Source organism: Ambystoma mexicanum, chromosome 1q (assembly GCF_040938575.1).
Source record: "Ambystoma mexicanum isolate Mex_15411 chromosome 1q, UKY_AmexF1_1, whole genome shotgun sequence".
Classification (NCBI taxonomy): domain Eukaryota; kingdom Metazoa; phylum Chordata; class Amphibia; order Caudata; family Ambystomatidae; genus Ambystoma; species Ambystoma mexicanum.
In genome coordinates, this window is record NC_090922.1 from 300,719,085 (window position 1) to 300,791,173 (window position 72,089).

A 72,089-nucleotide genomic window follows, 5' to 3' on the forward strand; every position below is an offset into this window, starting at 1 on the left:
GCACTGAGCCCAATGGAAGATATTTGTCTGGAGTCTTCCACGTTGTCCTGACACACTGTCCCTCTTGTGTGTCACTGTCCCCTCTTCCTGTCTCCCAGCACATGTCATCACTCTCTCCACATCACACACCTGGGACACCACACTCAGTGCACTTCCACATTTTGTGCACTCCCTGTGCCAGTGGTACCCTGGTGTTAGATGTAATTGTAGTGGACTTGGCTGTAATTAGGTGTGCACATGTTCTCCTGTAGGTTAATGTCATGTTGCATACTCACTTGATGAGTCACAAATGTCATGTTTTAGTTTACTGTTTGCTGTGCCTTGGGACAGGGTGTGTGTCCACAGGTACATGTCTGTTGGTAATGTGTGCAGTGCTTACATGGTCAGGGACATGGGATGTGGTGGAAAATCTGCATATGCCATGATTGCAGTGATTTTCGTGCATAATGTGTGTATGCAAATTATGGCATGTTAACATACATGGCAATGTGTTGCAGGACAGCATTGTGATGACAATGCTTGTAGTAGATGCAATTAACATGATTCTGTCCATGTGCAGGTGATGAGCCACCAGATTCAGGGGAGGGGGTAGAGGAGGAACGGGATCCTGAGCCCAGAGAGAGCACCAGTGGAGGACGTTTTGTGGCAGCCCATGAAAATCCACTGGTGCTACAGTCCATCCGGGCCATGACTCAGTATGAGTCTGACGCCAATGATACCAGTAGCTCTGGCGGTGAACCGGATGTCCATTCCTCTATGCTGTCGGAGGCGAATGCATCAAGTGTTGGAGCTGTTGTAGCCTGTGCGTCTTCAGGGGGTCACGTCCCCTCACAGGGCCAGTCAGTGTTGTCACGTCCGTCTGTGGTGGTTACGGCTGCAAAGCCACGCTCCACTGTATTGGCTTCCGGTCCTGGGACGGATGACTGAGATGCAGTGCTGCAGCCACAGACAGCGGCTTTACATCAAGGGCCATACTCCCTTGGGTCTGGCAGGCGCAGGGCATGCACATGTGGTGGACGTGTCGTGGCTGGGGAGACAGTGTAGGAGCAGTCAATGTTGCGTGTTGCACAGCAACAGGGTGCTTCCTATGAGATGTTGGCTCAGGGCATGGATAGGGTGGCCAAATCCATGTTCTCCTGACAAACATAGGTAGAGCACCATCTGCAGGCATTGCGGTTCACATGCCACTTACACAGGCTGCACATGGAGGCCAGCAACAGGAGCCGACTGGCCAAACTGAGGCCTCTGCAGGCATACCTGCTTGCAGAGGGTCGGGCCCACAGGGAAGCCCTGAGGCAAGAGTTTCTGGCCCTGATAGCTTCAATGGAAGTGCTAGAGGCAGCCAGCAGTACACAGTACGAACATCAGATGCAACTGTTGACTCATACCATCTCGGAGGAACTCTGTGCATCCTGTGAGGTGTTGCATGAGGACCTCCGAGGCTTCATGTTGAAGATGCATTCATCTGGGTCCCACCTGGCCGCTGCATGGAGGACCAGGCCAGGGCTATACATGGTCAACCTCCCGTACCACTACCACCTTTTGCATTCTACACAGGAAGGCGACGACAGCGGCGAAAGACCTCCCAATCCATGATATCCAGCGTGCGGTCCATGAAACCATGGAGGGAATTGTCTGTTTCAACATCCACACATGTCATTGTTGACGTGCACCCTGCCCCTCCCCCCTCCTGGGTGGACCCCCTCAGTCCAAGATGGACATTTCTTTACTTTTTTACCCCCCTCCCTCACCCCTAGCCAGATGTTGGCATTTCATATTTTGTTTTGCCCTTTCCAGGTTGTGGTCTTTGTTATGTTTTGTATTGATTGCCCTTGTGGTGTGCCATTAACTCCTCAGGGACTATACATGTGCAGTGGTGTACGTGCAGGCATGCATAGTGAAGTCATCTAGCATGTTTGCATGGGGTGCACAGGATGGCATGTGCAGGTAATCATAGCTTTGTTTTTCCATGGCATGTGTGTGCTGTGTCAATTATACTGCGCAATGGGTGTTTTAATATGTTCGCCCATGTTGTTCCAGTAATCCGTGATGTGGCAGTGACTGCTGTCCCGGGTGAGACAACCTGCACAATTCGAAGTCCACACTCCTCATGCCATCCACCAGACAATGTCGTTCCTTTAACAAATTAGGAAACACACTTACTGGTGAAGGTCATGTGGGATTTACAACATGCAGACCAATTTATTTGGTAAGCATTTGCACTGTCTTGCATGTTGGGCATGCTTCATTGTTGGGCATCTTTGCTGCATGTGTCGGTTGTCTTATATGTCCTTTGCATGCACACATGGTGTTGTGGTAATTTGATTAGGGCTCATGTCACTGTGTAAGCTACCTATGTGGATACCTCAATGGGCGCACCGACTGTCAGTATTGCTCGAGGGTTGTATTACTCACCCAGGGGCGATGCCAATGATGGTTTTGGTCTTGTTAATCTGAACGATTGCTGGGGACACTGTTTACTGATTATGATAACTGTGCTTTCTGACTGTGTGTCCCCCTTTCGTGGTTGGATGTGAGTGTGTAGCATGCTCAACTGTTTGTAGACTGTGGCAGCGGCCGATGTTTGAGCTGAGGTGTGCCTCGTTCAACTTTTATCAGGTCTAATGAGTGGCATATCTGATCCCTATCAGGCTTTGTGGGATTGGGAATGTTTCTCAGATATGCTGGGTCGAATTTATGGTTCAACTATTAGTGTGTGCCTACTCCCTATCTGCTAATGTTTATTCCTCAATGCTGTCCCTCCAGAGCCATTTCATCATGTTACTCTGACCTTCTTCAGGTGAGCCAGTTATTGATGGAGATTTTGTGCAGGGGATCTTTATTGTCAGCAGGGGCCAACCTCTGTGATACACATCCTGCTGCCCTCGGTTTGGTGACTCATTTCTTTGCTTTCCATGACATACCCATGTGTTTCATCTTCTAATGTTCCTTCTCTCTCCCTCTTCCCTGCTAAGCAATCCCTCTGCTCTCTCACTCTGTAAAACAGGCACGGCCGCTGCCGGAGTTGTATTTTTTCCGGTGCCCAGAAATGGGCAATTACCGCCTATTCCTGGCCGCCAGAAGAAATTTGTCCCCGTTCCCATTTGAGCCCGGTAGGACTCAATGGGAATGGGGAAGCCGGATGCACAGGCACCAATATTATCGGTGCCTGTGCATCTGAAATGCTGTGCTCGTGGGTATCTTCCATTCCACCAGGTAAGACCTGGCGGAAAGAAAGGCACTCGCAAGCACAACTCAGAGTTTTCTGGTCCGGATACAACGGTACCGGCAAGCTTTCCGGTACCGTTGTATCTGAACCGGCAAGCTCGTAATGAGGCCCATTGTCTCTACTCTTGCTGTTGTTCTTGCTGATGATTCGCTCTGGTCATCGTCCCCTCATCTGGGGTCTTTGGATCGCTTCTTCCCCTTTTTCTTCTGTATCTTGTGACAGGTGGGCGTCACCACAGTATTTCTTAATGTCACTGAGATGCAACCAAGTTCGCCTACCCCTAATCTTTACTGCTGAAGGTGTGGTTATCTCGACGGTGTATGTCCCTTCAATCCTTGACTTATGCCATTTTATATTAAAATGTCGACACAGCACTTGGCCTCTGATGTATCGTGGGAGCGGCTGTAATAATCTAGCAGGGTCAAAAGGTTAATTCAAGTTTTCAGTGATCCTTGCTGGGCCCGCTGCCTCGGCTGTAACTGTTTGGAGATACATTTCAGAGATTTAGCCATAGCCATCAAATAATCATGCATCTTTTTACCAAGCACTGTCACAGAATTCTCTGCCTCTTTTCGGGAATGAGTGGGATGAGCAATTGAGACATGCATTCTACATCCTGTCACCAGCTCTTGAGGTGTCAGGTGATGGTCAGAGCCTGGATGATTGTGTAAGACATAAAGAGCCAGGGGAAGGCAGTGCAACCAATTATTGTGCAAAGTGTGTTTTTATTTTGGCAATGCATTCCTTCAGTGGGCCATTTAGGTGCTTGCAAATCCCATTCGCTTGGTGATGGTAAGCAGATGAGAATTGGTGTCTTATTCCCAATAGAGATGCAATATGTTCAAACACCTCATTCACAAAAGGGTGTCCTTTGTCAGAACGGAGCACTTTGCACACTCCTGATCTAGGGCATACCTCTCATATGAGGAATTTTGCAGCCAATATGGCATCTAGATGTGTGCAGGGACCTAAGAGAAAAGGGGCATACTACCACAATCATATTTTGGTAGCCATTACAAGTTTGAAGCATATCCACATGCTCGATGTGCAAATGCCAAAATGGCCCAGTAGGATGGGGTATTGTTCCTCTCACCATTCTCAATGTGTGACCAGCAGTACATTTTTGACATAATATGCAATCAACAACAAAATTGGTCACATGTTCACTTAAATTTGGGGTGAACCACCCATCTGAAATAGATGCTGCAAGACACTCTGTTGTGGTATGTGTTGGATAGTGTAGCTGTTCCAGAGCTACTGTCAATAACTCAACAGGCATGAAAGGTCTCCTTGTGCTATCCTGTCTCCAAATTAGCTCTGTGGGGGATAATGAGCATCCCGTTTCCTTCCAAAATTCCTGCTCTTCTTGCGGCACGCGTCCCTGCTACTTTACAATCTGTGTTACGAACAGAGTATTAACCCCTTTTTTCATCACCATGTTACGTGCATGTGTACATTTGTTTGGGGCCGTTGTTATGTCTAGTATTTTAGGGAAATTTGCTGAACTTTTGGCTTCTGCATCTGCGGCTTTATTGCCACGGGAAATCAGGTCTGCACCTCTTGTATGTCCGGCACACTTCACCATGGCGACCGCTGAGGGATATTTGAGCTCATCTAACAGCAATGGCGCATGTTGTACTAGTGTGCCGTCTGTATGCTGCAAGACTCTCCTTTTCCAACGTGACAGTCCTGAGTGTACTGAGTCAGAATATACTGTTACTGCCTCATCCTTATGCTCTTCAAGTGCTAAAATCATGGCTACCAATTCTGCTACTTGCACTGACAAATGTGCTGGTAATCTTGCACTTTTCACTATCTCAAACATTCCGCTCTCTTCTGCCTTCACCACTGCCATTCAACTATGTCTTTCTCCAGAACTCTGATCTATCATTGAGGAACCATCAATGAAGAGACTTATTCCTCCTCTGAGGGCATTTTCTTTAACATGGGGCATGTCATCATAATAATCAGTGTTGGTAGTACAGTCATGTACATTATCTCCCTCCTTTCCTGGCTCTGCTATGAACCTTGTAGGGTTCACAATGCGGGCATCTCACCATTGATGAATTAGATATTATGGCCTCATAACATGACGCTCTCCATGTGGTCAATGTGCTTTTGGGCTTTTCAAAGTGGCAAAAGAGCATGCTCAACATATAATGTAACTGAATAGCCCATTGTTATATTGGACGACTTCTCAACTGCAAAATCTGCTGCAGCCAATGCTTACTCACATGGGTAATGTCCTCTCATTACTGGGACTAAGATCCTGCTGTAAAATGCCATAGGTTTATGTCCCATTGTAGATTTCCATGTGAGAAAAGTTGTTATCACAACTCCATTCGAATGAGAAAACAGGAAAACATCATCCTTGTAATCTGGGATCCCTAACATGGGAGCTGTGCTTATTTCTTCTTTTAATTCATCAAAGGAAGCTATCATCTCACCAGTCCATGCAATGGGCCTCATTACGACCCAGGCGGTAAGGGGTTTACGGCGCCGTAAACAGCGCCGACCCTTACCGCCTGAGTACGAGGTCCCTTAGCGCCATGGCAAATTTAACACCTGCTTTTAGCAGGTGTTAAAATCCATGGCGCTAAGGGACCATGGAGTTAATTACGCCACCGTAATTTACGGTGGCGTAATTAACGCCTTCCCCACTCCCATTATGCCCTATGGGGCAAAAATGGGAATGGGGAAGGGTAAATGGAGATTGGGGACTTACCGCCCCGCCAAGGTCGGAATGGGGCGGTAAGTCCGCCAACCACCATGGCGTAAACGTAGTTTACGCCATGGTGGTAAAGTCACGGCCCAGGCGGTAACTTACCGCCTGGGTCGTGATGAGGCCCAATGTCACTTTTGTCTTTCTGAGCTTTCTTCAGTCTTTCTAAGAGGGGCCGTACATATGTGCTCTACTCAAAGACCCATATTGCACAGCCCCAAAAACTGCTGTAACTTTTTTACTGTCTCTCGCTGGGGTATTCTAGTAATTGCTTCTGCTCCTTCAGGTGTCACCTTCCTCCCCTCTTTTGATATCTACATATAACATTTCTTCATGACAATATTGCAATTTCTCCACGTCCACCCTGTACCCCTTTTCAGGCAGCAATGTCAATAATTTCACTGTGTCTTTCCTGCACTCTTCCTCAGTGGCTCTGCAAACTAGCAAGTCATTTGCATACTGTATTATTGTGCTGTCAGTCTGTACATTTCACAAGTCCATCTGCAACACCTTATTGAAAACACTGGGGAATTAACAGTACCCTGTGGGAGGCGACTGTGCTGTAAACTGATTCTGCGATAGGAAAACACAGTCAAATATTGTGACTCCTCATGCAGGGGAATGGATAAAAACACATTTTTCAGGTCAATCCCTGTAAAGCATTGGGCTTTAGGTTATATGTTACATAATATTGTGGCTGTATTTGGCAACAATGGAAATCTGCCTTAATAGTGTTCAAAGGGTGTAAATCCTGTATAAATCTCCAAGACCCCCTGTTGCCGTTTTCACTGAATACACCGCTGTATTGCATGGAAATTCTGAAGGCACTAATATACCTTGTTGCATAAGGGCAACACTTGTTCATAGATACCCTTGTCAGCTCCTTTTGACATAGGTACTGTTTTTAACTCGTGGTAAATTTGCACCTTTTTTCAGTTATATCTTTACTGTACTAAGTCCTTTTAATAAGCTGACATCATATGGGCTGCTAGTTCACAATGAACTCGGCATCTTTGCCAAATCTTCCTGCAAAAATGATGGTACTTTTCTCACCAGACTTATTGTGTGGGGATCCTCGCTATACTCTATTTGCAACTGATATGTAATACAGATGTTGACCATCACCTCGTCATCTGAATAATCATCTTCAAACAGTTTGTTAATAGTCAAGTCAGTAGGTTTGTGTGCTGAGTCAAGTGCTATTACTGTGCGCTAGGTCACTCCTTCATCATCAACTCCATGCAATATCACTCTGTCCTCTCTTACTATCCCTGCTTCTAATTTGATTGTGATAATTTGCCCTTCTACCACATTCGAGGGTACCTCTCGCCTAAATAAAACATTCTGTGGCACGTTCACATAAAAAATACCTGGTGTTCAACATAATATCGCCTCTTCAGTGAAAAAGATGGCCATGTTTAATTTGCTCATCACGTCTCTCCCCAATATGTTAACTTGTGTTTTCCAAGAATATAATAATGGCATAACCATCTAATGTTCTTCTATTGTCATGGGCAAGTTATCTGTAAAACGAACCTTTGTCATAGCCCCAGAGAATTTGTGTGTGTCCATTGATATTCCTGACATTGGAAACTTTCCCTTCCTAAAACAGGATCCTATCGCCCCAGTGTCAAGCAAAAACGAGAAAGCCTTGTCGCCTATGGTTACCCCTACCCTTGGTTCCTTTTGTGTGTATGGGGTAATCGATAAAATTGGGCTCATCAAGTCACTCTGTGAACTGTCCTATTGTGACTACATTTAGTACTGTTCCCATAAAGGAATTCCCTCCCACTACTGTGACACTCCCTACTCTAGGTGTCGTTGGTGCTTGTGACTATATGTCCCTGGCCCATTGTGCTGTTGTATTCTGTGATATTTGCAGTTGTACATGTGCCTGCTGCACCTGAGGCTGCACTACCTGCTGTGATTGTTGCCTTTGCAGATGGACTGCCTACTGTGTCTGTTGTACTTGTTGCCCCTGTGTCTGAGTTGGTTGATACTGTGTATAATCTTGGGAATTGCAATCTTGCTTTGTAGTGTTATATGGCAGTAGATATGCCGACCCCCCTCTTGGGCCAAATTGCTGCCAGTTTTGTTGCATTCCTCCCCTACCTCTCCAAACCTGTGCAATTTGCCTACTTTCCCACATAACCAGCACTGTGCTCCGAATCCCCTGTATCATGGCTGTCCTCTATTCAACCCTTCTGTCTGTGGTGCTTGGAATCCAAAACCTCTTCCTCTGGGTACAAACACCCTCCCGCTGGGATAATTATTATACTCACTCTCCTGTTCCCGCAAAATGTCCTTTCACCCCAGCTGCACTTGTTGTGCTTCCTGCACACTGTGATTGTCCACAACATTTATTAATACTGCTCCTTCTACTGCCAATTTTGACAATTTCTTTATACCAGCTTTGCTTTCTTTGTCTTTCTTTCCTCAACCTTCTTCCTGTCTTTCTCTTGTTTTAATTGCCAATGATGGACACTGGTCAATTGTATCTTGGGCCATGGTTTTGCCTCAATCCCCTCTATGTTCTTTAATTGCCTTTGCATGACTTCAGGTAAGACCCTGACATAGAGTGTGATAGAAAATGGTCATATTCTTGTGCCAAGCGTCAATCATTGTTAAACGACATTTCTCTTGTATGTCTTGGATGTAAGCAGTGGGGTCTTCATCGGGCTGTGTCATTATCACACGCATGTCGGATGTGTCAGAGAATTTTATTCTGAGTGCCCTGCAAACAACTTCTTGACAATTGTTAAAAGGTAGCCCATCATATATTTTGGGCTGTTAACTCAGGGTACCCTGCCCGTTTCCAAATGTCTTCCGATTGCTCGCCCAATATGGCAGCAAACAAGCTTTTCATGTCTCCTACAGACAAATTCATGCCAGCCGTTACCCTTTTGAACTCATGAATCCACTTCTCTGCCTCCGCTGTAAGTGGCAGTAATTTATATATCATGATATGTTTGTCTGTCTGTGGCCAGGGTATTGTAAGTAAAGCAGAGACAAGTGACCACAGTTCAAGGGTTTTTATTGAACTCTATCAAGGGTGTGATAAGCACCTGTCTAAACCTAAATCTACACATGGGAGCAAGCTACAACTATCAAATAATATTAATGCAGTCCTAGTGGAGTCGTGTCAAAATAAAACGGCCTATAGAAAAAAATATAAGGCCAATCCTTACCACTAATTTACAAATAGTATGGGATAATGTTCATGACAAATAAAGAAGTGTTCACAAAATAAGTCAGGATGTTCGGGAAATTGGCCTCCCTTACCCATGTTTTCAGCATGGGACAAGGCAGTTGACTCGAGTATAGCACACTCTCAGGCTTCATCGGCATGAGGACACAGTTCCTTCACCAGCATCAGGTTCTTCTGCACCCAAGTCTCTTATCTTATCAAAGTCTCTTGATGCAGTGGGCCTGATGTACCAAAACAATACAAAAAGTTCCTTTACAAATACTCAAGTTGGGTGAGTCACTCTTCATCCTAGATCCCCCTGAGCTGGGCTCAGATCCTTTTTATACAACAATCTTTAGTTTGGACCCCTCCTCTTCCAGACTCAGATCCTCTTCTCCAATGCTTATAGAATATCTTGTCTTGGGTGATTCACGGTTCACCCCAGATCCCCTCCGCCAGGCTCCGATCCCTTTTTAACAATTAGTTACCTTCAGCCGGGCTCGGGCCAATTGCAGTTCCAATTGGCTATGGAAGACCTTCGAATGTGCACAGGGTTTAGCTTGACCCGTTGCAGGACCACTTAGATTTCACAATTCACAATTTTTATACTCTCAGTGGGATACCTAAAGAAGACCTTCGAATGAGCACCCATGTGGTGCTGGACCACTGTGTATATGGTATCTATCTTGGTTTAAAAAGTTCAGTCACTCCTTGGATATTCAATTATATTTGCGTCGCTCATTACATACGCCTCACACTCTGTTCTTTGCAGATTTCTTCATACATTGTTGCCACTTGCAACTTTGGTTCTAACACAGACCGGTCTGCTATCAGTTTCCCCAACTCACCGACTGTGCTGACTTTACTGGCACTGCTTTGTTGTAGGGGCCAAGGACAGTACCACGGCGGCAATCACTCCTCTCTGCCTCGGCTATTGATGCAGGAGAGCCCCGGGTACCTTCGACACACAATGCGCCTTTCTTCAGCTTTAATTCCCAGTCTTATGTTTTTTTATTCTCAAGGGATTGTGAAAGTAGTGGTTTTCCTCTGGAAAGGCCAAGGGCAATTCCCTCTTTGCAACCCTTTCTGGTCTTGCCGTCTTTCTCCTCATATTAAACTGCCATCTCGGAACTGCTGCTTCCTCGTGTGTTTTGCCTTACTCAGAGTGTGCACCGCCTTTTATCTGTGTGGGAAAATGTGATGGAAGTCAGGTGTGTGTAATTATCAGTAATTGCCCGACTCTGCCTGATCATTGTGGTGGGACATGTCAGGTATACGGCTCGGGTGTTAGTCCATTTTCTCTCACTGTGAGCTGTTCATGAGAAAGTGTTTGTGTCAGGGGAAGGGGGCTAGGGGATTGAGTTCCTAAGTATCCTACCTAGTAGGATAGGGAAAAGGTCTTACAGGGAAGGGGATACTGTGTCTCACCGTCCGGTGTCCCACTCCCAGTACCTGAAGAGCTCTTATCCTGGTGATACTCCATCACTGGTCCACCCCCAGGAACTGGATCCAAAAGCAATGACTGTGCCCTGGCGACCTGGATGACAGATCCCCGGGGACTAGCGGGTGAGACACCTTCTGGTTTCTCACAGTATATATTGTGTTAATCCTCTGCCTTTCTGCAAAAGGGGAATTGTATCAATCTGCTTCTGTACATGGGTGCAGCTACACCCTTTGTCTTCATTGGTGTTGCTGCCATACAAACCTTTTTACAGTGTGGTAGATCTCTTAATCTGTTTACATATGGTGTGCTCCTTTCTGGACTCATTGGATACCTGCCGGTCCAAGTTGCGGTAACAGTAATTCCGTTGGGTGGTATTCCGGTTGATACCTAAGGGGCTCTATTGTTCTTCCCTCCAAATCTATTAAAACAAACTCTCTTCCCTTAAGTGCGCCTGCAGGAAGTGCTTGTGTAGCTTCCTCCTCCCCGCTCTCATCAGCCCCTTCCCATTGTGACTGTCTTTCCTCTTCCTCCTCGTGTCCATCCTCATCTTCTTCCTCAAACTCTAGGCTTTATGGGGCTCTCTCACATATGTCCCACTCACTATCTCCTCCAATACATTCCTACCCCTACTTTGCAGAGACTTCCGCCAATTCTCTCTTCTACTTATGCTGTCTCTTCCACTCCTATTTAGGCTGTCGCTGTTCTTTCTGTAACATCTTTCATCTCTCTGTCTGTCAATGTATGTCTGCTAATTATATCATCAACCTCCTATCAGCATCTTTCCCTCTCTTTCACTTCCTCACGTTTCCTTCTCTCTCTCTCTCTCTCTCTCTCTCTCTCTCTCTCTCTCTCTCTCTCTCTCTCTCTCTCTCCCTCTCTCTCTTTCTCTCCACCCTTTTCTCCTTCTCTACATTCTGCCTATCTCCATCTTCTAGTGCCTTCTCTTTAGAATTGCCTGAGCCTTTCCCATCAAGTCTAAGTATTATTTACCCTCCTATTCATTTATCAGACACAATTGTTGTCCCATCCCCTTCTCCTTGCATGACTCTTGCTCCTTAACCCTCCTCCTCTACTTCTGTTAGCTTTGCTTGCTTGCAAACTATGCTGCATGTCATATTCTACCTGCAGCGACAATGGTCTTTGCTTACTCCCTTCTAGGTCTGCTATTGTCACCAAATCAGACCTGTAGTGGTCTGTTTGCTGCCTGAATCAATTAGTGCATTTACTGGCCTTCCATTTACTAGTGCTTTTTCATATGTAAAGTCAGTTGAAGACTGGCATAGACACATGCTGAAGGTTTCTAGATCAGACTCTGTTTCTTCCCACCCGTACCCTCTGAGGCACCCTATTTCCATTGGTTCTTCTTTAAGATTTTTAGGAAAATGTCAAGCCAGATGGCCCTTTCTTTACACAAAAAACAAATAGGGGTTGACGGTTTAATCCCTCTAAATTTTTCTCTCCTGCTTTCCTCTCTTCCCTTCGGGTCTGGTCTTCGGATTTCTATTCTTTCTCTTGTGGTCCATGCTTTGGTTTTATGGAGCCCTCTATCTACTAGCTGGGTTTGAGAACGGTATGTGGGTTTGTGATACATCAGTTCTTCACCTCTTTGTACAGAGTGAAAATGTTTTGCTGCGTATGAGTGGTTTTGGGCAGTTTCAATAGCCATGACTAGGGTAGGTCGGTTTAGCTGTAATACTGTTTTTTGCAAAAAGGGAGGTAAAGAATTGGTGAGTTGCTCCAGAATGATCATTTCGACCAATTCTTCCATGGTCTTGTTGTTAATCCTCAGGGCTACCCTGTTCTTAATTCGTTCTCCCAATTCGAGGGAGGCTCCCCAGCGTTTAACCTAATAGTCGTTCGTTTCTGTCGATAGAAGTTACAGGATTGACCTACTCTTTTAAGAAGTTCCTCTTTATTGGTTATAAAGGTCACTCCCTGGGCATGGCTAAGTAGTTGGTAGGTGGTCTGTAGCTCGTCTTTCAATAGGGGTCCGACATAAAAAATGTTTAGATTTTCTTCCCGCCCCAATTGCTCAGCTAATCGCTTGAAATTCCCTAGATCTTCGCCCTCCTGACATGGCAGTAGTATCCCTTGAGGTAGTATGGGTCTGGCCTGTAAGTCAAGTCATTTTGTTAAGTTCTCTTGAACACGGATTTCGATCTGCATCTGATGGGTGGCCAGTTGGGTCATGACATCTTCAAGGTCGGCCATATCTCCTGGGGGAGTAAGGGTTCCCTCCGTGACACTTTCTGAATCAGAAAAAAAGGGTCTCCACCTTGAAAGGGTTTCAAAGTCGTCAGACTCCCTGAACAGGATCCTGTTGAAGGAGAAGATTTGTGTGGGTTGATATCTACACCTGATGGGCCAGGAACTAAAATTAATCTGGTAACAAAGGAAAAAGGTTTGGGGAAAGGCAGATTTGGGGTGTTAGGTCTAATGAGGAGGTGCGCAGGCCTTATTTGTAAGACTATTCTATCCCATTGTTGGAAATCATAGTGGGAGAGCGGAAGGGTATCTAACAATGCCTGGGCTTTGAAAAACAAATCTTGTTAGCCAATTCGGATTTGAAGCTGGGAGTACAAGGTGTCTTTTATGGTGTATGTTCTATCAGACTCAAGGATTACAAGAATCCTATTTCCTCCTTATGATGGTATGATGATTATTAGCATGGGTTTTCAATTTTTGTCAGTTGAATCACATCCCACTCTTGACACCACATGTAAGGAAGGCATGGTATCAAACAGTGAAGAGAGACACAAGTGGTCACAGTTCAAGGGTATTTATTGAATTTTCATGAGTTAGTAGAACGGCTATCTAAACCTAATTGTAAAAATAGACGCAAGCTACAACCATCAAATAATAATAACGCAGTCCTAGTGGAGTCTGTCAAAATAAAATGGCCTATACTAATACACCTATTGTCAATCCTTACTGCTAAATACAAAATAGTGTGGGATAACAATGTATGCAAAAGAAAAGTGTTCAAGAAATAATATGTCAGGATAGTTGAGCAGTTGGCTTCCCTTCCCCACGTTTTGACACAGGGCAAGGCTGCACATGCAGGCTTTACACACACACTCTGGCTTCTTGGCCATGAGATAACAGTTCAACACATATGCATCAGGGACTCCCGCCAAAGTCTCTCTCACAATAACAGCCTCTTATTGCAGAGGGCCTGATGTAAAAAACAAAACACTAAAGTTCCTTTGTCAGGGTTTTCACTTTTACAAATTGAAGACTGGTCCCCCTCTTTCAGTTTTGGACCATGGGTCCCCCATATCTGCCTCAGACCCTCTTTTCTACAATGTTCACAATTTGGTCTTCTTTGTTCAGGCTCCAACCATGGATCACCCTCGAACGGGCTCAGATCCTTTCTACAATGTTCACAATTTGGTCTCCCTCGTTCGGGCTCGGACCATGGATCCCCCTCGGCTGGTCTCAGATCTCCTTTGACACCAGAATCAAAGACTTTTGAATGTGCAATGGGTTTTGCTTAAACCATTGCAGGACCACTTCAATTCACTTCACAGAATTTACACTTCACATCAATCTTCTACTTTCGTTTCTCGGGTCAGGATACCGTACAGTGACCTTCGACTGAGCACGTTCACAATGCAGGACCACTCTGTCAACAGTATTGTATCTTGCCCCTTAATGTTCAAATATTCACCAGTAACTTAGCTTCACTTGCATGTTTCATCACACATGTTTATCAATGTTCATTCCAGTGCTCTTCTACAATGTTGCAGCTTGCAACCTTCACTTCAACAAAGGCCGGACTGGCATTGGTCTCCCCCACTCACCAGGTGTGTTGTTCCCTATCGTTTCTTTTGTTCTTGGAGCCAAGAACGATACCACAGCGTCTGCTGCTCCTCCCCGCCTTGGTCAGTAATGCGGGAGGACCCTCAGAATCTCTGACACACAATTCAAGATTCTTCAGCCTGGTTTCCTGGTCTTATGCTTTCTGCCTTGAAAGTTTCCTTAAGGTAACAGCTTCCTGCCAACAATGTCAAGGGTGTTGCCCCTCTCACCAACCTCTTGTGACTCCCTTCGTTCAGCTGCCAACTCAAAAATGCTGTACCTTTGTATGTTTTGCCTCATTCATAGCCAGATGTGAGTGATTGTCGATAATTGCCTGGCCTCGCCTGACCATAGTATTGGGACATGTAATGTTCACGGCTTGGGTATGAGTCTGTTTTATCCCAGAGCGAGCTGTCCATGTAAAAGTGTTTGTGCAGGGAAAGGGTGGGGGGTTGAGTTTCTAAATATCCCATCTGGTAGGATGGGATAAAGGTGTTACAGGGAAGAGAAGGATACTGCGTCTCACCATTTGGTGTCCCACTCTGACTCCTAGAGGACCCCTCACTCAGGTGATCCTCCTGCACTGGTCCACCCCCTGGAACTGGATCCAAAAGCGATGTCCGTGTCCTGGCCACCTGTATGACAGATACCCACAGACTAGCGGGTGAGACACCTTTTGGTTTCTCACGCCACTCATCATGAATGAACAGCTTAGTAAGGAAATGTCTCCTGGCATTATCTAATTCAATTGCACTCATTTTTAAAAATGGCCTTTTTGCAGTTTTTGTAGAATTTCCTTTCAGCAGGGGCAAGAATCACCCTGTTCTCGCTTAATTTCCACTCACAATGCCAAATCAAAGTCACTTCTTACTCAATCTTAATTTTTTACCTATATACCTCCCTGTAACTCAGGGGACAAGTCCTCGTGGCACTTTAACAAATCAAAGATGAATTCCCCTCCACCTTAATGCAATTATATCAAAATGATTAGCCCGTCACAATGCACTTGTCATGAGTCAAAAATAGCCAGCCAAATCCGGTCATGAGCCCCCAATTTGTTACAGTTTATTGAGAGGCCACCCTCAACACAGGGAATTCCTTGGCTCGCCAATCAAGGTGTCACACAACAAATAGTTTAATGTCAATTGTTTGTTCAGCCCTATTTCAGATTCATCTCCTGCCTCTTGGATTCCTCGCCCTGTGCCACCAATGAGCCAAGAGCCAGGCCGGTGTACAGGAAATGTATTTATATTTGTTTGAATTATTGGTAATCAATATCATACTCAAACTGCACATGTCACCTTCTTTGTGGCACACAATGAAACTTCTTTTTACATAAATAAATCACACAAGTTGATTGGGAAAAACACAAATCACAATACTTTACTTCATCCCGATTTCATTTCAAGAACTAATCAACACTGGTCAATGAACAAAATCAATTTACATCTGCAGTGCTGTGCAATTTCAATGTTCCTGAACACTTAAAGAACAAAATCAATTTACATATGCAGTGTTGTGCAATTTCGATTATCCCTGCATACTTAAAAAGGCTAACAGTTTGGTTTAAAGATTTGTACAAATGCATATGGCAATTATTATTTCACCCACACTTTTGCTTTGAAATAAACACAAGGTGATTTAGCAGTTTGTCTTTCCGACCCCCCTCACTTAAAGGCCTGTGTTGGGGAAGTTGGACGTTAAAATGGGGAATATATAGGAATTTTGGATTTGCAGCACCCCCTCCACTTAAAGTCCTGTGTTGGGGAAGATGGCAGTTTAGGGATATTCTTTTTTAGTTTAGGGACAAAGACACTGCTCTTCCTAGTCGGGGTCAACAAGATAAATGGGATTACCCAATTATATTACAGGCTATAGTTTTGCTAAATGGGAATTCATTAAATTATATTCATTCAAATAAGCTAAGGATCTACACAGTTGACCCCCTCCCCCCAACTATAAAGGGAAAGGATTTAAGGCAAGAAGTTTACTCCACCTTTTGGATTCAAATAGCTCAATTCTACTTACTTTGAAAACCTCTGTTTAAAGTTCAGGAAAGTCAGCTGTATTTCAGGATCCTCTTGGAGGATAGTGGACGGATCGGGTCACTCTAATCTCAAGGATAGTCCCCAGCTCTTCACCATAGGGCCCAGTCAACTTTTGGGCAGCTTTTAGGCTAGCTCCAGCCCTCTTCCAAGCTCCTCCCAGATGCAATTTCCGCAAATCTCCTTTGGTGTTTCCTTGCGACTGTCAATTGGTAATTTTTAGCAGCTCTCCCCTTCTCTCATAGTGCATCCACTTTATAGACCTGTGATGACACCATCAACATTTCAATATTGGGCAGTGCCCTGCAAGAATTCTCGCAACCAGGACGGACAGTAACCCTTCTCTCTCCTCCCAAGTCCAGCCTCTCTGAGGATTGGTTTCGGAGTAAAGAACAGAAATATGGTAACTCCCATTTGAAATCCCCCCTTTTTTCATGGAAACTTTTGGGCAAAAAGTAGCTATGTGGCAAAACTTCATAATTTAATTGTAACTGCCATTGGGCCTCATTACGACCCTGGCGCTAAGTGACAAACGATGGCGGTAAATGCTTACCGCCATCGTTTTCCGCCAGGTCCGATCATGACTCCTGACCGTAAACTACGATGCCAATAGCGGCATCGTAGTTAACGCTGCCGCTAACTGCGCTAAGGGTGCGCGCACGCGACCGCCCACACCGTACTTAGCGCCATGGCGGAAAGGCACGCAAATGCCGACCCAAGCGGACATGCACCTAACGCCATCACCGAGGCCGCAAAGTACCTTACCGCCATGGTGCAAATAACGCCATCGCGAACCAACCGTAAAGGGCCAATTCAAGTGAATGCAGCTGCCACAGGTGCACAGAAACAGCACAGGTGAAGGCAATACAGACTCAGGGGAGTACAAAAAGAGCACACCCCACCCCTACCCACACCCAGTCACACTCCACAATGATGCCAATACGACTAGCAATGTTGGGGCTGGAGGACCTGATAGCAATGCATGTGCTACTACAACAGCAACAACAACAACAACAACAGGCAGCACAGAGGAGACGCAGGAGGAGAAGGAGGGCAAGGCAGGCCCAGCAAGCCCCACCAGCACAGCCAGTGCCACCACGCAGGCAGCCCCCAATCCCACGCATCAGAGCCAATCCAAACAACCTCACTGCTGAGCAGATCCACACCCTGTACCGTTTGGACCGGGACACCATCACCGCCATCGTAGACATGATACACGATGACATCGTCAGCATGATAGAAAGTCCAACCGCCATCCCCCCCCTACTGAAGGTAGTGGCTGTACTCCACTTCCTGGCCACAGGCACCTACCAGCACACAGTGGGGCACCTGCATGGCATTTCACAACCATTATTCTCACGAACACTCATCCAAGTGCTCGATGCCCTCCTCAAGCACACAGACGACCACATCTCATTACCACGGACTGCCCAGGAGATTGCAAACACCAAAGTGGGTTTCCATGCACTAGCCAGCATACCCGGTTGCATTGGTGCCATCGACTGCACCCATGTGGAATTGGTGGTTCCACGTGCCATGGAGGTACCGTACCGCAACCGGAAACAGTTCCACTCTATCAACGTGCAAATGGTCTGTGACTCCAACAAGATCATCACACATTGTTGTGCCCGATTCCCCGGATCAACCCATGATTCCATGATCCTGAGGAACTCCACAATACCACGCTACATGGAGCGACATGCAGGCCCAAGATCCTGGCTACTCGGTGAGTGCTATGTCATGGAAGTGGGCATGGGAATGACGTACCAGTGCATACTCCACCTGGCAGAAAGGGGGGGGGGGATGATGCATACTCCACTGGCCTGTGAGTAACACAGAGAACGGATACAGAGGAAGGGCACTCACAATGCACAAAACCCCTCTGCATACATAGGGTGATGGCATGCAAAACAGGCCATGGCAGCAATGAGCATATACTGGTTGCATAGTGTGAATCAATTAGTGCATGTAGAAGTGAGCCAAGGTAACAGTTCCATGCCAGCCATGGTGGAACATCATGTTCCTGATCAGACAACATGACTGACACATACATTCTCGCCTACATACAGGTGATGCAGCCTACCCCCTGAAGAGGTGGCTCCTCACGCCAGTCCGGAACCCGCAGAACCAGCACGAGGAGGACTTCAACCGTGCACATACACGTACTCGTGTGGTCATAGAGCAGACATTCGGCCTCCTGAAGGCACGGTTCCGAAGCCTCAGCAGGTCTGGTGGGGCACTCCTGTATGGCCATGAGAAGGTGGCAAAGATCGTCATGGCATGTGTCATGCTGCACAATATGTGCGTCAGACGGAATGTGCCCCTGCCCCCTGACGCAGAACTGCAACCACCTGACGATGAGGATGAGGATGAGGAGGGTGCAGATGGGGCGCCACCACATGGAGGAGGCGATGTACAGGAGGGGCGTGCCATGCGCCAAAGTATCATCAACCACTGCTTCTAGCACACACGGCTGGTGTTCATCGCATGGAGACTGCACTTGGGGCACTGTGTGTCTCTGGGGCATGCACACTGTGGACTGTACACCAATAAAGCACACATACGCAATGAAAATGTCCACACATTTCCTTTTTTTGAAAGAAAAAAGTGTATTGGAACCATGAACTGTCGTGTCACACCCCCTCCCACCTCCCCCCTGCACACCCCAACACACCCCCTCCCACCTCCCCCCTCCCCCCTGCACACCCCAACACACCCCCTCCCACCTCCCACCTCCCCCCTGCACACCCCAACACACCCCCTCCCACCTCCCACCTCCCCCCTGCACACCCCAACACACCCCAAGTAGCTGTCAACAGATGCCTGTGACAGTGTCCACAGGCCGTCACAAGCCCCCTCTCCCGGCACCCGGGGCACCCCTGGCAGTGGAGCGCAGGTTGCGTCCGGAACGGCGCACGGGGCTGCTCTGCGCAGAACTGGCAGTGGAGGATGTCCCTGGCTGCTCCTGTGCATGCACGTCCTGTCGTGTGTGGGTGAGGCCAATGACCGCACGACGCAAGGCAGCAAGTTCTGCACAGATGTCCCTGGACATGGCCTGCATGGCATCCCTCAGGGTGGCAGTGCTCTGCGCCACTTCCGCCCTTAGTGTCTCCGTGGCCTGTTCAATGCTAAACCTAGCCCCCACACATTCCGCTGCATGCTCATCCAGCATTGCGGACAGTTGATGCTGCCGTTGTGTGATGTCCTCGAGGGACGGCTGGCCGTGCTGGCCCATGGCCAGTGCAGGTGGAGTGATGGAGGGGCTGGTCCCCTCCTGTGGAGTGTGGACAGGGCATGGGGTGGAAGGCCACTCCTCTGCCTCAGTGTGCCCCTGTGTGTCGCCCTCATGGGGGCTGGCGTCTGAGAAACAGGGGGAATGTAGTTGGTCAGTGGGGTTTCTGACCTCCTGCTCCATGTCCGAGTCAGAACATGCAGCTGTTGCAGCTGTCTCCCCGATGTTGCTGCTGGCCGCTGACCCCCTGCCTTCTGTGGCAGGCAATGTCGGTGGAGGTGGAGCAGCAGCTGCTGGCCTGCTGCCAACAGGGGTGCTTGCCGGTGGGACCTCCGGTATGCCTGCAGTGGGACCTGCTTGTCGTGGGGTCTGCCTCACTGCAGCTGAGGTTGAGGGTGCAGGGAGGTTGTTGGTGGACTTCGCCCTCTTCGGCGCAGGGGTCTCCTGGTCCTCTGGGTGTGATTCTGTGCCTGTGGTGGAGCAAAGGTGGGAGGGCGTTATTGATGGGTATACGGACTTTTGAATGACAATGGTTGACATTATTTTGGCCAGTGGATGAGGCAGATTTCAGGCAGTGCCATGCAGGTTGTCTCCTTTTGGTGTGGCATGTGGATGCAGGTATGCGGGTGCCAGCAGTGTATGCAGGGTGGTGCTCGCATGTGGCTATGGGCAGTATTGATTTGTGTTGCATTTACACTCTAGGGCAACCTTGTGCTACACATGATTGGACTGCTGTGACTATGGCATGTCTTGTATGAGGCACCTACCTTCATCGCCTGATGTCGGGGCTCCCCTTTCCATCCCTCCAACGCCTTCGATGGATTCCATGCCGATGGTGGCAGCACAGATCTCCTCCCACGGTTGGAGTTTCAGGGGGGATTCTGACCCTCCACCGGTTCCCTGGGAAAGGTTGCGGTTTGCCGAGATGACGGCTCTGACCCGTATGCGCAGGTCATCCCAGCGTTTCCGGCACTGCTGTGGGGTGCGGGGTACGGTCCCCACCGCGCTGACGCGCTCAGCCACCAGGGCCCAGATGGCCTTCTTCTTCCCAATTGCTGTCCGGCTCATTTCAGGGGAGAAAACAACACCTGCGTTGTCCTGCAGGGTCTCCGCTAGCATGCAGAGTTCCTCCCGGCTGAATCGCTCCTGGCGCTGGCGGTCACAGGCCTTTTTCACGCATTTCGGCATTTTCGGGAACTTGGGTGGGTGGGTGTTTTGTCGGGACAGGTGTCAGGGTTGGGTCTGGTGTTGTTTGGTAGGATGGCGATGGATTGTGTTTTTAAAGATGGCCGACGGGCTGCTTCCCGTTCCGGCGCGATGACGCTATTTCCGGTTTGGCCTTTTACGGCCACCGTAAATTACGGTGGACGTAAATTACGCTGGCCGTAAATTACGCTGGCCGTAAATTACGGTGGTCGCTACTTACGCTGGCGGATGGGCACCTTGCTCGCTTAGCGATGGCGGTAGGGGCCTTTTCCGCCATGGCGTTATTTGCATTACCGCCATGGCGTAATGCTCGTGCGCGATGGGTCGTGATGTGGCGCTCTTTACGCCATCGTCCCACGGCGTAAACGCTCATTACGCCATGGCGTTAATGACGGGCGCTTACCGCCAGGGTCGTAATGAGGCCCATTATATATATTCCACTTCAGCTTATCACCTCATTTACAGACCTCCTGGCCCAGCATCCTCCTTCGCAGACGAGACCTGCACCTTACTTCTTGGTAAATCTAAAACCAACTGTGATTTACGTGGCTGTGAAAGCTGTGTCTCCCCTTTCTCTTTTCTTCCCTCCACACTCTCCTCACCTGAGTCCTCAGAGTCACCGGTGTTCTGTAGGTTTCGCCGGCTCAGGTAATCCCGTTGTTTTTTAGGTAGCACTTGCCTGTCTCGGTGAGAAGCCACAGTGACCGCTGACTGGACAGCCGTCCTGGGACCCCTTGACCGGGAACAGGCCGGACAAGAAAGGGAAAAACCCACAAGTGGGAAAAAACCCTTAGGAAGTTCTGGTAAAGAGGAGTGGGACGAATCGAACTGGAAGCTGATGCGTGATCCACTGGTTAGAACTCAGGAGGGATATCCAATGCTCCAAAGAATGGTGGAAGGAACCAGGCCACGGATAAGTTGGGAGCGGTGAGAGAAAGAGAAAAGAAAACTGATGGACAGAGAAAAAAGGAAAACTGGAGAGCCGCGAGAGAAAAGAGCGGCAAAGCGAAAGGATAAAAATAGCACGCCCGCCGCCGGAGCGGCGAGTCTAGAAAGAGAAAAAACGAAGAAGAGCCGAAGGATCGGCAAGTACAAAATGCTGCAAAAAGCAAAAAACTGCCGCTGTAATCAAACAGCGAAATAGGTAAGAGGAAAAGAACTCCTATACCAAAAATGAGGAGTGAGCAAGCAAAGGAGACCCGCTGCAAGTCGAGGCTAGCAGAGGGCAACGCTGGAGAGCGCAAAAACACGAGCCGCTGGAGAGAGCGCCAGCAACGGTTGAAACGCAGCGACTGTCGGGCTTGGATGACAGATAAACTGCCGACAGTGCTGTGATTGGTGGTGGTAGGTACTAGATACAAAGAAAGGACTAAATGGCTCTACCTGCCGGAGAGCCTCCAACGTGGAAGGAGCCGCCATCCGCGGTAGCGGTTGCGGATGACAGTATGACCCCCTCCCCACCTAACCGCCCCAGGCTTCCCCGGATAGCGGCGGTGAAAAGTAGCCAATAACCTTGGTGCATGAACCTGAGAAGCCGGTTCCCATGAGTCCTCCGACTCCGGGTATCCCTTCCAGGACAGAAGGTACTCAAGACGTCCACGATAATACCTGGAATCACGGATCTTAGATACCTCATATTCCTCAGGCTCCGAGGACTTTGCTAGTATAGATCTGGGGATAGTTCTCTGGTGAAGATCGGGATGGTAAGGTTTGAGAAGAGAGGAATGAAAGACCGGGTGAATGCGGTGAAGAGAGGAAGGAAGCCGAAGGCGGAAAGCTACAGGATTCACTTTAGAGAGAATAGTGAAAGGTCCCAGAAAACGAGGAGACAGTTTAGAAGGCCTTGTCCATCTAGGTAGAAACTTGGTGGATAACCACACCTGATCCCCTGGCTTCCAAACAGGACATTCTTTCCGATGTTGATCGGCACTGGATTTCGTCCGTCTTCTGCTAATCTCTAAACTCCGCATAGCAGAGGTTTGGGCCTCCTTGATATTTCCTAATACCTCTTCCACTGTAGGGGAGTTAGTATAACTGGGAACCTCCGGAAATACTGCACGAGGGTGAACCCCGTAAGTGCAGTAGAAAGGAGAGAGTTCTGTCGAGGAATGTCTAGTATTGTTGTATGAGAATTCCGCTGTGGGAAGCAGCGATACCCAGTTGTCCTGATGTTGAGAAATATAACACCTTAAGTATTGTTCCAGTGTTGCATTAAGGTGTTCCGTCTGACCATTGGTCTCTGGGTGAAAACCTGAAGACAGAGCTCTTTCAATGCCCAAACGGTGGCAGAAGGCGGTCCAAAACTTTGAGATATACTGACTTCCCCGATCCGAGATTATCTTATCGGGAAGACCATGTAGCTTGAATATATCTCGAGAGAAAACCTCCGCCATCTTAGCAGCAGTGGGCAGACCAGGAAGGGGAGAAAAATGAGCCAACTTTGAAAAAGCGTCTACTGTGACCATGATGCAGGTACAGGATTCCGAAACAGGCAAATCAACTATGAAATCGGTCGATATAAGACCCCAAGGGCGCGTTGGAAGTTTGACCTGAGTGAGCAGACCCAATGGTTTTCCTAGGCGGTACTTGGCTCTGGCACAAATTGGACAAGTGTTGACATACTCGTATGTCTCCTTTCTAGCATTTGGCCAAAGAAATGTTCTAGAGAGAAGTTCCAAAGTACTCTCAGGTCCTCTATGGCCGGCCGAGCGAGAGTCGTGACTCCACTTTAGAATTCTCGAACGAAGAGGACCCGTGGGGATGTAAAATTTCTGTTTGTAGAATAACCAGTCACCTCTTTGTTGAAAAGGAGAGGTGTTACGTAGGGGTATTTGAAGTCTTTCCTGAGTGAGGGCAGTCTTCACTTCTTTGAGGAAAGAACCAACCAAGGCCAGAATTTGGTTGCGTTTGAACATGGATTCCCTCTTTACTTCCAAGTGTTCCTTGGTAGAGTCTTTGCGGGATAAGGCATCCGCCAGACTGTTCTGGGATCCCGGGATATACGAGACTTGGAATTCAAACTGTGCGAAGTGATGTGCCCACCTGGCCTGTCTGGAATTTGAACATTCCAATTCTTGTAATACCTTGAGGTTCTTGTGATCGGTCCTAATCAGAAAAGGATGTCTGGCTCCTAGCAGGAGATGGCGCCACTCTTCGCAGGCTAGTTTCATGGCCAGAAGTTCTTTCTCCAGTACCGAATAGTTGAGCTGGCTGGGAGAAAGGGTCTTTGACATGTAGGCTACGGGGTGTTCCGCTCCTTGGATAAACTGGAGAAGCACCGCTCCTACAGCTACCGCAGACGCGTCCGTTTCCAGAACAAAAGGTTTTGATTGATCCGGATGCTGGAGAATGGGAGCAGTACAGAACAATCTTTTGAGAAAGTTGAAGCTTTTCTCTGCTTCCTCAGACCAAAAAAAAGGAATAGCCTCCTTCTTGAGTAAGCGCGTAATCGGGTATACTACCTCTGAAAAGTCTGAAATGAATCTGCGGTAGTAGTTGGCTAGTCCTAGGAATCTCTGGACTTCTCGGACTGAAGTAGGAGCTGGCCAATCCAGAATCGCATCCACCTTGGTTTGGTCCATGGCCACCCCTTCCTCTGAAAGAATGAATCCGAGATAGTGAACTGAGGATACTGCAAATTTACACTTCCCGCTCTTGACTAGCAACTGATTTTTCTGAAGGCGAGACAGTACTTGTGTGACATGTTGAACGTGTTCCTCCTGGGTAGGGGAGAAAACCAGAATGTCATCGAGGTAGATGATGACTGAGACTGACAGCAGATCAGAGAATAGCCTGTCCATGAACCTTTGGAATATAGCCGGTGCATTCACTAGGCCGAACGGCATTACTCTGTACTCAAACAAACCGAATGGAGTTCGAAAAGCCGTCTTCCATTCGTCCCCCTCGGTGATGCGAAGCAAATGATACGCATTTCGGAGATCCAATTTTGTAAATATTCGAGCCCCTTGTACTGCCTCAATAATGTCGGTTATGAGTGGCATGGGATACCGGTCACGGATTGTAACCTTATTGAGGCCCCGGTAATCGATACAGGGTCGAAGATCAGTCGAGTCTTTTTTCTTAATGAAGAACAGGGAGGCGCCAGCAGGCGACTTCGAAGGTCTAATAAGACCGTTCTCCAAGTTGGTATCTAGATAGACTCTTAATGCCTTCTTCTCGGCCTGAGAGAGAGAGAACATGCGCCCAAATGGTACCAGTGCATTAGGTTCGAGATCGATTGCACAGTCTTCTGGTCTATGGGGAGGTAGCTGAGCGTGAAGGTTCTCTTGAAATACCCCGAAATATCTTGCACAGAAACTAGGAAGCGCGTGAATACCTATATGATCCTTGGAGAGAACTCTGATAGACTGTTGATCCGCCCTGGTATCGGGAGGAAAACAGTGTACCGAACAGTAAGTAGAGCAAAAGCTTAGTCGATTTTCCGTCCAGTCGATATACGGATTATGCCTGCGCAGCCAGGGAATGCCTAAGATTATGGGGAAATGTGCGGCTCTAATGATGTCGAACTGCAGGTTTTCTGTGTGTTGGTTGATGACCATGGAGAGTTGTTCAGTGGTATGAGTGATTAATCCGGATGACAAAGGTGTACCGTCCACTCCTTCTACCTTCTGACCCACCTTCCGTACTATCCGTGTGAGCCCCATCTTGTCTGCCCACAGAGTGTCCACGAAGTTTCCGGCCGCTCCACAATCCAATAAGGCTAATGTTTCTACCAGTCTTCCATTCAAATTCAAGGTAACAGATAGTACCATCAGTCTGGAATCCTCTTGGGATTCTGACGCTGATACCGAAAGTGTGACATAGGGACGCTGAAAAAGATCTGAATACCCCCGGCTGCCCGTCCCTATTGGCGCCGAGGGTAATCGTTTCCCACCTTCTTCTCCGGTACTTCAGAGCAGTCCTTCAGTACATGTTGATCGGAACCACAATAGGCGCACAACCCATTTTCTCTTCTTCGCCTTCTCTCCGCTGACGATAGAGGTGCTCTGGTAGCTCCGATCTGCATCGGTTCTTCGCTTGGAGTAGAGGTGAATCGTCCAGAAGGAGAGTGTGAAGGAGGGTTCATGAGATTTCCTGGTCCTCTTTGTTTCCTGCGTTCTGTCCTTCTCTCTTGGAGACGGTATTCAATGTGGAGCGCGGCAGCAAGTAAGTCTGGAAATGTGGGAGAGCGTGGAGATCTGGCTAACTCATCTTTGATCTCCTCTCTCAACCCTCTTCGGAATACAGCGTATTGTGCTTGTTCGGACCATCCTGCTCCTGCCGCCAGTGTCTTAAAAGAGGAAATATATGACAGCACATCCAGTGCACCCTGTCGTGCATCCAGCAGGTCCTCACCTGCAGTAAAAGATAGTTCAGGTCGCTCGAAAGTCTGTTTCAATAGGTTCTGGAAACCTGAGCAATCCTGTAGAATAGCATTGCTGCTCGTAACTAGCGGAGTAGCCCAGGCTAAAGCATTCCCTGTCATATTGGAGATCATGAAACCTACTCTGGCTTGATCTGTAGAGAAGGTGTGTGGTCTGAAGGTAAAATATACATTGCAGGCTTCCAGGAATTCCTTCACCCTTTTAGGTGAGCCATCAAATCTTCCTGACGAAAGAGTCATAGGAGGCAATTCCGGAGGATGTGAGGGTTCCCGGACCGCTACCATTTGCTTTAGAAGGGCATTCTCCGACTTTACCCCCTGTAATTCCAGTGACATGGCCTGAAAAGCCTTCCATAATTCTTGGACTTGTTCTTCGGCAGACATCTTGGTCCTAGATGGCGTTTCAATCTGTGATTTACGTGGCTGTGAAAGCTGTGTCTCCCCTTTCTCTTTTCTTCCCTCCACACTCTCCTCACCTGAGTCCTCAGAGTCACCGGTGTTCTGTAGGTTTCGCCGGCTCAGGTAATCCCGTTGTTTTTTAGGTAGCACTTGCCTGTCTCGGTGAGAAGCCACAGTGACCGCTGACTGGACAGCCGTCCTGGGACCCCTTGACCGGGAACAGGCCGGACAAGAAAGGGAAAAACCCACAAGTGGGAAAAAACCCTTAGGAAGTTCTGGTAAAGAGGAGTGGGACGAATCGAACTGGAAGCTGATGCGTGATCCACTGGTTAGAACTCAGGAGGGATATCCAATGCTCCAAAGAATGGTGGAAGGAACCAGGCCACGGATAAGTTGGGAGCGGTGAGAGAAAGAGAAAAGAAAACTGATGGACAGAGAAAAAAGGAAAACTGGAGAGCCGCGAGAGAAAAGAGCGGCAAAGCGAAAGGATAAAAATAGCACGCCCGCCGCCGGAGCGGCGAGTCTAGAAAGAGAAAAAACGAAGAAGAGCCGAAGGATCGGCAAGTACAAAATGCTGCAAAAAGCAAAAAACTGCCGCTGTAATCAAACAGCGAAATAGGTAAGAGGAAAAGAACTCCTATACCAAAAATGAGGAGTGAGCAAGCAAAGGAGACCCGCTGCAAGTCGAGGCTAGCAGAGGGCAACGCTGGAGAGCGCAAAAACACGAGCCGCTGGAGAGAGCGCCAGCAACGGTTGAAACGCAGCGACTGTCGGGCTTGGATGACAGATAAACTGCCGACAGTGCTGTGATTGGTGGTGGTAGGTACTAGATACAAAGAAAGGACTAAATGGCTCTACCTGCCGGAGAGCCTCCAACGTGGAAGGAGCCGCCATCCGCGGTAGCGGTTGCGGATGACACCAACTCGCAAATCATTCTCCTTGGAGACCTCAACTTGGGACATGGTGACCCTAATGACCCCACCGCCATCGACCTTGCCAATACCTTAACCAACTTCGGTTTCACTCATTACATTCAAGACCCTACCCACACCAAAGGGAGGACACTTGATTGGCTAGCTGGCACTAATTGCAACATTAACGTACTCTCCAATACGCCTTGCACATGGTCCGACCACCATATTACCTCATTTAATATCGAAGCAGCCCCACGCTCTCTCCCAACAATGGCGCCAGCCCTCCCCACGAAAAATAAAAGAGACATAACCAGAGAGAAACTACTCCCTCTACTACTCCTCTCCCTCAATAAAGTTACCCACTCATGCTCGGATCCCACAATCCTAGTGGACACATACAATCATGCTATGCTCTCAGCCTTAAATTCAAACGCTCCTATTAAACTTAGGAAGCCCAAACCACATGCTCATCTTAACTCGTGGTTTACACCTCAGTTAAGAGTGTTTCACAAAACTAAACGTTGCGCGGAAAATCGCTGGAAAATTCATCCATCGAATGCTCACAAGGATGATCTTATCCTAGCCTCCTTGAACTATAAAGATGCTATCTTCCATGCTAAAAAGAAGTCCTTCAACAATCGCATCATGCAAGCAGACTCCAATACTAAGGATCTATTCAAGATCCTAAAGGAACTTGAATCTCCGCCACCCCCCGACACCTGTATTAAAGACAGTATATGGTGTGCTAACATCCAGTCAGCACTACTGAATAAAATCTCATCACTTCAATCCAAAATTAAAGACAAACAAAACTGCTTGAAGTCTGACAATCTTCCCACTACCTCCGTAATGGCTGCCCCCTTGGCCACACCCAACCTCAAGCCTTTTGCCTTCTCGCCCCTTGCCATCCCCGAGGTGGAAGACATCATCAATAAAATCAAACCATCTAATTGTCAAGGCGATTCTTGCCCGGCCACTATTATCAAGGATTCCGCTCACGACTTGGCCCCGTTCATCACGGCCTTTATTAACTTGTCCTTTAAAACAGGCATTGTTCCTGACAACCTTAAGGACGCATGGGTGATCCCACTGCTTAAAACACCATCCTTAGACCTAAGCATACCTATTAACTATAGACCTGCAGTCAGCATACCTGCAGATTGAGGACTATTTGGAATCTACCAATCTCCTAGGTTTAAGACAATCTGGCTTCTGCCCCAGGCATGGGACTGAAACGGCTCTGATAGATCTGAACACACAAATTAAAGTCGTGAAAGACAACAGGAAATTAGCCTTGCTATTTCTCCTAGATCTCTCTGCGGCCTTTGATTTGGTCAATCACCAAATCTTATGCCACCACCTCCGCTGTGCTGCCCACTTTTTGGATTCAGCCACTGCATGGATCAATTCCTTTCTGTGCAATAGATCCATGAGGGTCTTCTCCCCCTCAGCAGCCGCTGACCCTTCTCCAATTCATTGTGGCATCCCACAAGGTTCTTGCGTGTCACCTACACTATACAATGTGTTCACTATACCGCTCTTTGATATGCTTGATTATTTGGGTGTCTCTTACACAAACTATGATGATGACACCCAGATACTCATCCCCATCACTGGCGACTACACAGTTGACACCAAGGCTTTGAACGACGTGTATTTGGTCATCCAGGCCTGGATGGCCTAACACGAACTTTGCCTCAATGATGACAAGACAGAGCTCCTTATCCTGGGCTCCATTCAACATCTTAATACATTAGAGCACTCCTATCAGTCTTTCATCATTGATGGCAACGTTATCAAGGTATGCAAGGACACCAAAACATTAGGTATTTATCTAGACGCCTCTCTGTCTCTGTCACGACAAACTAACGCAGTTAGATCAGCTTCGGCATATACTTGCAAACTTATTGCAGCCTGCAGACCATTTCTGACTACACCTAATAGGATCACTTTAGCCAGAACTCTCATCATGTCTAAAATTGACTACTGCAGTGCCCTCTACTTGGGGACTAGTCAGGCAAACCTGAATACATTGCAAATCACACAGAATAATGCCATCAGAGCGGCATTAAACATTCCTAGAAACCAACACATCTCTGAATTCAGAACCAGTCTTCATTGGCTCCCAGTCAAGCAGAGAATTTCTCTGAAAACTCTTGCCCTTACCCACAAATGCTTGACCAATAAGGACCCCCCTACCTATCTAACCGTCTTTCTTTTCACACTTCCACCCGACCACAAAGAATTGCTCAGACACACAGTTTATCTATACCTCGCTTTAAACTTCAGAAAGCTGGGGGCGTGAGCTTCCCTGTTTTGGCTTCCAAGCTTTGGAACTCTCGCCCCACTACCATCAGACCTGAGGGTTCATTTAATGCCTTCAAACAGAAAATGAAACTTGGCTCATTGCTCATATTTGACCATGTCCTTGAATCCAGTAAGCGCCCATAGTTACCTGTCGACTGTATAGCTCTTTGGTCCTACTAACCTACTGTCATTTATATAAAAGTCTTGCTTAATTTATGTTGAAGCCTGATAACGTTTACTTGCTCATTTTGATTCTGTAACTTTCTGAGCCTAACGGACACATCATTGTATGAACCTGTAATTGTTTTGAGCATGACCCTAGCTCATGCCTTTGCATAACCATGTACCTCTTGTTATGTCTTCGAGCCCTTATGCCTGTGGGCCTGGCACGCGTTACAAATAAATAAAATACAATACAAATCATGGGGGGAGTTAATAAAACAACAGCTCGGTCTCCACCATGTTATGAACATGCAATTTATGCTTCAAATACCTAATTTTACCCTCCAACCGTTAGCCAACTGTTAAATTTGGGACATTTTGAGAGCACCCAGGAACACATTTTAGCTTGCCATTACAATTCCCTATGTCACACGTGGATGGATTTTATTTCAACAAAATTGCCTGGAAATTATCTGGTTGGTTGCTGAGAAATTATCTAGTTGCTGAGAAAAAGTTATCAGTCATGATAGTCCTTTTAAACTCATGGGAAATCTTCATATGTATGCACATCTGTGCTCTCCTGTCTCCAGGCCATTTGCCATTACTGGCCAACATGTGACCTGTTATCTGAAGTTGACCACCATTTCTATCTGCAAACCTTCCAGTTTGTTGTATTATTTCAGAGTTCAGCTTCCCTTGATTGCACAGCTCCTCCCCACATTCCGGTCACGCACTGGCTAGCCCGATCTGTTGTTTGAAGTTGGTGAGCTCCATGTCGTAAATAGCTGGGATGCCCAAGCTTCAAAAGAATTCTCTTTTCAGACCAGAAGGTTAAAAGGCCTGCAGTCGTGGAGTCCTTTGTGAAGTCTGCCCAACAACAAGCAAAAGGGGCTGCCTCGGCCCTAAGTGAAACTTACATGTGACCCATGGAAACAAAATGGGCTTTTCTTTTCACTTGCTGCTGGTATTTCATATGTGTAGCATAATATGCATTACATCTTGTCAACACACACTAAGTATTTTCCCTGACATCTTTATGTTAGCAGGGGACCATTTTTCTCATGTCTTGCTTTAGAACTGCAAGCGCACATGCAAAGTAATTTTAGTGTCAGTGTTTGAAAATCTACTTTTCATGTAAAAGGGGCCTTTGAATGTCTCATGCCTTTGTGAATTAAAAGGCTGCTTTTCCTTTTGTAATGACAGATAGGCCTTTTCTACATAGCACTTCCTTGTGTTACTTGCAGAAACCCCGACAGTCTGCCTTTAATAGGCCCATTTTCAGTGTGAACTTTTTTTAAGGCTTGCGGGTCATATTTCCAGTGGGCCCATCAGTTCCATTTGCTGGGGCCTTTGTTTAAACACCACATGTATTCCAATCAGCACAGGCCAATCACTTCTGGTGGCCACATCAATATAACTCAGATTGTACACTTGCATGCCTTTGTGTGGTACAATCTCAAACAACAGATACAAAATGTCAGTCATAGGGTGATTTCCACTTCTACCACAAACTAGTTCAGTGTTGCTGCAAGGTAATCCCTTGAATGGGAATTCCTGCATTGGGGTTCTGGGCCCAAATCCACGCATCACAACATTCATCTAGATAGCCACTTCCATAAATGTGCACAGTACATGCGAGGCAGCCAGTGCCGAGGCCTGGTGGCACATATAGCATGTGATGAGCATGTAGGGGATCAATTGAAAATATGTATTCAACAATCAATTATTTGCATTCTGCTCAGTCTGCAGTGAACAGCCAGACTGCCCAGGAGACACAATGACCTTCTGAGCAAGTGAAAGTGTAACTCCTATGAAATTCCAGCAAGGCAATACATCAGGAGGCCCTGTCATATAAAGGGTGCAGTGGGGCCTGCTGGATGTGTGCCAACACCAAATATGAGAGTATTGGCAGACCCTTACTGAACACAAGCACTCCCCAGCCTGCAGATTCACCAGGAACAATGGAGTGTTCACACGACTGGTGCGCATAAGACCCAGCGTGCACATCAGACTGACAGCACTCACAGGCTCCCTATTCTGAAAGGTGCACAACAGTACCTGCAGGTTTCAGAGGCACATAGCACATCACAAAGTATGGACTTCATGGACATGTTGCTCACAAAGCAATGATGTATGCTGTACAAGTGAAGGGCAGTCCAGTACACAGGAGGCAATGCAACCCACCACTGGGTGGTGCTGCTGGGCAGAAGACCAGACAGCTGGAATCCGTTTGACAAAGGAAGATGAAGCCTGACTGTCAGGAACATGGAATCCAACTTTCACTTGCCATGAGACAGAGGTTATGCGGAATGAGGTGAGACCCCGATTTGGACTCCTCTCAGGGGGTAGCAAAGGAAAATGGCAGTCCAGCCAGAGCCAAGACGTACCTTGGCATTGCCACCAAGGTCTCTGTGATTAGTGTCTTTCCAAGATATGTGGGGCACTATGTTAGTCCAACCTGAGGAAGGAAACACACGTCAGCTATGCTGGGAGGTAAGGTCCGGTGCATGGATGGCTCAGGACATGAATGACAGAAATGATCTGGGGGTACTCCAGAGGTTGCCATCCGAGATGCACTACTGAGTCTGCAAGCAGGGCTGCCTAAAAAAAAGGTGTCTGGTAAGTAAGTGTTGCATGCACATGTCAGTCCCAGGCCTCCTGATAGCACAGGACCCCTGGACATGTATGCTTGGTGTAGGGTCATTCATTCTTGAGATGGGCTAGGGCTAGGCTGTCAGAACATGCTAGCATATACGTAGCACACCCACTTGAGCCGTTCAGCATGCAAAGAGAACCCTCCGATGGATGTTCATGACTGAAACATCATTTGCACCACTCTCTGATGTGCTTTCATAATGAACACTGTTACATACAGGAAAATGTGCACGGCCCCCGGGATGTCATTTGGGGGTAGCTAGGGGTAGCAGCTGCTACCCCTGAGTCCCCCTCTGCTACCCCTAGACCTGTCCTTGCTACCCCTGGGCCACTAGAATAAGAGGCAGTGCCAAAAGCAGATGTCTGTGTTGCACCTCAAAAAGGCGGTTGTAAATGCATCTAAATGTGCCACAGCATTTTTCACCTGGAATCTAGATCTCGTTAGCTGGAGAAATTACAGGGATGCAGGAAAAACGATGAAGCCGCCATCGCTAACAGGTTGGCAGTCCATTAGTGAAGAATGCCTGAATGGGTTCAGAGGTGGTGCTGTCTGTGCAGCTCATGCCCAGTACGGTAGCAACAGGAAGAGTATGGGGTTAGGTCTAGCTAGCTGGGAATGGGTAAGAGTAGTCTGCAGTACTCAATGACAGCAAAGCATGAACGCAAATCTCATCATTGTTTCTCGTTGGCTGCTTTGCACATCCAGCAAGCCACTGGGCATGTGATGAGAGGGGTGTGACCCAGTGGCTTCTGCCACCAATCCTGCCTGGGCACTGTGTGGCCTGACCCAGATCTGCCATATCTGCATCACAGGCACACTGTAAATTGATGCAAGGTGAGCTACTGAATGGCCATGAAGTTGTCCTCTGCCTTTGAAGTAAACCGTATGTTGTTTCCTCAAGCAAAAATAATACATATTTGGAAGGATAGCCCAAGGGCAACACACTTGCTTTAGAACAAGAGAATGCAGTGCAACATGGGTTCAGCACTTGTTCCAGTGTTTAGAAGCTGGAGGAGGCTGGCATTAAGCAAGATATCAAGGACCAAAGAAATTATAAAATTGTCCTTTTCTATGAGTGATGTCATGAAGCTGCTGCTGCTGTTTACATTTGAAAATAAAACAAACATGCAATTACTGTGACCTGTAGCACATCCTTCCTGCTATCTTCCATCTAACAAAAAAAAACTTGGGTTACTTACCAAATAAGCAAAACAGAAAGGTGATGGCTGGAAGGTTTCAAATCATTCATAACCACTGGCACACCTCTGGGCAACCCTTCAGACCACTGTTTTTCTGGTTGGACTTGTGTTGGTCAGTTGCTGTTCCAGTCTGTGGCCATATACTTTGCAGGCACTTGATGTCTCCGTTTTGGGGTTTAGGCCTCTTCGAGATGTTCTGTCTGTTTACAGTTTAGCCTGAGTGATGTACAATAGTCCAGGTTGTTGTGTTGGACCACCCCTTACTTTCACAGTCATTTGGTAATATGGGTTTATACATACTGATATTAATGCTACATATGGTGATCCGTTCTTGTATGACATGTACATCATATTACAGTGATACCGTAACTATATTTTTCTTAGTGTACTGAGGAACAATGCTACCTACGTGATGCCACTTTCTGTTTTGTCAATGGGTGAAAGGTTGTGTGCCATCACTTCGTGTGATGTTGCTTGGGGATGGGGTCAAATGTCAACACTTCCTGTGATGTCATCAGAGGTCAAGGGTCATGTGATGTCACTTCCGCTACCCCTGGCATTTTTGTGAAATGATGTCCCTACACGGCCCTTCCCATTGAGTCCAACACAGTCTGTTCAGCTAACTTTGCCTACCTTTGCTAACATTGCTTGTGAGGCATGATTGTTATATAACAGATGGGTGAGTACACATATGTGGCACAACGATGGATAGCCAAATGAGAAGGTTTGGGACATTACCCCTGACTGTGGAAAGCATCTACAAGATAGTATGTGAGTGTCTCAGGAGGGGAAAATGGACTAGGAACTGGTGGCTGGTAAATGACACTGGAGTCCTGCCATCACAAATATATTGTGTTGGAGTCACTCGCCTCTCTCCTTTGCCATCCAAGACATGGAATAGTGGACACTAATGGAAGTGTCGGCACACAACCAGGTGGCCATGAGTGAACTCTTGCCCACTGATATGAGCTGCCCCAGAAGTCAGGCATTCCCTGCAACCTCTCCCATAAAACCAACTTGTGACCTAAAGCAAGCACAGATTACTTGTCTCTGGTGCATCACCCCAATGAGGTTACCAAAAAGGCCCGGCCCATGCTCGCATCGAGGTTTACACCGATTCAGAATATCAGACACACTGACAGATGACACATGTCAGTATCCATTGGGGAAACAACAGGTGATGGCTAATAATACCTGAGATAGGAGGGAACTTATATGCAACATTTGCCTCTGTTCATGGCTTGTGTGCATGATAGTCACATATAATCACGAGAATACTAGTGTCGGAATGCCAGGTATTGAGCACTGAGGTACTGTGATATATGAAAAACCTAAGAACCTAATACGTGGGCTGCCGCACTGCCGTTACTCAGTAGGCTAATCCTAAACCTACATGCTAAATTCGAAAATAGTGTGTGAGCACAGGTGGTGTGCTGCCTAGGTTTGAATCATACGTAGCTTGTTGATAACTGTAACTAAAGCATTCAACAGATGAATGAACAGAGAAGAGTCCAAATAGATCAATATTCAAAGTTTTATGAAAAATGATGGCCCAACAGAAGCCAACACGTGTTTCGACCGATTCTGGTCCTTTTCATGACTGTGCCTTATAAACTGTGCGTTAATTCAAAAAGCATAACAAAGATAACAAACATAAAATGATTATGGTGATAATATCACAAAAATCCCATAAAAATAATACACAATGTAGGAAGGGAAAAGGGGATATTCAGAGTGAGAGATTGTCAGGCATAGAAAACAATATCATACACAAAATTGTTTTAGTTGATATAAACGCCAAAGAATAAGATCCATGAATATACCATTTTGAAATTGTAGTCGGTAAAGCAATCATTCTTAACTGTTCAAGGTTATTTCGTTTCAGCACCAAGAGGGCAAGGGGTCGTAAATGCCACTAGGGGCCTTCGGAGAAAGACCAGCGGGACAGAACCGCAATGTACCCAGTGCTTGAGACAGCTGCGGGTATCAGGCAGCAGGCAGTTCGGCAAGTAAGGGTGAATGGACGGCTGCAGGCTGGCCTACATGGCGGCTCGGGGTCAAGAATCGTGGTCTCTATTCTGGTTGGGGGATCTGGAGTGCTGGGCGAGGTGTTTCAGACAGCTTTAGTGACTGCAGCGTGACAACAGTCAGTGGTGCAGCCGGTCGCGGTTCGAGGGCTTGACTGCCTCAAAAATGTCCTTAAAAGATGGACGCTGGTTGATGCTTGTTGTGGCACTCCTCCTAGCTTCTTTGCAGCGCGTTTGTCGTCCTTTAAGGCGGATGGCCCAAAGCTGAGTAGAGTTTTTGCAGGCAATTACCTTGTTCGGGGACTCTCTGGCCCTTCCCACCTAGGAAGCTTGCTGGCAGAACCTAGCAGGGCACGCTATGTGCTGGCTGGGTACCAGTTGTTCTGGAGCTACTGGACGGGTCCTCTGAGTCTGGTATCTCCTTCTGTTCCCTGGGAGATGTTTAGGGGAAGGATCTTGCTTCCCTCTTGGGAATCCTGACCTTCCTTCACTGGCAGAAGATGTAAGGCAGACTGCACCTTCAGCCAGGCTCCAAATGAGTCCTTCTTCTCACTCCTTTTGAAGTCATCGGATGATCTGCTAAGTGAGGACCACAGCCCTCTTTTAAAGCCAAATGGGTCCCAGTGATTGATGCAGGCTAAGCCTACCGTAATTAACCAATCCTGGGTCCCTACTAACAATCTTCTGTTATGCGTGAGGTCAGGACCATAGTGATTTGCAACAGGAAAGGTAAGAGGTGACAACATGTACTCCTAAGTCCCACCCATCGTCCTGTAAATTGTAGATCAACGTGTCTTGGTGGTTAACTGAGACCTCTGTGGCTCTTGATCAAAGTGCAGGTCTCCCTTGAAGTTTGTGGTTAGAACAGACTTCTGGCTCCCTCAAATCACATACTTCATCCCTCTGAAAGGGGTCTGCTCTGCAGGGGTTGCCTACAGTAAATAGTGGACCCAAACATGCCATTCACTGTCCTTCATACAGAGGGGTGGAAACTAGCTTCAAGTTGACACATTGCACATGAAAGAAGTGTTAGTCCTGCATTCCTTTTGTCCACTCTGCGACCAAGCCTGTCGCAGGAGTGTTTCAATTAGCTCCTATTAGTATGCGCTGCCACCAGCAGTTTAGACAATAGGAAGGCAGATCCATGGAGCCTTTGATATTTTAATTAGGCTGCCAATGGCCAGAGGAAGGTGTCACCTTCCCCCTCCTTGAAATGCTTTGATGTACCTGTGGCTGTCACATTCTAGCTGAACATGACAGGGGAGGACGACACCTGTAGGCGGTGTCCTCCCTGACATCGTACACTGGACTATGCATTTGTTGTATGCTAAGTGGGGAAAATGTGTGCGGAATGTCACCACTAATTTTCTTTTTTTTAAAACTCTTTTTATTAGTGGTCACAAAAGATACACGGCACTTACCACATCACATTTCACATATTTTACACGAAAGGAGGAAAGGAGAGCGAAACAAAAAACAAAGGGACAAGAGTTACATAAATCATAGGTACATTAAGGATTACAGAGACTCGTCATCATCAGAGACCATATCGCATAAATACATTCTGAAGGGGCCCCATATGTCTTTGGGCCTGCTTGCAGCAGGCTGGGTCAGGACAAACTGTTCTTCCGATTTGTTAACATATGTCAATTCCCAAAGAAAATGATTCATGCTCGGTGGGCCTGCGCTTTTCCAGGTTTGTAAGATGCATTTCTTGGCCACTACACATGAGATATTGAACAGTCTTCTGATTTTTACAGAGCACTTGCCAATGTCACCAAACAGATATTTCCGAGGGGTCAGTTTGGGGGGAACCTGTGTAATCTCTTCCAGCATCACCGCCACATCTTTCCTAAAATCCCGCCACCACCAGGCAATCCCAGTACATGTGGAATGCACCCGCCTGAGGAGCTCTGCATTTGGGGCATTCATCCGAGGTGTTTGCTGTAAATTTAGCTATTTTGGCTGGTGTATAATGCAGTCTGTTTAGAGTTTCAAATTGAATTGGGCGTAGGCCAGCATTCATGGATACATTTTTGGTGAGCGAGCAGTACTTTTCCCATATTCTATCATCAATGGGGATCGGAAGGTCTCTTTTCCATTTGTCTTTGACCTGGTTAACTGTGGGGGTGTGGGCCTGAACGGCAGCATACAATTTGGAAATCCAGAGGCCATCCTTAGCCGTAATCAGCTGTATACATGGATGTGTGGGGAGCTCATCCGGGAAGAGCGGCCATCGCTTTTGAAAAGCTGATCTCATACGATAATATTGAAGTGTCCTCAGTGGTCCCCCACCCAGCGCCCTCAAGAAGTATTTTAAGGCCACGAATTTCCCATTGAGAAATATACCTCCCAATTTCATTTCTCTATTTGGGTCCCAGGCTTCCTGTAAATTGCAATCATGTGTTGGGGGTATGCCCGGGTAATTCCATATGGACACCTCTGGGTTATATGGGGTTTCCAAACCCAGTCTTTTGTATATCGCTTCCCATGCCCTGACCATGCAGCTCACGGGGTTGTACTTGCATGTATCCTTGTATTGTGGATTGAAATTTACCGATTGTATGTTTGTGGGGTGTGTGGTGTATTCCTCTATCCATGCATGAGGTGGGCCATTGGAGTCACCATACCAGTATCTAGCAAATTGTGCTTGGGCAACATAGTAGTATAGCTCAAAATCAGGTGCCGCTATGCCGCCTGAGGAGTATGGTTGCATCATTTTTTCCCATCCTGTCCTTGCTGTTTTCCCATTCCACAAGAAGGTCACAACCATAGATCAGAGCCTGGCGAAGAAGGACCGTCCCGGCCATATTGGGACATTGACAAAAAAATACAATAACTTTGGTAAAATTATCAATTTAAGAATTGCGACTCTGCCATATAGCGAGATTGGAAGGTGTCCCCACATCTGTAATTTAGTATTTATTGATTGCAGTGCATTTTCATGATTGTTTGAGTGCAGTGTGAGTCTATCTCTGGAAACTAGTATGCCCAGATATCTGATATTTTGCTCAGACCACTTGAGTCTGCGCCTCATGTCTGGGCATTTGGTTGTTGGTGTGAGTGGGAATATTTCAGATTTGGCATTGTTCACGCTGTATCCAGAGTACACCTCAAACGCCTGTATTTCCGCCATTATGGGTGCAATGTTCTTTTCTGGCTCATGGACATATATCATGGTGTCATCCGCATATAAGGAGATTAGCTGGGTGGATCCTTTCATCTTTATCCCCCTGTCTGAGTGCCTCAGTCTAACCGCGATTGCCATTGAATCTATGGTTAGCGTGAATAGTATAGGTGAGAATGGGCATCCCTGCCTAGTGCCTCTTCCCAGTAGTAACAGTTCTGAGATGGTTCGATTAGTTAACACTCTAGTGCCGGGTTCTGTGTATAACAATTTCACGTATCTAATAACGTTGGGATCCATTCCAAATGCTTCTAGGACAGCTAACAGATAGACCCATGATACCGAGTCGAAGGCCTTTTCGGCGTCGAGAGATATAGCCACTGCGCTTCTTTCCGGGTCTATTTGTGCCATTATGCCAAAAAGTCTTCGCAGATTGAGGGCCGTGGTTCTTGTGGGGATAAACCGATTTTGGTCAAGGTGGACCAGAGTTGGGACTGCTGGCAGAAGCCGATTGGCCAGCATTTTTGCAAATATCTTAGCATCAGTGTTAATTAGTGAGAGGGGTCTGTAGGATGACACATCTTGGGGCGGCCGACGGGGTTCAGCGATACAGTTATTACTGCTTCCCTCATTGTCAGGGGCAGTATACTGGTCTCAAGGGCTTCCTCCCATACCTGTAATAGTATTGGCACCAGTTCCTCGTGGAACTCCTTATAGAATTCGGCGCTTATCCCGTCTGACCCTGGAGCTTTGCCCAAAGATAGCATTTTAATTGTTCCAGTGATTTCCTCAGCAGTTACGGGTTGCTCCATTGCCAGCCGGGCTGCTTCCGAAAGTTTCGGCAGGGAGAGCGCCGCAAGATATGATTTAATTTCACTATCTGTTTTAGTGTCTTTATTCGCATAGAGGTTCTTGTAGAATTTAGCAAATTCCCTGTTGATCCCATCTTCCCTCAGGAGTATCTCCCCTTGTGACGTTTGTATGCTGGTGATTAGATTAGGTTGTTTATCCTGTTTCAGTAGATTAGACAGAGTTTTCCCAGCTTTACTACCATCACCGTATCTCCGAGCCCTACCAGGTGCCGCCATGTAACGCACTTCTCTAGTGGCCAATTTACCAAACTCCTGGAGGCGTGCATGTATTTCCACCAGTATTGCTCTGTCTTGTGTATGAGTGTAGGCCTCCTCTAGTTTCCCCAGTTTAAGTTCAGTTTCAGTTAGTTCAGCTCGCACACCTTTCAGGAGTCCTGCGGACTTTGATATCAAGACTCTTCTGGCCCAGACCTTAAAGGATTCCCAAACTGTGGAATACCTATCCACTGTACCACCATTATTAGTAAAAAACTCAGCTATTTCAACGTGTAATGCTTCAACCACCCCGGGGTCACCCAGTATTCCCCTTGGCATCTTCCATCTTTTGGCTGATTTGGGGGCATCTCGGAGAGCTACCTCCAACAACACTGGGGAATGATCGGATAATGTGTGGGCAGTATCTCACACATCTTCAGTGCAGCAGTTACAGTAGGGGAAACAAACCAATAATCGATCCTCGACTCCGAGTCGTGAACAGAGGAGTAATACGTGTACCCTCTGCTATTTGGGTGTAATTCACGCCAGGCATCTACAAGTGATAGCTGTGGTAGAATATGGGCCAGGATTAGGACTGTCTTATTTGGTGCCCTGATCACAGTAGTGGATCTGTGAAGCCTGGGGTCTAGGGCCACATTGAAATCCCCACCCCATATTATAGTCGTAACAATAATTGAGGAAATCAGTTGATACATATTCGTATAAAAGGAAGGGTCATCAATATTAGGCCCATATGTGTTAACCAGCAGCAGATGCTGGCCAGCAATCTCACCCCATACCACAACAAATCTGCCGAGCTGATCTAACTTTTGGCCTTCTAGTTTGAGCCCCAGGCTTGGATGAACAAGAGTGATAACACCTCTGGACTGGGATGAGTAGTTAGTATGAAATCTCAATTTGCCCCATTTAGGGAGTATGCATAAGTTGCTCGTACCCATCGTGTGTGTTTCTTGCAACATCAGGATCTGAGGCCCATGTCTAGTAATATAGTTGCCCACTTTCTTGGCTTTGTCTGGTTATTTAGCCCTCTGACATTCCAAGACAGCAATTTTACCCTCAACCCGTTACCCATGCTTCATAGGGAGATGTTCCGTCACACCCTCGGCTCTTAGGGTTATGATATTTGTACTGCATGGGTGGTGTCAATATGTTTACAACCACAGATTTCACCGTTAACAAACATACTGCCTCCTGCTCCCTCCTACCAGGATTTGTAATAAATATTACGACGATATCTCATTCAAACAAGTTTTACCATCTGTATCATGAGGAGAGCACCTGCATCTGAGTGACCACAAACTTATAAAACGGTAAACATTTACTTCCATCAACTTTCCACCAGGATCTAACGTTGTCCCGTGGGCTTCACCTACCATTCCATAACTTGGTATTCCCATTTCAGTGAGGCCACAAGGTGTCCAGTCAATTGGTCGACAGCAAACTGGTCGACTGCAATTTGGTCGACACCATTTGGTCGAATGCCAAATGGTCGAATTGTTTTTTTTTTTTATATATGTGTTTTGTGGGTTTTCGTGTTCTCACGTCCCTCCCAACCACCCTCATCATCCACCCCAACTTGTTGATGTTCCCCAATGAACTCATGGAATATTCCAGGGGTAGTCATGTTGCTTCACATGTCTGCCAGTTCGGCTCCACCATACTATTCATCCTTGGTTTGGAGGGCCGCCCTTCTTAAACAGTGCAGCTCCCTAGCTGCCATAAAGGATTTAGTGTGTATTGTGTGCGCTCATCTGGTACTTGTTTTTAGTCTGCTGGTCGGGGTCTGTTGTTCTGTTCCGGCCTGCCCCCGGAGGGAGGCAGAGGTATGTGGTTCTCAGTATAGGTCATGGCCTCGGCAGGGGATTCAAAGAAGTGCGATCTTCCTGCGTGTTGAATTCTCATTTTGGCTGGGAACATAAGGGCATATGTGATTTGGCGTGCCTTCAGGAGTTTCTTGACTGGCTCATAGGATCTTCTGCTTGCCTGGACCCCGGCCGAGAAGTCCGGGTATACATGTATCCTGTTTTCCTGCATGCAGTGTTCATGTTCTCTCGCCAGCCGCAGGATTGTGTCCCTGTAATTTAGGAGTCGGGCAATAATCGTTGGTGGTGGTGCTCCAGGTATGGGCAGTGGTGCCAGTGTGCGGTGCGCTCTCTCGACCAGGAAGTGTTCGGAGAAGGATTCGGGCCCGAAAAGGGATTTGAGCAGTGTTTTGACTTGTTTTTCCATTTGTCCCTTACCGAACGATTCTGACACGCCCACTATTCAAACGTTATTTCTTCTTGATCTCGATTCGAGATCCTCACATTTGCCCTGTAGCTTGGACATGTTTTCCTTTAGCTGGGTGATGTCGCGGCTATGGTGTGCAATAGTTTCTTCACTCGTGCTTATTCTGCTTTCTGCCTCAGTGATCCATGCACTCTCCTTATCCACTCTGGTTTTTAGAGAGCCAATAGTGGCAACTATATCGTCCAGCTTAATGTTAACTGGTAGGATCCATCCTGAACTATAGTAGTAAGCCTATCCTCTTGTTCACTGATTTCTGGCTCTGTCGCCATGTTAGAATTGGTGGGAACTTCCACAGTGGTGGTCTGGGTCTGACTGCTTGTGTATGTGTCCATTGGACCCTTTTTTTTGGTGCCTGTGGTCTTTGCTGCTTTGCCCGATTTTTGTGGCTCACCCATCGTGGGGTGATAGTGTAACGTAGCTTTGTACCCACAATGTTTATTCCCAGTTCAGCCGTTAGGCTGTCATACTCTTGTACAGATCCCCAATGGAATTTATTAGTTTCCTTTATATGGTGTTTGAGGGAGTTCAGAGATTGTCGGGACCAGGTTTGGGTTGGGATATGGCTGTACCATAAACGGATGCCTCGAGTGGCCTGTGTCCTCCCACGTAGTATGTTATTGTTACTCCTGCATTCTACAATGGTATTGTGTCACCTTGAATCCTTAGGTGGCAACTTCTATAGGGTTTTATCCGCTTGTTTGTAGACCTAGAGGCAGGACCCAGCTCCACGTTCAGTTCTGGATATAGCTGTTCAGCTAGAGGGTACCCCAGAAAGCTGTGTCCTCCCTAGTATTGCGTCACAGTCTCGCCTGCGTTAGCCGATGGAGTTGTGTCACTTTGAATTTCTCCAGTTATCGCTTCTGTGGAGTTTTCCTCTCCTAACTGCAGACCCAGCAGCAGGGCCCAGGAGCCCGGCTAGGTTAGGATGTAGTAATTAAGGACTTGGGTGCCTCCAGTGGACCATGTCCCCCTCTTATTTTGTCACTGTCACTCCTGTATTAACCAAAATTGTTACATCTGTTTGTACCCTCTGATGGGAGCTTTGCAGGGCTTATTTTCGCTTGCTTGCAACCCCAGAGGTATGCTTAGGCTTTAACAACACCAGCGTGCAGCACACAGTGCCTCACTCACCAGCCATATGTTACGTCTGGTCGTTGGCCGCTCTTTTCCCTACTATGCCCCTCAGGATTGCAGCATGTAGGATCAGCGTGTTTATTGCGTGGCTATGACTCCACATTCTGTCCTCCGCCTCCCGCGTATGCCACACAGCTTGTCGGGTGTCCGCCTCCCCGCGGAGCGAGCCCACCTCCAGCAATTTTATGTTGCGTTACACCGTGGGCGCTCTTACTCCTGCGTCGCGCCCCTGGTGTATCCAGTGGGTCTTCGACGATGTGTCTGCGGTCGCAGGTGTCCCCCACAGCACAGCGGGGCTATGGTGCTCCCCAGTGCCCCAGGGCAGCCGCGTCCTCGGGAGCCCGCTTCGTGAGGCGGCCGACTGCAAAGGTAGTGGGGGAGTTTTCGAGAGCAGGGTGTAGGGGGTTGTTGTGAATGTCAGTGCCGTGAGGGGCCCTTTGGGTACTCACACAGATGGTGATTGATCCGTATACGCATCCCAGCCGCAAGATGAGCTCCACAGCCCTGGGCGCGATCCGGGAACCCAGGCTCTGCCCACCTGTGGCCTTCCAACTCGTTGTAGTCCACGACTCTCCAGTAGTTTCTCGCGGTCCTGGCAGCCGAATCGCGCCACCGCCTCACGTCGCCGAATGTTCGCCAGCCTGCAGTCCAGCACAGAGCGAGCGCAGCTTGACAGGACTTTCAACGTATGCTCGAGGTGCTTCAGCTGTCAGCACATACAATTGCTGGTCTTGTGGGCGGCTCATTGCAGGATGTTTTAGCACAGGATGAGTTAGTTTAGCGGGAGCTCCGAATCAGGCAGCCATTTTCTTCCGTGCGCAACAGCGCCCCCTCCTGGAACCACACATTTTCAAAGGCTGATCTCCCATCATTCATTTTAATTTACAAAATCAACAATGCCCAGGCGAGCGCACACTCCCTGTGCAGATGGTCGAATTCCGCACAGTGGGGACTGATCCTCGGTCTCTGAGAGCTTTACTTGTGTCATCATTGTGGTGTGTCTGCCATTCCTTGCACAACACCCATCTAATTATTCTCTTTGTCAGCATTTGTGGATGTTAATTGGGTAAGACATGGCTGTTTGCGCCCGTTACCCACCATAGAGCCTTTAAAAACATGATATCACGTGACAACAAGGAAATAGGTGGTTCAGGAATGATGCAGGTCCATGTAAAGCATGTGCCATTGAATAGTGGCAGCCACAATGAGTATGCATCATCCACGATGGCTTTGATTGTCTTTTTTTTTTTTTTTTCTTTGGTATAGCTGAATAAATCAACTTTACAACAACAATTATTACACACAATATAAATCCAAACTTCAAACAATCATTACACACAATGTAATTCCAAACTTCATTATACGGCCACAAATGGTACAAACCTATTCATGTTTACATTACATGTCATTTAGTTTGGCAAAAATTGCATCTAGGAATCTCATGATAGCAATGTACACTGAAATCCGCTTTGTTGAAAAGAATACCTTCCATTTTTCCATTAAGTTAAACATTTGAAATTGACAGTGTTTGATTAAAAATAATTCACGTTCTTTTGCAACACCTCGACATGTCATAAACAAATGCCATAAAGATTCTCTTGTTTGCTTATTCCCACAAAGCCGACAAAAGTCTAATGATTTATCACAGATCTTACGAGTGACCAAAATTTCACCTGTATTCCATAAATTGAGTAGAAAAACGCAATATCTCAGAGCGGAACACTGGATTTGGATAACGTAGCAGATAAGGCTCACATTGACCAAGTTTCTTTTCAACAAAAGGGTTATTTCTATACACTTTGTATCTCTGACATGATTGCTGCATTTCAATCCAATCATGAGGTACAGCTTTATTTTTGCTCTATCTGGGTTTTCCACAAGAGTTTGCACAGAAATATCTGCGGCTAGCAAAATGTCTAAGACCTTATTACACCACTGGACGGCAAAGGAATGTTTAGATCTTAACATGTACTCGGCAAGAACTGATAGCAAGTTTCCAGATTTATCAGCCATCAGGTATTTCCTAAACAACGCACATCGATGCCACTGAAGTCTAGAGAAGAGGGATAACTGCCCAAGTTCATACGGTATCAGTGCACATGGCGTACACTGCGGGAGATTTAACACTCTCCTCCAAAACCTTCCTTCAAGTTTGTCAAGAATGGGTCTTTCCGATACTATCCATGTTTCAAGACCGTATAGGATTATTGGGACGGTCTTCTAATTGTAATAGGTGATTATTGGTTTTATTGAAAATTTCCCATACTTGTACAATATAATTTTTGATTGTGAGGTAGCTGTTAGTATTCTCTGATGCAGAAGCATCAAATGTGCTTGGTTAGGTTGCGGAGAACTAATTTGTATTGCCAAGTAAGTATATTGATGGACTAATTCTAGATTGGCCCCTTGCAATGACCATTTATATTTATTCGAAAACCTCGGCTGGCCATTATAAAACATTATTTTAGTTATGTTAATGTTTACCGTAAAATGATTCTGTGATAAATAGCCTTCCAGAGCACATAATGCTTCTTGTTGGCCGCTCGGGTTTTTGATATTAGAATCAAATCATCAGCATATATTAAAGCGGGAATCTTTACTAGACCCAAAGAAGGAGGATCACATGTCAGATTTTGGAATATATCAGGAATATCGTAAATGAAGAAATTAAACAAAGCAGATGCAAGAAGGCAACCTTGCCGCAACCCCTTTTTAGTAGGTACAGAATCTGAAAGTAGACCTTCCATATTCAGTCTCACTTGGATCGATGTGTCAGAATGTAATTTGTTGACTATGTCTATGATTGTAACAGGGCACTTAGCTCGCTGTAATTTCTGTATCAAGATCTCTCGGGAGACTGAATCGAAGGCTGCATGAAAATCTATGTAGGCAAGGTACAAGGGTTGCGTAGTGATTTCAGCCTGATGCTGAATTGCATATAATGATGATAAATTGATACTAGTACCCAACCCTCGAACGAAGCCTGTTTGACGTGGATCTCTCTTATGATAAGCGGTAGTCCACGAATTAAATTGATTGTCTTTAAGAGGTTTCATTTTTCCACAGGGGGATGTAGAGCTGATGATGAGCAATGTGCTATTAATGTCTCGCAATTCCGGTATTTATTAATTGCACGTTTTGTTGCACGTTATGGATTCTGATAAGAGCCTGGCTTCCAGTTACGCATAGATATCTGCCTGGCCATGAGTCACCAGATGATGCCCCAGAAGGGAAGAAATCCATGGGGCACTGTCAGAACAGCCCGATTCATGGCTACTGTACCTTGTGGACCGAGGAGATGCCCCACAACCAGAGTCCACACCAGCAGCTCTGACCACTGCCACAACAGTGCCTGCTCGTGATGACGCACAAGCATCTAGTTCTGATTTGGCTAACATGGCCTGCTGTATGGGCCTGGGCAGAGCACACACCTACTATTAGCAGGGGGGAAAAGGCACATCAGGTTGGCTCACGATGCTGCCCCTGCCTGGCCACCCTCAGTGATGCCACTTTCTCAGGACTCCTCGTGCCTCTTCCTGGACAGGGCAGGCGTAAACCGTTCAGTCCTGTCCAAACACCTGCGCCAATCAGGGTCATGGAACAGAAGCATGTCCCAACACCCAATTGATACCTGGGCATGAAGTTAGAGTCAGGCCCATGAGAAGGTGGTCCCCAATTATGTGATATCGTGACTTTCCCACTGTGTATGAGTTTGATTTGCAGTTGTAACTCTTTCTAAAGTCCGTTGGGGAGACGGACAGGGACACAGTGATTGTCATCCGGGACATACTCTGAAACCCTGTTGAAGCTATCCTAGGACGGGCGAGGCAACTGTGGATTCAATCAGAAAGATAGGGATGTCATGAAGATAAGGACCATTGAGCCCCAGACCGATGAGAGGGGGGATTGGCGACTTGAAAAGAGTGAGCATAAATGGGTGGGCCCCGCAGGGCACATTGCAAAAGCCACATACACTCTCTGTACATCAGATATCCCACGGTGAGTTCCCTATGTGTTCCAGTCCAGGACCACGTGTTTCAGGACACATGAGAGCACACATGCCCCCTCGCGCTATGGCTCATCACTTGCCTGTGAAGTTAATGAGTGGCTCGATAAGAAGGAGGAGGGTGGAAGTGGTGTTGGTGATTGATAGCAGAGGTAAGGTCTCAGTGAGAGGTCGACAGTGTCTTACACATCACATACTCAACTCATGGCCACTCACCCCATTGTGACGCAAAGAGCCAATACGTGCCTAAATAGCATGTCCTGTATGTGGCGCCCAGCCACACGTCATGTATGACTACCACCAAAGGACAAGTGGAAGTTGCCCTCGAAAGCACACATGCCAATATGGAATTGCACTGCATGTCACACTATGCTTTTTCTCTTAACCTAAACGTCCTTACTTTCAAACTTTCAGTGTTGTGGCCTGTGCGTGTATTTTACAGGTGCGCATGTGGACGAACCTCTGTGTCTTTCCTGGAATCAGCTATAATTATTTGCCTTTTGCCACACAGATATTATGGTGCAATGTTCCCTTGATGCAGGCGATGTTATGTACCAGGGCATGCACGTCTGTTGGCGTGGCATGTTGTCTATAAGTTTACACCTGTGCCCATATTCTCATGGTCCACGTATCTGCGCCCTCTTTCTTCCCCTCACTTTGGCCATCCTCTGTGGTCTTTTGCCCTTCTCCTTCATCTGAAGCCAGAAACCTCTCTCACATTCAGGGCATTGCCAAGAAGTCCCACTTTCAGCTCTTCCTTCTGAAAGGAATTCTCCCTTTTCTCGCTATTCCCCAGAAGCTCAATGTTACCCGAGCCCTGGTTCTCTTTAGACTTGACTACTGCAATAGCCTTCTCTTGAATCTACCCTCTTCTTCTCTACGACCCCTCCAGCTAATCCACAATATGGCAGTGAGACTTATCCTTGGCCTCAAGCCTAGGGACCACATCTCTCCTGCCCTAAAAACTCTTCACTGGCTCCTGGTTGCTGCACGGATTAAATTCAAATCCCTCTGCATCATCCATAAGGCTGTCTGGAGCCGAGGACCACACTCTCTGCAACGTGCTCATACTAAATACTCTCCCCCTAGACCTCTACGTTCCTCCTGTACCAACTCTCTGTGTGTAAAGCGTTTCGCTAAACAGAGGGCCGCAGGCTGATCTCTTTCCTCAGCTGGCTCCCTCTTATGGAACATCCTCCCCCTTTCTCTTCGCCTTGAGCCAGACCTCCTAAAATTCTGGAAGCACCTCAATACTTTCCTTTTTACCTCCTCCTTCCCTCCTCTGCAAATCTCACAGTCACTGTGATTGGTCACCAGGGCCCTTATGTGTCTTTCTGGGTCCTGGACTCCCACACCTAATTGCCTCAGTCTCTGCCTACACACAGCACTTGCTTTGGCATCCACTGGCCAACGCCATTGTAGGCCTGCACTTAACTACTTATTTCAGCTCACCCCACACTAGCACTTACTTCACTGAGCACTTACTTCTTCTGCTCACCCACGAGCACAGGCACTCCAGCACTTACCCTCCACTCCCTCTTCTCTCTCTGCACTTGCACGCTCTGAATGCTCACAAGGCCTAGTAGGTCCATCGTTTTCCCCAGTGTATACATTGTTTCAATCCCATGTTCCCTCCCAGTTGCCCTGTGGGTGCTTTGAAACACAATTCACTTGTTGCGTAAGTGTCTAACAAATAACCAATAAATAAATAAATAAATGTGTGTGAATGGTGGGATATAAGGTGCATTGGCAGGCACTTTGATGGATGTGAGAGATGCATTGTAATAGGCATTCCTTGGCATATGGTCATGAGTGTCGTTTTCATCCACATTGCTATTTGTCAGAAAGGGTTACGCGCGGGTCTATGTGCACCCGCTATTCACTCTATCATCATTGACAGTCAATTACCACATGTCACTGCAGCGCCCACAATCCTAGCATGATTAGGTGAAATGGCTGTTCACCAGCTGACCCCTCACTCTCATGGCATGCGCTCCTGCTGCAAGCGGCGGTGGTAGTGGTAGTACTGGTGGCTGAGGCCTTGGATCAGGAACTGTGCAGATGTACAGGCCCCTGCATACCACAATGTTGTGCACGACCTCGATGATGGCGCGCACAAAGGCTGCGCTGTACAGGAGAACACTCCTCGATTGGTGAAGGCATCTGAACCGGGACTAGAGGATACCAAAGCTCTGCTCAGTGATGCTCCTGGGGGCCGTGTCCAGAGTCACACCCAAACTGGGACATGTTGGTAGGGATCCGAATTGGTGTCAGGAGATATGGTCATAGGGTACAGCCTGGATCACCTGGGGGGAAGAGGAGGAAAGGAGAGGGTAGACACAATGTAATGTAAAAGTGACCACATGCTACATGTTTGCCAAGTGCTCCTTGTCTTGGTGCATGTCACTGCTGAAACATGGGTTCTTCCTTGGCTGTTCGTTGGCGTGCAGTGCACATGCGTGTGCATGGTTTTGCCATGACATCAAGTATCTGAACTCATCCAACAACCACATGTCACCAAAGTGGGTGGCCTGCAACTGGGTACTCACTGACAAGTGCTGAAATATATGGCTGTCATGGGTCGGTTCCAGGATATCGGCATGCACATCAGTGAAGGGTCCCATCGCGTTGCAGATCATCTGCGCATTGGTGACATGCCAGGGGTGGCGGCTGAGGTAGACATGGTCCATGTGCTATGGTGGCAGTAGGGCGGTGTGTGTCTGATCCACCACGGCACATTAAACTTTGGGGAATTGCCGTTTTGCGTAGAATTCACATGCTACCTGGAGGGGGGGGGGAGAGAGAGAGAGAGAGAGAGAGAGAGAAAAATATGGCAGTAATTAGGCCTGTGGTTCATTGAAATGTGTCAGTTGAAAAAGAAATGCAGGGCAGCCACCATTTTCAATGGCGCCCCGATGTCATGTGATCAGATTGTTGTGGAAACAAGGTCTGCATACTCCTGTAACATGTCTAAAATTGCGGGTGCGGGGGAGCGATACCTACACAACACCTCTTCGTCTAGCATAGCAAAGAATGTGACCTTGGGCCGAAATATGTGCTCACGGTGGGGCCTCCGAAGGGGTAGCTGGACACGGCATGCTGCTGACAGCGGCCCAAAACAATGAATGCTAATTCACAAAGGTACATGCAGGGATGGATGGATAGGTTTGGTCTGGACTCCTTTTACGCTGCTGGCTCATTAACCAGAGGTGTAATCTTGCAACTTTAATTCAATCCTCCTTAATGGGGCTGTTGCCCTCCACCTGTGCCGAATGAACACTGTAGGTTGGCCACAAGTGATTCAGTAGGATGGGTGGTCTGTTTGAGGTAGGTTCCATTCTTTGAAAGTACCTTACATTTATAGGATGCAAGTATCAGTGTGAATGCATGTAATGTGGCATGTTACAGTCACACAAAGGACAAGGCAGAGTTTATTCAGCGGCTTCTTCCTGTGGCCAACTGCATGACTGACAGGCCGTGTTGTCCTTGCGCGAGTGAAGGCCTAGTGACGGGTGGGCTGACGTCTGCTGACTGTGAGGGGACAGAGAGACATTACAATAGTGGCCTGATGCCCTTGCACATCTGCATGACTGGCAGGCCTTGTCACCCTTGTGCCAGTGAGGGATATGTGAGAAATGACTGTAATCCGTGCTTAATTTGTGGAGGGGCTTGCCAGGACTCAGCCCTGGCACTTATTTCTGAGACCCTGCACTTATTGCTGATTCCAGCTTGATTACGTTGAGGTGTTTTGCCAACTTTATTATTTTAACTACCAGTCCATCAGTCATAGGAATATAACAACAATAGTGCAAGGTTTAAAATTGCTGGAAGCTATTTAGCTTGTACCTCTACCCTAGGTAGAGGTTTACCGTCACTAAATAATGTTGATGCTCGATCTTTTTCTTTCTTTGAACCCACTAATACCTCTGACATTATTTGGATGCTGGCAGGTTTGAAGTCTGCGTCACCGCTGGAGGACATTCCCTTGCATCTGTTTAAAACTGCTCCTATGAGCCTTTGTGAGTTAATCTCTGAAGCTGTTAATTCCTCAAGAAGGCCTTAGTGATTACTCTATTAAAGAAACATTCATTGGACCCGTCAGTTTTTCAAATTACCGTCCAATCTCTCTATTTCTGTTTCTAATGAAAGTTATGGAAGCAGTTGTTACCCCTCAGTTAAGATTTCTTTCTGGAGGACCATCAAAATTTACATCCATGTCAAATGGGTTTCTGCCCATTGATGGGGATGGAGTCCGTCCTAGTCGTGGCAATGGATGACCTCACTATGATCAAAGATAAGGGTGGTACGGCAGGTCTTATTTTATTGGACCTGTCTGCCGCCTTTGATACCGCTGATCATGGCCTTCTTATATCTAGACTGTAGTGCGCAGGTATGACGGGTCGGTTCCGGAATGGCTCTTTGCTTTTTTTACCTCCCATGCTCAAATGGTTTTTCTTGCCCACTATAGGTCGCCCCCTCTAGCTGTGACGTGTGGGGTCCCGCAGGTTTCGGCCATGTCCCTGCTACTTTTTAATGTTGTACATCCAGCCCCTGGCCTGGCTTATTCATTCTTTCGGGTTCCGGTTCTTTTCCTATGCAGACGACACACAAATTCTGTTTAGGGTGGACCTGGGTTAGGCAGGGACCGCTGCCCAGCTGAGGTCCGGCCTTGGGGCTGTCGGCGGCTGGATGGAATTCAACTGGCTGAAACTTAACAGCGAGAAGACCGAAGTTCTGATTGTTGGTCCTGCCAGGGTTTCAGAAAGCTGGACCTCAAAATTCTGCCCACTGTCACTTGGCCCACTGCCGGACCCGGTGGGGAAGGTCAGGAATCTGGGGGTACAAATATCATCATCACTAGCTATGGAGATCCAGATCAACACTATTTGTGGTCTGGGCTTCCTTAAGCTGAAGCAGCTTACGAAGGTCCTTCCATTTATCCCTGACGACCTTCATGCTCAGGCAGTAGCTGCCTGTCTTAATGGCAGTATTGATTACTGTCATGCCATCCATCTCTCCCAACCGGCATACCTAATTCATCATCTACAGGTTCTGCAGAATGCGACTGTCTGCCTGGTCAGGGGTATTCCTTTTGGTCGTCATGTCACGGCAGGATGCCGGGCTCTGAATTGGTTGCCTGTTTCTGTGCAAATTTTGTTTAAGAGCCTGTGCATTATTCATCGGGCCATGAGTCGGAAGGGTTGTTGTGCGCTCTGTATCTGCTTCTGGTTACCTAGCCGTAGCTCCTGCTTACTGGGTGATTCCTGACACCAGGAGCTGGCTTTAGCGCCTGCTCATTGAACCTTAATTTTGAGCCCAGCAGCGTGCACTGGCCAGGGCCTCTGTATGGGCTGGCGCATTGTTATTCATAAACCGGATGACCCAGGTCAGCAGGGCTATTTATCCATGCTCATGAATAACAATGAGCTGGACCATGACAATGCTGGGCACTGATGCTGGCTATGTCCGCACACTGCTCCACTCAGCCTGCATGACATTGCTGCATATTCTCTGCTGCAATAACCATCAGGGTGGGTAGACAAGAACAGGACAGACCCCAGGCAGCAGCCCCAACACAGGGGCAAGGTCAGTGAAAAGGCCGATATCCAAGAGGAGTTACTGTCATGAGTGACAACCAATATAAGACAATCTTGCTGCAGTGTTTGATAGGCAAGTTCATCAGTTTAGTAATGATGTTTCATGTATTTGTCCATCAATTTACCCTAGAAGGAAAGCCTGCTTCCTCTTTTTTTCCGTGGATAGACCTCTAACATGTTCCACTTGCCACTGACAGGATCAGAGCGAAATGTTAACAATTATGTGTTTAAAAGAAACACTTGCACACTTAGTTTATTTCAAGACCCAACTAATATTTTATGTAGATTGATATCTGTAAATCCCATGGTGGATCCATTACCCTGAATGGATCAGTAGGAGTTGCAGCTTTAACCATAAATATGTTGACACAGTATGGAGCAGCCATGGGTAGTGTCAATAGTGGGCAGGGAGCTGCCCACCCCAATGTGTAACAGGCTTGCTAGAATTTTGATGGGACCCTGGCACTTATTTTCTTACAAATTAAGAAGTGACTGTGATGAAAAAGATGCTAGCTGAGGTAATGCGTCCTTGAAGTATTGCCCCAGCATTCTATACCCTGTGGTGTGCTTGTGATGCCTGCGAGCCTGTATGTGATAGCACATTGATTTCACAGGTTGTACAGATTGTTATGAGTAGCCATACTCGGAGTAATGATACCCCACCCATCTGCCACATGGCTAAAGGCATTCTGGGACTTGTGGTGTAACAAACAGTCGTGCTGTGTTCCGCAACCATTTGACATGGCGTTTTCATGTTTATGACATGACAGTTTCAGTCAGACAACACAACATGGCACCTTACTGTTGTAGCCAGTTAGTGCCACGGAGTCAGCACACAAAGGGCATGTCTGTCTTCTCCGTGTGTGTGATATTTCAGCCATGCAGTAGTACGTGTTCATCCACCGTGGTGTCATGTGGGTGACTCCAGTGTGCTTAGGATTCCTGCCTGTGACTTTCACGTGCAGGACTATCATTTCAATATGTTGTGTTACCCAGCAATGCATATGTCTCCATGCTGGTTGTGCCCGTTCTGTCAGATTTTGTAAGTGAATATGAATGCATGAAGTAACAACGCTTCATGATGACCTCAGTGTTAATAGCTAATATATTGTTGCTAGGTGAGTCGGTGGTGCACAGCTTTGTCTGTGGGCTCTGGTCCAGAAAACTCTGGGGTTCCATCATCTCTGATGGCAGTGTTTTGTAGATGGCGCTTGCTATCCAGTGGTGACAGCTCATGGTCTGAGACTCGGACAACGAATGGTCTGTAACCCAGTTTCTTTTGTGTTTAAAGTGATCAGACTTATTACAGGACCAACCAAACTGCAATGATGAGCTATTGATATGATATGGTATGAAAGGTTATTTATAAAGCGCTTAATACCCCGAGGTTTCTAAGCACGGACCCGGGGATCGAACCTGTGTTGCTCTGTGTCATCATGCTTCCAAGGCGACCACGTGGCCCCTAAGCTATCCTTCCAAGACAATAATTGGAGGTCATTACACAAAATCGCTGGTATCCTGCTGGTAATTCTGTCGGGACACCGGCAAACGGTATTACCGTTCCTGCCGCCTGATATCCCAGAATTAACGGGATATTACAGGCAGCGGGACTACCAGTAAATACCCATTCCATGGAATCCCATAAGATGCCATGGAGGGGATAACCATATTACCAGCACCGGTAATACTGGCTGCTTTTTGCCAGTGGAGGCCTGATTTACCTCCAGCTCTTGGCTGGAGGTAAATAAGGTAACCCCTTAAAGTGCCGGCATACGGAAATACCGGCACTTATTTTCCAGATCAGCAAACTTGTAATGAGGGCCCGTGGCTAGTGTCTGGGACAGCAGCCAAAACAGACCGCAGGAGTCCAGAGAGTGGACTGCAGCCAATTTACCTTTTCCTGCATCACTGAGGTTGCCTTTTATTGGGCATGACTAACATGATCCAAATTAAGAAACAGCTTATGTCTGTATTTGCTGTTTTTGAGTTGGATAGAACCTGGCACATGTAGTTGCGTGCCACTTGGGCATTGCTGTGTGTAGTATGCTATGAGCATCAGAGGTCAGCGACATGGCAGTCTTTCTTGCCCTCGTTTGCTAGACTATGAATCCTTGGCATCTATCTTGACTCTAACCCTACCATGCACAGACAGGTGAATGCCATTGCCTCATCCTCAGCAAACCACTCCAAACTGCTTAATGGAGCCAGACCCTTCCTATCTCAGCAAAACTGCCTCACCATTGCGAGGGCTATAATTGGTTTAAAATTGGATTACTGCAACGCCCTCTTTATAGGGACCTCTGGCAATAATATCGCCAAACTGCAACTGGTACAAAATAATACCCTTAGGGCCGCCACCGGGATCTCTAAAAAGGACCACATCTCTGAGGTTTGCAGGCAGGTTCATTGGCTCCTAGTTAAGGAGAGAATTGTCTTTAAAACCCTTGCCCTTACGCATACATGCATCCATGACCTGGCACCCCCTTACTTGGTCCAAAGAATAGCAAAGCCTACCTTATCTAGGCCTACTAGGAAGGCCTACGCCAATAGGATCTCCATGCCCAAGACGCAGAGAATTTGTGCAGGAGGCACCAGTTTCCCATCCATGGCTGCCTATCACCGGAAGGCCCTTCCATCCCACATTAGGAAGATTGCCTCGTACATAGTCCATAAAGCAATCAAAAACAGGCTATTTGTATGATATATGAGCCTTCACTAGCCACCTACTTTAGTTTGCTTTCTGCCAGTTGATGACATCCTGTATTGAACTTACCTGATATTGCTCTGCTTACTAATGTTGTAACTATCTACTGTAATGTGTAACTAAGAAAACTATTGTTGGGCTGCTCTCAATGTAACCCTGAATCAAGCCTACTTACAATCACCTGTAACAGCGCCTCGATGCCTCTGGGCTGCAGCGCGCTCTACAAATACAAATAAACAAATAGATCCTGTGATCTCTCACAATTGTCGCGACTGCATGATGTTGTGATATTCATCTAAGCTGAGTTCGACGTGTGAGGAGGCAGTTTAGGAGTGACGTTTTAGTAGTATCCAGGGACCTCCAGGGCACTCATGAGAAATAGTGTTATTTTGTTGGTGTCTCCAATTGTGCGTGTGCATTCACGTTGGCCATGGAACGTTTTGATGGAGGTGTGAGCCCATGGCACTTTCCATCTCCTGTCTACCCCTCTCAGCACCCATGTGTGGCATTTTCACACAGGGTGAGAACGAGGCAATGGCCGGGGGTGGCTGTGGTCAGGTTGTGACGTTGTGTGAAAGTCCTCTGCTGTTTACTTTTATGTGCCAAAAAAGGGTGCCGGGTGCCTCAAGGCTGCTCGTGTGACATGGCCAATAAATGGGGCACCCAAACTTCTGTAACCTGTCTACATCTGCATCTTCTGCAAGCACATGTTCAAGTTCTGGAGGCATGAAGGCAACTTGGTTTTGCAAGACGTCTTGCCCCAGGCCAGTTTCAAACTAGTGTCCACCAGGTGTTGTAGTCGCACTGCATGCCCATGGCCTAACTAACTCAGCACCCAGGCCTCGGCTTTACATCGTCTCATGGGCGTGCTAACGTACGCGTTGTTAGGATTTTCAAATCATGGCACGCTCCGGGCAACCGGCTTCTGTCTGTTGAGACAATGTGGCTTCTCCAGCACTCACGCACAGCACCGTGAGAACACAATGACATGCTGCACGAAGAGGCTATGCCGACAGCAAGGAGGAAATCCAGGGAGCGCAGCTGTTCTACAGAGGGGAGAGCAGGGAGTGTTGCAGTGTGTTCCAAAGGGAGGCATGCAGACAGAGGCCCAGGGGCCATGTGTCATGGGTGGCATGCTTGATGAACCCGGGCCAAAATGAAACAGACTGGTTTGTGTGCTTTGTTTGCTGGGTAATATAAAGAGGAATGCATGTGTTACATTTCTGTTTACACGCCTGAGCAAACATAGTATGCCACAGGTTTGCCCTTTTGCAAACTTTTTTTGATAATACGGATTGGGGCAAACACTGTGTTAGGCAGAATCCTGTGCAGTACCCTTAGGGACCACTACACACAATTAAGACTGCATGTGGCAATACATGTTTTACCTTTGGTACAAGCCTGTACTACTATGTTAAAGTGGTAGCAGCAGCGGAGCAGCCAGGTTTATCTCAAGAGTATATGAGCAGTAGCAGAGATTACACAAAGGGACCATAATTACTGTGACTCAAGCAAACACTGAGACAAGGTTTCAGGTAGAAAAATATAAGTACATTCATTTTTTAAACCATTTTTTATAAACACAACACTTCTATTAATTCAAAACCACACGTAAAATATACTACAACGAACCAATTCACTTTGGTACATTCTGACTCAAGGTAAGTATCCTGTGTTTTAACGGACCAGTGTTGCGAAACAAGAGACGTTACCGGGAATACACTTGCAATCACTTTTTGACAGTAATTGACATTTCGGTCTTACTAAAGAAACGCGTATCCGCGGCAAGAATTGTTACTGGGGCAAAAACACACTTACCACCTGGGTTAACCCAAGAGAGTTGGGGGCAAAAATTATAGGCAATACTTTTGTCAAGGCAGAGAGAATAAGAGAACACTATTTGACAGAAATTCAAGAGTCAATAGGCCGGAGCCAGTATCAAGTGGAACCGGGTTCCTGTTGTCGAGGATCACACAGTCCGACAGTTCAAGGTTCAACGTTGCCAGGAGTACTTAGATATTGTCAACAGAGGAAGCAAAAGTTATAAGAAGGAGGGAAGACAAGGGCAAGCCTTGGAGATGAAGAAAAGGGATTCACCCTAATTCCTCAAGCAGAACACAGTACCTTATTCAATGGAGAAGCTGGTGCCCTGGCAGTTGTTCCTGTTGGGTTCCCGCAGACCCACAGTTCCTGGAGCTTCGGTGCGAAGGAGGACGTCTGGAGGGGTCTGCAACGCACAGGGAGGAAGCCGACAGCAGCTAGGATGAATAAAAGGTGTGCTCCTTAAAAACAGGAGAGGCTCTTCAGATGGCTATCTGGACCACTACAGCAGTGTGCAGCGATTTCGACCATGAAGAGGATCCTCTGGCTGTAGAGGATGAGCTGATTATCCCACCAAGCTCAAGGGAAGAAGACTCCAGACTGGATCTTCTCTGGTCGTCGAAGGAATGATAGCTCAGGACTGCAGCAGGGCTTCACTGGGACGGGGTAGTTGCAGCAGCCGTCTTCTTCTCCGCTTCTCTTCGGTTCCTTGTAGTTCCAGTGGCGACTCGGACTTCTAGCACAAGAGACCTGCCTTTTATGCGAAAATCCCCCATTCACACAGCTTGGCTGTCAATCACGCAGGAGGGGGGTTGTCCAGCCAGGACAACCACCTCAGCCAATCATGGCAAAGTGCGACTTGGGTTTCCTAGGATAGCCTGCGCAGGGGGTGACTACACCCCTCCCTCACATTCAGCCCACCTAGACACACAGGCGCCTGGAGGAGGGCTTCTGAGCGGAAGCCCGCCAAAAGACGGTGAACAAAGAAGACAAATCTGATTTGCTGCGCAAAGTAAAACACAAGAAGGACTTTAACAAAAAGAAATGGTGAATACACCCGACCGGAGCCAAAAGAAAAAGTATTTGGTCAAGCAGGTTTAAGTTCGAGGCTAATATAATAGCCTGAAACAATACCACTTTTATCTAATATAACCGCGGTAGAAAAGTTAGGGTAGATACCACTGCCACCATCCAAGTCTAAATGTTAAAAGAGCGAAACAATGCTCTAGGAGGTACAGATACAAAGGGATTTGAAGTAACCCTTTCCAGTACTCCATGGAAGATGGGGTGTACTGGATCTGTGGTTAAAATGACTAAGTAAAGTTAATGGCAACTTTACCCTTTTCTGGGGAACTGTAGTCAGCCCCAGAAATGGAGCCGGTGGGAAGTCTAAAAGACATCCCTGTGTCACTGCACTGAAGGTGCTGTGTAACACACAAAAGAAGGGGACTACTGAAGTGGTGTACTCCAGAGTCCACAATCATAAAAACAGGTAAAAGACACATGGCAAAACATGGGTGCGAGTGGGGGAAAAGCTCACACTCTTACCAAGTGAAAAAATAAACTCCAGAAGTCCAGCAAAGCTGCTGGGGGACTGACCAGGTGAGGGAAATCAGCCATAAATGAGAATTCTCCCTAACCCCCTCCCCCCAGACTAAGGGACAGGAGGATTTAATCCACTCCTGGGTGGACCTCATACCTCTAGTCGGTTAAAAACATCCTAGAGAGACCATCAGCATTTTGTTGGTGACTTCCTGCTCTGTGCTCAATGGAAAAATCAAATCCTTGTAGGCAGATTGACCATCTGAGTAACTTTGGGTTTTCCCCTTTCATTTGCATCAGCCATCTCAAGGGTTGGTGGTCAGGCTGAATGATGAAGGTAGATCCATACAAGCATGGTCTAAACCTCTTCAGTGATCACACAATAGCAAAACGTTCACGTTCTATTGTTGCCCACCTTGTCTCAGGATCCTTTAACTTCCTGCTGATGAAACAAATGGGGTGTTCCCTACCTTTCTCATCCAATTGACTAAGGACTGCACCTATACCTACATTAGAAGCATCAGTTTGTACAATGAAGGGTTGGTGATAGTCAGGAGCTCTTAGGACTGGAGCTTGACAAAGGGCTTTCTTTAGACCTTCAACGGCTTGATTGCACTCCTCATTCCATCTGACCTTTTTAGGGAATTTGGGAGAGGAGATGACATTCAAGGGATAAGCTATGGTCCCATAGTTCTCTATGAAGTTCCTGTAATACCCAGTGAGACCTAAAAAGGCCCTCACTTGGGTTTGAGTAGTAGGGGTGTCCCAGTTTTGTACAGCTTGTACTTTGCTAGGCAATGGCCTTATTTCACCTCCTCCTACATCATGCCCAAGGTAGACCATTGTACTCTGACCAATTTGACATTTACTTGCCTTTATGGTCAGATGGGCCTGTTCCAGAGCCTGCAATACATATCCTAGGGGATCAATATGTTCTTTCCATATAGGGCTGAACACTGCAATGTCATCCAAGTATGCCATGCAGAAGTCCTCCATCCCATTCAGAACTTGATTGACCATCCTCTGAAATGTAGCAGGTGCATTCCTGAGTCAAAAAGGCATTACCTTGAATTGGTAGAGGCCAGCTGGAGTGGAGAATGCAGTTTTCTCCTTGGCATGGTCTGTCAGGGCTATTTGCCAATAGCCTGATGTTAGGTCAAATGTGCTGAGGTACTTGGCTGCACCAAGTTTGTCCACCAGCTAATCTGTCCTAGGCAAAGGATGGGCATCAGTCTTTGTCAAAGCATTTAGAGCTCTATAGTCCAGGCAGAATCGCAACTCTTTGGATCCTGCCTTTGGTACAAGCACAACTGAGCTAGACCATGGGCTAGTAGAGGGCTCTATAACCCCGAGATCAAGCATCTTGTTGCCTCATTCCTTATATGGATTCTTACATTGTCCGACATTCTGTACCCCCTGCTTTTGACAGGCAAACAGTCACCAGTGAGTATGTCATGCTGGCCCCAAGGGGTCAAGCCTGGTGAAAGTGAGAACAGGGAGGCAAACTGATTTAACAGTAACTTGCACTCATCCTGCTGGTCAGATGTGAGACTTGAAGAGAGATTAACTCCTTCCACTTGCTCATCTAAAGGTAAGCCTATGAGGAGGTCAGGCAGAGGTTCACTCTCCTCCTCCTCCTGAGCTGAAGCTAGGAGCAAGGCTCCTATGTCAGGTCTAGAGACATAAGCCTTTAAACGGTTGGTGTGAAAGACTCTGGGAGCCTCCTTAGGATTGCCTAAGTCCACCAGATAGTTCACCTCTCCAAGTTTACCCACAACTTTGAAGGGTCCTATCCATTTGCCCTGCAAGGCCCTCTGCCTTGTTGGCACAAGAACAAGCTGGTCTTGAGTGAACTCAACCATGTTAGCCTTCTGGTCATGCCAATGCTTGACCAGAGCTTGACCAGCCTTCAAGTTATTACTTGCCTCTGCCATCATGTGTGACATTCTCCTCCGGAGACCTATCACATTGTCAGTCACTCTGACTGGCTTGGGGGAAGGAGCACTCTCCAACCCCTCCTTAATCAGGGCCAATGGACCTCTAACTGGATGGCCATAAAGAATTTCAAAGGGACTGAATCCTACTCCCTCCTGAGGGACTTCTCTATATGCAAAGAGAAAGCATGGCAGTAGAAGGACCCACCTTCTTCTAAGGGGTTCTTCTAAAGCACCTACCATACTCCTCATAGTTCTGTTAAACCTCTCCACCAACCCATTGGTTTGGGGATGGTAGGGAGTTGAGAACTTGTAGGTGACTCCAAGGGTTTTCCACATGGCTTGCATGTAGTGGGACATAAAATGTGATCCCCTGTCAGATATCACCTCCTTAGGAAAACCTACCCTGGTAGAAATACCAAGTAGGGCCTTATCCACAGCCGGAGCCATAACAGTCCTCATAGGTATGGCTTCAGGAAATCTAGTGGCATGGTCCACTACAACCAGGTTAAACCCATTGCCTGAAGATGTGGGAGGGTCAAGGAGACCAACAATGTCAATCCCAAACCTCTGAAAAGGAACTCCCACCACTGGGAGAGGCACCAAGGGTGCCACATTCTTGACTCCACTCTTGCCAGAGGTTTGGCAAGTGTGGCAGCTTCTGCAGAATTTGTATACTTCTGAACCCATCTTAGGCCAGTAGAAGTAAAGGGAGAGCCTTTCCTTGGTCTTCTTAAAACTTAAGTGACCAGCCAAAGATATCTTGTGGGCTAACTGCAGAAACTGGAGTTGGCTCACTAGAGGTACTACAAGTTTCTTGCCGTCTCCAGGGGTTGACTCAATCGGTTCACTGTAGAAGAGGCCACCTTCCCAGTGCAACCTATACTTCCCAGGCTCAGTCCCATTGAGCTGAGAAGCTGCCTGTAGGCGAAGACCTTTTAGGGTAGGACACTCTCTTTGTCCTTTGCTGAAATCTGCCCTGTTGGGTCCACCTTCTGCCAGTAAAGACTGCAGCTCAGGATGGTCAACAGGGTCAAGATCTCCTACCAGGGTAAAATCTTCTTCTAGATCTGATTCCTCAGTATCTAGTTGAACCATAGAGGGTTGAACCTCACACTCAGCCTCAGCTGGTGGAGGAGTCACAGATGTGACTTTGGACAGTCTTGGAGATGTCCTTCTGGGCACAGGAGTGCTTGCTGGTTTCTTGCTGGCAGACTTGGGTTTCCCCTTTGTCTCTTTCTGACCTGCAATAGCAGTAAGTAAGTCCTGTGGACTTGGGGTGATAGTTTCCGCTATCATGTCCCCAGGAGAGCCTCTCAAGGTTCTCTCCCTTGCAGACCTAGTGAGCTCCTGCTTCCTTCTGCTGCGAGGCCTGAGGGTACTACACACAACTCCAAGAGGTTTAATGTCATTATCCAGCAGGACCCTCCCAGGTACGTTATTTTGAACACTTACAGGTATTCTGACAGTCATGACATTACACTGGATGAGAGCTGTTAACTGGGGACCCATTTGCACAGGGCCTCCAGATAACTTGGTTAGGTGTTTGGATGCCTTAGCAACATCCTCCACCTTGAAAAAACATTCATCAACCACAGTTATGCTGGCTCCAGTGTCTCTGATGGCAGGGGTTTCCTGACCATTCACAAGAACACTATCTTTGTATACTCTTTAGTGTTATCTGGAATTTGGTTATAGACATCTAAGTGCTGTTGTTCCCAAAGACCCAAGGACACTAAAGAAACACTAGTTGAGACTCTCATGGGCTCATCAGCTAGTAACTGAAAGTTTCCACTGGCTATAGGGACTTCATACACCTGGGAGAAGGCTAAGGAGACAGTGTTGATCCCTGAAGGTTTACCCTTACACTTGGGATCTCCTTTCACATTGCCAGGTAAACCACAAACAAAGCATTTCCCAAATGCTCTTTGGAATTGGGGTTTGTTCTGACCTCCATCTGGTGTGGAACCAGGTGGTACACTAGCCTGATTCGGTTTCCCTTGTGGTTTACCCTGTTATGTTTCGGGCCCTCTTTTGGATTGGAATTATTGGAATTCTCCTTGTTGTCTTTATTTGGCTGTTTTCCCTCCTCCTTTTTCTGAGTGACCCCAGAATCCTTGTGAGTAGCCCTGTTGGCAACCCACAAGTCAGCAGCCTTAGCTAGCTTCTTAGGATCTATCTCTGTTGAATCAGCCAAGTGCTGTCTAAGCTCAGGAGAGCAGACATCAAAAATAGATTCCAACATTACAAGATTCCTCAAACCTTCATAAGTGTTCACTTTGTAACCCTTAACCCAACCATTTAAGTTTTTCAAACATTCACACACCCAGGTAGCCCAAGGGGTACCATCTTGCTTTTTGAGGGTTCTAAACCTCTTAAGATACTGGGAAGGGGTCTTCCCAAACTTAGCTATTAATGATAGTTTCACACACTCATAATCCTGCTTATCCTCCTCCCCCAACTCCATTACAGCATCACTTACAACAGGGGGAAGCCTAGAGAAAAGTCAAGGAATCAACTGATTCCCCGAGATACCTTGAATCCCATGATTGTACTCAAATATTGCTAACCAATCCAAAACATCAAGTTTAGTCTCATACATACCAATCATCTCCTTTGGCATACAGGGTTTCTTAGGGCTGGAAGACCTAGAAGACTCTGGGAGAAAAGCATTTTCTACAGACAATTTATTCATCTCTAGTTCATGATTCAGCTCCATTTCTCTAAGCCTTAACTCTTGATGTTTCATGGCAGTTTGTGTATCAATACATTTCACGTCCAAATCAAGTCTCATTTTCTCAAGTGCAATAAACTCAGGAGTGAGTGTAGGACCTGTGGGGGTCCCTGTGGACAGAGGTTGTTCTTTCTGAGCAGGCAAAGTAGTTGTAGGGTTTCCTAACAAGGACCCGTCTACTTCTTCAAAATTAACACTCTCAGAATCAGAAACACCAGTATCCACATTTGCTGGAGGGGTAGGCCCTTCTGACCCACTCTCCAGACAGACTTTGTTTTCCCATTAACTTTGCAATCAATTCAGATTTCTTTCCTTTACCAGAGAGACTCCTCTTCATACACAGGGTTCTTAAAACCTCAGCAGTGTAGTTTAAGAGACCCTCTTCAGTGTAGTTTTCCATTTTTGGCATGATTTCTTAGTTAAATAGAATTAGTGGTATTAGCCTTGTGGTTAGTTGAACCCAAGCAATAACAGCACTCTAAGTGTAATCACTCTACTTCCAAATCCTCACCGCTGTACACCAGTGTTAGGCAGAATCCTGTGCAGTGCCCTTAGGGGCCACTACACACAATTAAGACTACAGGTGGCAATACAGGTTTTGCCTTTGGTACAAGCCTGTACTACTATGTTAAAGTGGTAGCAGTAGCGGAGCAGCCAGGCTTATCTCAAGAGTATATGAGCAGTAGCAGAGATTACACAAAGGGACCACAATTACTGTAACTCAAGCAATCACTGACTCAAGGTTTCAGGTAGAAAATATAAGTACATTTATTTTTAAACCATTTGTTATAAACACAACACTTCTATTAATTCAAAACCACACGTAAAATATACTACAACCAACCAGTTCACTTTGGTACACACTAACTCAAGGTAAGTATCCTGTCTTTTAACGGACCGGTGTTGTGAAACAAGAGAGTTACTGGGAATACACTTGCAATCACTTTTTGACAGTAATGTAACGCTCACCTGATTCCCACGGAGGCGCGGGTCTTGGCAGGAAGGTGTCCGTAACACGAAACGTGATGTGCAGGATTCGGCTGGCTTCTGGGGTCGAACCTCTCCGCACTGTGTGTCGAACTCGAAGGGTGAGGTTTCTGCAGGTGAAATAATATGGGGATTAAAGGTCTGGGTTGTTGAATGTCCCTATCTCTCTCCTCCCAGCTTGTCTGTTGAACCTCCCCTCCCAGGTCAACTTGCTCACCTTAGATAGGTGAATGCTGGGCTCTCCATCTGCGTCTAGTGCAGGGTGCCGTTGCCAGTTCCTTCACTGGTGAAACGTTAGCCTCTTGACTTCAGAGGATGAGTACCGTCGTTGTCTGCACGACCGGTAAGTTTCTGGACACCTTTAGGCTTTATAGTCTTTTATGCGTGGCAGTGAAGCGCCTGGAATTGAGTAAGTATGGCAAGCGCTCTTACTGTCTCTTTCTTTGTCTTTGCAGGCGACGATGCAGAAAGAAGAAATCCGGAATCCGCCACGTGCCGGTGAGTGCTGTTGTCTATACAGGTGAAGATGCAGCGTGAAGAATCCGGAATGCACAGCGTGCCGGTAAGTAGAATAATGCTGTTTATCTTTGTGCAGATGCAGCGTGAAGAATCCGGAATGCACGGCGTGCCGGTAAGTAAAATAATGCTGTTTGTCTTTGCAGGCGAAGGTGCAGCGTGAGACACGGCCGCTGCCGATGGATCAGGTAAGCAAACACTGCGTGTGAAAGTTTGTTCTGCTAACCTGTTGTTTCTGATCTTTTGCAGGTGCTGATGTTGCTCGGGTACCGGAATGGTGAGTATACTTCTTGCAGGTTCAGGATCTAAAGAAGAAAAGCTGGAGCAGACTCGGTGAGCGTTCTGCTGCAGATGCAGAATAACGCGAAGCACGTTTCATCAATCGGGTGTGGTTTAAATAGCCTTGGAGTGATGAGGCGTCTCCTTCCACGGCCCCGCCTAAGTAAGAAAAGAGTTCCTGCTTCCAGAAGAGTTCCAGTGGAGTGGTGCTGCCCCACCCAGGTAAGAAAAGTAGTCCCAGTTCACCGAGGACTTTTAAGAGTCTGGCAAGTCAGCAGCATGGTCTGCCGCAGGTAAGTCCACCCAAGCATCTTTACACCAATGATGAGCCCGGCGCTTCCAGTGCTGGGACCGAGACTTCTGATGAGCCTGGTGCCACCGGCGCCAGGACAAGGTCCAAAAGGTCCCTGTGGGGACCGGCTGGTGCCTAGGATCAGGGTTAGGGGCCTGCTTCCAAGGACGTTGGGCTGATCCTGGCTCCTTGGAAGCAGTGATCATGACAGTAATGACAGTTCGGTCTTACTAAAGAAACGCGTATCCGTGGCAAGAATTGTTACCGGGGCAAAAACACACTTAGCACCTGGGTTAACCAGAGAAAGTTGGGGGCAAAAATCATAGGCAATATTTTTGTTAAGGCAGACAGAATCAGAGAACACTATTTTACGGAAATTCAAGAGTCAATAGGCCGGAGCCAGTGTCAAGTGGAACCGGGTTCCTGTTGTCGAGGATCACACAGTCCGACAGTTCGAGATTCAACGTTGCCAGGAGTACTTAGATATTGTCAACATAGGAAGCAAAAGTTATAAGAAGGAGGGAAGACAACGGTGAGCCTTGGAGATGAAGAAAAGGGATTCACCCTAATTCCTCAAGCAGAACACAGTACCTTATTCAATGGAGAAGCTGGTGCCCTGGCAGTTGTTCCTGTTGGTTTCCCACAGACCCACGGTTCCTGGAGCTTCGATGTGAAGGAGGATGTCTGGAGGGCTCTGCACCACACAGGGAGGAAGCCAACAGCAGCGACGATGAATAAAAGGTGCGCTCCTTAAAAACAGGAGAGGCTCTTCAGATGGCTATCCGGACCACTACAGCAGTGTGCAGTGATTTCGACCTAGAAGAGGATCCTCTTGCTGTGGAAGATGAGCTGGTTATCCCCACCAAGTTCAAGGGAAGAAGACTCCAGACTGGATCTTCTCTGGTCGTCGAAGGGTAGATAGCTCAGGACTGCAGCACGGCTTCACTGGGACGGGGTAGTTGCAGAAGCTGTCTTCTTCTCCGCTTCTTTTCAGTTCCTTGTAGTTCCAGTGGCGACTCTGACTTCTAGCCCAAGAGACCTGCCATTTGTGCGAAAATCCCCTATTCACACAGCCTGGCAGTCAATCAAGCAGCAGGGGGGTTGTCCAGCCCGGACAACCACTTCAGCCAATCATGGCAAAGTGCGACTTGGGTTTCCCAGGATACCCTGTGCAAGGGGTGACTACACCCCTCCCTCACATTCAGCCCACCTAGACACCCAGGCGCCTGGAGGAGGGCTTCTGAGCAGAAGCCTGCCAAAAGACGGTGAACAAAGAAGGCAAACGTGGTTTGCAGCGCAAAGTAAAACACAAGAAGGACTTTAACAAAAAGAAATGGCGAATAAACCCGACCAGAGCCAAAAGAGAAAGTATTTGGTCAAGCGGGTTTAAGTTTGAGGCTAATATAATAGCCTGAAACAATACCACGTTTATCTAATATAATCGCGGTAGAAAAGTTAGGGTAGATACCACTGCCACCAGCCAAGTCTAAATGTTAAAAGAGCGAAACAATGCTCTAGGATGTACAGATACAAAGGTATACAAAGTAACCCTTTCCAGTACTCCATGGAAGATGGGGTGTACTGGATCTGTGGTTAAAATGACTAAGTAAAGTTAATGGCAACTTTACCCTTTTCTGGGGGACTGTAGTCAGCCCCAGAAATGGAGTCAGTGGGAAGTCTAAAAGACAACCCTGTGTCACTGCACTGAAGGTGCTGTGTAACACACAAAAGAAGGGGACTACTGAAGTGGTGTACTCCAGAGTCCACAATAATAAAAATAGGTAAAAGACACATGGCAAAACATGGGTAAGAGTGGAGGAAAAGCTCACACTCTTACCAAGCGAAAAAAATAAACTCCAGAAGTCCAGCAAAGCTGCTGGGGGACTCACTAGGTGAGGGAAATCAGCCATGAATGAGAATTCTCCCTAACACACTGTCTGCTCCGTTCCCTATTATTCAAGTATCCTATTTGTGCTCAATTTGCAAATTTATCTTGAATAAGAGCAAATTTAAGATAACCTGGCCCCAGGTGGTTGCCCTTCGCACTTTAGGAGCAGGGTGTGAGAAGCGACTGTTTGCAGTGTTCAGGCTGTGTGTTACTCGCACTGATGGGAAACTGTCTGTTCTGCATTAGGGGTTTCTGACAACGGCAGGAGGTGTTGCAGCACAGTTTGCCACTTTGACATTGGTGCAGCAAAGGGCTATCTGGCAAGGAATGAGGAGATAACTAGCATTTGGGAATCCCCTCATGGTCTATTGTGTTGATTGTCAGTGTGAGATGGGTAATTGGCATCTTAGTATTCCATTCCCCTGTCTATGCAGAATGAGGGCATGAAAGAGATGCCAGGGTGTGTGTGTGTCAGCATAAATGGAATGTGGATGTGCGAGCCCATTCGTGGGCTGTCTACCTTCACACTTGCTATATGTAATTTATGCTAAAGAAAATGCACTTGAACAGCTGTTTGACATCCACCTTGTAACGAGAGACTCACAGTGGAAAATCATGTCCAAGGGATTCCCCATTCCATGCAGGGAATCCACACGGGTCTCCATAGAATCAATATCCTGATGCCAGCAGAAAGGGCACGGATCCCCACATACTTTGCCTGCTTTTTAGCGAGTATGGAGAGTAGACGTGGCCCATTTGGATTTGATGTGACGGCAGAAGCTATGTTTTCTCTTGGCGGCTGCCAGTACTGCTCTCTGTGACGCACACACACAAACGCAAGCACGCAAAGAGAAACACAGATTATCCACCGGGGCTGATTTCAGCATGAAAACCCAAGCTCCGACCGGATTCGCAGGCGCCTGTGTGGTCGAGGTCTTTCCGCAGGATTCTTCTTCAGCCCCAGCAAAAGACCCTACATAGTAAACTATAATGATCACACTAGTTAGTCGGCACACACAAACTGACTACTCCCCTAGTGATCACAGCTAAACACTCACAAGAAGTTAGACCTAACACATCTCAGACTCTGGTGAAGGCTCGCTTTATGCTCTCAATCTCTCTACACCTCACTAATTCCACTGCAATAGCACTCAGGCGATTCCTACTTCCACCTCAATACCCTCCCTTCAACCTTGGGCAGGCCAACAGGAATCCCACACCCAATCGATTCAAGACGAGGTCCACCTTACCTACAGCTACATGACTTAGTCAACCATGCCAACCACCTCTCAGAAACAGAGCCTCTCGACCAAAATGTGCCAGGTATCCTTCACCTAACTGCTAACAAAATAAAATCCCTGCCTATATTTAATCAACTTACCTAACGTATGGCAGCTAATACTACCCTTCCAAACAGCGCTCGAAACAGTTCGAGTAAAGACAAGTTGTTGAGTTAAGACAACCATTTTATACAAGGTGCCCTTATCAATGCTAGATCCCTACCGGCCCACGCCCTTGAAATTGATGACACCATTATCCCACTGAACCTTGATTTTTTAGCCATCACAGAATCCTGGCTCCATGAGGCAGCGGGCCCAGCACTCGCCCTAGCGATACCTAATAACTATAGCATATTTAGGATGGACAGACCCAATGCCAAAACGAGGTGGAGTTGCCATCATTGCAAAAAATGCCCTTAGCATCAGAGCAGTGCCTACTACCCCTATACCTTCCGGGGAACTTATATCAGCAAAAATGACCTTATCCGATACCACTACTTTGAACATCCATTTACTCTACAGGCCATCAGGTCCTATACTCTCCCTGGAAAAAGAGTTAGCCCAACTCCTATCAACTAATGCCAAACCCTGCACTCAAACTATTATCTTGGGCAGTTTCAATCTAGGTCTAAATGACCCGTCAGATAAGAATACTCTATCTATGGCCAACATGATCTCAGCTCCTGGCTTCTCACACAAAATACCAGAACCCCACCCACAATAAAGGCTGTACCCTCGATTGGTTAGCGGAACACAATTGTAACACAGTTATCACAGCTAACACCCTTTGCCCCTGGTCAGACCACCACCTCATTACCTTTACTATCAACACTAAATCCAACTTCTCCAGCTCTGTCCCTATGGCACCAGCGGCCTTATGCAGGAACAAAAGAAGTATCATGGACAATAACATACTACCTCTGTTACAACCTATCCTGACACCTACCAGCATAGCTACCGAAGACCCGACTACTCTGGTGGAATTGTGCAATAAAACTATACTCTCTGCCATAGAAAAGATAGCACCCCTCTCCATGCGAAAACCTAAACCAGCAGCCCACATTAAAGCATGGTTCACACATGTCTTAAAAATCCTGCGTAATGTCAAAACACAAGCAGAAACAAAGTGGCAAAAACAGCCTAGTGAAGCCAACAAAATCACTTAGAAGACAGCTGCACACAACTACAAGCAAGCTGTCCACCACAATAAATGTACCTCCTTCAATGACAGAATTACGAATGTACAATCCAAAACAAAAGAACTCTTTGCTATCCTTAGAGATTTGGAGACCGCAGTACCACAAGCAGAAGTCTGCATCAAAGACACCCAATGGTGCGCTAACATCCAGAATGCCTAATCGGACAAAATAACCATAGTTCAAACCAAAATTGAAGTGAAAAAAAGGAATATCCAACTGTCATAACCAGTCCCTCTTTCCAACACTACCGCCAATGCCAGTACAACCCCAAATTTAAATTTAAGATGGTCACAAACGAAGAAGTCCTCAAAATCATGAACAGTCTGAAGCCTTCCAGGTGTCAAGGTGACCTGTGCCCAGCCATAGTCATCAAGAACTGTGCCGTTGTACTCACCCCATTCATCACAAACCTAATCAATACATCCTTTGCCAATAATACGACCCCAGTGGATCTTATAAATTCGTGGGTAATACCTCTCCTAAAATAAACATCACTAGACCCCAATATACCTACGAATGATCACCCCATCACTACAGTGCGGTTCATTCTGAAAATTCTAGATTGTGTAGCATACCTACAAATACAAAATTATCTCAAGACTAACAATCTCCTTGGTCTCTGACAATCAGGATTCTGACCACGACATGGGACGGAAACTGCCCTATTAGACTTAAAAATCCAAATGGATGATTGAAAGGATAACGGGAAACTAGGATTATTGCTCCTTCTAGACCTTTCCGCAGCATTCGATCTACTTGACCACAATATTCTTTGCAATCACCTAGCGTCAGCTTCTCATTTCTCCCTGAATGCCATCCTATGGATTCAATTATTTCTAACAGACAGAACTACTAGAGTCTTCTCCCCTAGTGCAGAAGCCCCACCCTTTCTGGTCACGTGCGGGGTGCCACAAGGCTCTTGTGTCTCCCCCACGCTCTGCAATATAGTCCCCAAGCTCTTTTTCGACCGCCATGGCGATTTGGGTGTCACCTACACCAACTACGCAGATGACACCCAAATCCTCATCCCTATCACAGGTGACCACAGTACGGACTCAGAAACCCTCAACGCCATATACCTAACCATTCAGGCTTGGATGGCACACCATGGTTTGTGCCTAAATGATAACAAGACGGAGCTGCTACTTTTAGGATCACGATTCGGCATCGCCAAACTAAATGACACCTTCAAAACCTTCAGTAGAGACGGCAACATCATTCATGTTGCCAGAGAAGTAAAAACTCTAGGTTTCTACCTAGACTTGTCCCTCACTCTAAATAGACAAGCAAATGCTACAGTGTCTGCCACATCATACACGTTCAAGCTCATCAATGCCTGCAAACATTTCCTGACTACTGAAAGCCACATTAGACTGGCCAGAGCCCTTATATTGTCAAGATTGGATTATTATAACACCTTGTATGCCGGCACTAAGACGCAAAACATCCAAAACTCAAATTACTTCAAAACAATGCCTTTAGGGCAGCTCGCAGTATTCCAAAAACTTCTAATATCTCACAGATTAGACAAGATGGCCACTGGCTACCTATCCAGGAACGCATTAAATTCAAAGCTCTCACACTTACTCACAAATGTTTAAACAAAATTGCACCTACCCTTATCACTGACAAAATAGCTAGATCCAAGACCAACAGGCACGCTCGATCAGCCAACCAGAACTTGCTAGCCACACCCAGATTTAACCTCCACGAAGCAGGTGGGAGTAGCTTCTCCACACTATACACAAAACATTGGACT